Genomic DNA, 69,808 nt, shown 5'->3' on the forward strand with positions numbered 1-69,808 from the left:
CTCAATTCACTAGTGTAGATAGTTCAATCCTTTTCGCCTACTTGAAAGTCTAACCAGTCCTGTCCAGGAGCAAGCCGAGTATAGAGAATCAAGAGGCACAAGGAATCTCAGCAACAAGCGCGGATCAGAGAGTGAAGTCGAGTTTGGGGGCAGAAGAGAAAGAACCAAGCTGAGGTGGAAGTTCGCGATCATGACAAACAAGCAACTGTAACCCAGACTTGTTGGTAAAGCATGACTAGTTCAACCTGCATCAATCAAAGAACTTGGAAAGCATTTTCCTTATGATGCGATGTAAAAACAATAAACCAACGTCAAAAAGAAAACGAATCAGCTCCATAAGGGAGTACTTAAAATTGAAATTAGATGCGATTTCGAATAGCAAACATAGTTCAGGATAAACCAACAACATTGTACCGAATTCGATAAGCTTAGGAAACTAAATTAAGTAAACGAAACACTTGCATGAAAGCCTATATAATATAAGGCCGACTAGGGACGAGATAACTTAATCGACCTCCTCGATCTTTGGACCAGCACCGCTGCCACCAGCAGGAGGAGCATCATCATCCATACCACCAGCCATGTCAGCACCTGCTCCCTGGTACATCTTGGCGATGATGGGATTGCATATGCTCTCCAGCTCCTTCATCTTGTCATCGAACTCGTCGGCTTCTGCCAACTGGTTGCCATCGAGCCATTGGATGGCCTGCTCGATCGCATCCTCGATCTTCTTCTTGTCAGCAGCAGCAAGCTTGGAGGCAATCTTGTCGTCGTTAATGGTGTTCCTCATGTTGTAAGCATAGTTTTCCAGAGCATTCTTCGATTCCACCTTCTTTTTATGCTCCTCGTCTTCTGACTTGTACTTCTCCGCTTCCTGCACCATTTTCTCAATCTCCTCCTTGCTGAGCCTACCCTTGTCGTTGGTGATGGTGATCTTGTTCTTCTGTCCAGTGGTCTTGTCCTCAGCAGAGACATTCAAGATACCATTGGCGTCAATGTCGAAGCAAACCGTGATCTGAGGAACCCCCCTAGGCGCAGGTGGAATCCCAGAGAGCTCAAATTTTCCAAGCAGATTGTTGTCTCTGGTCCGGGTCCTCTCTCCCTCATAAACCTGGATCAAGACACCCGGTTGGTTGTCTGAATACGTAGAGAACACCTGTTCCTTCTTCGTGGGAATGGTAGTGTTCCTGGGAATTAAGACGGTCATAACTCCTCCAGCAGTCTCCAGACCAAGAGAAAGAGGAGTGACATCCAACAGAAGCAGGTCTTGCACCTTCTCGTTACCCTCACCGCTAAGAATAGCAGCCTGAACAGCAGCACCGTAGGCAACTGCCTCATCAGGATTGATGCTTTTGCAAAGCTCCTTCCCGTTGAAGAAGTCCTGCAACAACTGCTGAACCTTTGGGATTCTGGTAGATCCACCAACAAGAACCACATCATGGACAGTGCTCTTGTCCATCTTGGCATCCCTCAGACACTTCTCCACAGGCTCCATACACTTCCTAAACAGGTCCATGTTTAGCTCCTCAAACCTGGCTCTGGTAATGGTGGAGTAGAAATCAATTCCCTCGTACAAGGAATCAATCTCGATCGTCGTTTGTGCCGTGGAGGAGAGAGTCCTCTTTGCCCTCTCACATGCTGTCCTCAACCTCCTAAGAGCCCTAGGGTTCCCACTGATATCCTTCTTGTTCTTTCTCTTGAACTCTTGGACAAAATGGTTGACCATGCGGTTGTCAAAGTCCTCACCACCAAGATGGGTATCACCAGCAGTGGCCTTGACCTCAAAGATACCCTCCTCGATGGTAAGAAGGGAGACATCAAAAGTGCCACCACCGAGATCGAAGATGAGGACATTCTTCTCACCAACACTAGTAGCCTTCTTGTCAAGGCCATAAGCAATAGCAGCTGCTGTGGGCTCATTGATGATTCTCATTACATTGAGACCAGCAATGACACCAGCATCCTTTGTGGCCTGGCGCTGCGAGTCATTGAAGTAAGCGGGAACAGTGACGACGGCATTCTTGACAACAGACCCCAGGTAGGCTTCAGCAATTTCTTTCATCTTTATCAAAACCATCGAAGAAATCTCTTCAGCTGCAAACTGTTTATCCTCCCCTTTGTATTGGACAACAATCATGGGCTTGTCACCTGGACCAGGAATGACCTTGAAAGGCCAGAGCTTGATGTCACTCTGGACAGATGAATCACTGAATCGCCTACCAATTAAACGCTTTGCATCTGAAAGAGGGAAAAAGACATGAGACAAAAAGATCAAAACCTTGGAATTCAAACAAAATGCAAACAAAACAAAAAAAAACTAACAGATGAGCATTTAGAGAAACAAAATGGAAAACCATTTACTGGGATTAATCGAGTAATGAAACATTCGACAATTAGTAACTTATAGCAAGAACCAGTGCTTTCACCCTCGTAGACACACGAAGAAACCAATCAATCTCAATATAATTATAATTTGGAAAAGCTTGACTATAAGAGGAAGAAAACGAAAGGCCTAAGTGATTAAAGTTTTTGTTTTTTATTAAACCAGTATTGGCAAAATAATGAAAGTACACCAGACAAGAGTGACATGTATTGCAACCTCACATGCAGCAACTCACATTAGAATACCTTCATCCTTCTATTCTACTAAAGTGGGACTGTTACCAAATTTTTAACATGCAAAAAAATAAAAAGTCAGATCTAGGACACCCACAATACAATTTTTGTCCTGCCAGATATGCTTGAAACACAAAAATATATTTCAAAAGCTAAAAACGAGATGAGGCAAGCTTTAATGACAAATTTAGATACCCATGAGAAGTTACTCGCAAGAGGAACTGGTGCCTAAATTCGAGACCTCACCACTAAAGCATAACAAAGAACTAAATAAATGCACATTCAAGTCATAAAAACTCAAAATTTACAAATAAGAGGATTGTCAAGATAATACAGTCAGAAAGCATGTGCCAACCAGATGGAAAAAAACTCTTCATCGATACAATTATCATTATCACATAAAGATTCAATTGTCCCAAACTGTTAGCTAGCCAGAACATCAAAGTTTGCTTCAAGCTTCAGAATCCATTCAAGTATCATGTTAAGCAAGCTGTATACCTTATATATTAAAATATTACAAGTACTGCTTCTGATTAGTAGCAAAAACAATGTTAATCGTTTTGGCAGTGGTAATATGTAAAACATCAGCACAACTTAATATATTTAATAATATAAAAGTGAAATTAATAAAATAACCTAGTTTTTTCTACCATAAGATCTAACCGAATCCATATGAAACTAACAAGTCTTAATCATCAAACTTATAAGGAATTATGATTCTGGACTATCATTATCAGACTTAAGTCAAATAGGGTTCAGTAAAGCAATTGGAACCACTAATATAAAGGATGTGCAGAAAATATTGATGCAACGAAGAACATATCCGTACCCGCGATTCATAGGGTGACGTGATTCTAACCAAATGATAAAAGCGTGAAGTCATCAGAGAATATCGACTCAAAGCCACAAAAAGGATACTTTTTTACTAGCGGATTATTTGGTTACGAAAGTCAACTAACCACAAGATGCACAAAAAAAGGCAAATGAATGACAACACTCAGAAATACATGTTACCCGGACATGAAAGATCAAGTAGAATATATGTATAAATGGCCACGATTTATCAGATATAGCCAGATCTAACCAGATCTAATGCAACTATAAATAGTAGAGGTTCCAGAACCACACAGATCTTTCAAATACAGAACTATAATCATAGTGAGAATATAACACTGACCAAGATCTAGGAAGTAAGCGTAGATCCAAAGAGATATACTATAACTAAAACGTCAAGACATCAAACTTTTCAAAAGCATGCCAGATCTAAAGGGGAATACTCACCAAAGACGGTGTTGATGGGGTTCATGGCGACCTGGTTCTTGGCAGCGTCGCCGATAAGGCGCTCGGAGTCGGTGAAGGCGACATAGGAGGGGGTGGTACGATTCCCCTGATCGTTGGCGATGATCTCCACCCGGTCGTGCTGCCACACCCCGACGCACGAGTACGTGGTGCCGAGATCGATCCCGATCGCCGGCCCCTCGCCCTTTCCTGCCATATCTCAAGTAATCGAGGACGAGAGCCGCGATGCAGTAGAGAGAGAGCGAGATTGCCTTCTCCGCCGCTAGGGTTTGTGAGAGGGAAGATTGAGGGATGGAGGAGACGTTATATAACGATTCTAGAGTTCTAGAATGTTCCGGCCGCTTCGTGGGCACCGTCCGATGGAACTGGCACGGTAGAGATTGACTCGTTCTTTAGGCGGGAAAGAGGCGCTCCTGTTAGGTGTGAAGGCACCACCGTATGCAAAGCGGCGCATAAAATGGTTGTGAAGGATCCTCATTTAGTTTGATTCTAATTAATTCTTTGCAATTCTCTTCTCTGGGCGACAACTAATATGAAACCCAGATATCAACGATAAGATCCTAACATAAAAGCTCCAATAATTGGAGACTATCCAAGCACCCAGGGTTGAGCTCCGCGTCAACAGCCTATTCCACGTTCAAAATCCCAAGCGTTAATATGTTCCACCTCGTCGACCTACCCGCCACAGATACCCTTGCGTCGACTGGCAGATGGCAACGTGGCCCGGTTGTTGTCCACTGTTTAGATCCAGATGGGCGTAGACGCAATACCGCGACACGAAGAATCGGGTCGTCGGATCGAACCAGGCATTGCGGGGAAAGCATAGCAATCTGCTGTCGAGCCCAAACGACGAAACATCAATGTACCATATCCGCGTCGTCATCATCCATTAAATTTAAGAAATTATTATGTTGAATTATTGTTGCATTGCTCAAATTAATACACCCAATAAATTATGACATTGACTTTTTCATCAAAATTATGATTAAAAACCCACTTTGATCATATCATAAAATTTCAATTATCATAAAAATATAATTCAGCAAATCGATCTTTTATTTATTAAGTAATATCCAAACTCCAATGACGGACGTTAATTACTCTTTACATAATAACATAAGTTGGGAATGACGGTCTCGATCGGTTGCAGAAGACATATACGATATTAGTGTTGCGTAATTCCTAAGAAGCGCAACTACTGTTATCTCAAACATCAAGATTAGTATTACGTAACGTGATTCCTCGTGTAATTATTGTCAACTCTAACATCGATTTAGTTTTATGTCAGAAATAAGATGAAAAAGTAGACGTGTTTACTACATTAATTTGCATTTAATCATTTTAGGTAGTATGGGCATCAATTAATACTCTTATTAGCACATTCATCAACATAATTTTAAAATATATATAGAAATACACTTTATTTTATCCAACCAATTTTGTTCCCTAAGGCCTAATTTACTATTTTTCTCTAGGAAATAGTAAAATTACACACATAAACGTACATATAAAGTTAATGATTTGAAAACTATCTTCAATTTAAATTTGAACATACATATAAATTTATTTATAGGTGTAAATAAGTTATTTTAAATATTGGATCTAGTTGAATCTCATATTTTGATGATGAAATCAATTGATAAGTGTTTATGCTTTAATATGTGTTTTGAGTGACGTATGATGCTTCGATCAGGATGAGACAATTAAAACAGGAAGAATCACGTTATGCCGGGGGAAAACATGTTAGAAGATTGGACGTCGAGGCGATGGATTGGTTGGCGTGTCGACAAAAGGCTTCGGGCCATGGATTCGGGCATCAAGCCAAGAAGAGCGGATATTACGCCAAGGATATCGGAGTTACGGAGTCAACTGACCGATTGGGCAATAGGCCGCAAGAGAGGACGATGCGCCGAAGAATCAGATGATGCGTCGAGGGACCAATGACATGCCGGACAACATGATTAATGCTTAGTATTAATTGTCTAGATCAAAATATATTTTATATGTGCATGATTAACTGATAGCAAGGCATGAGGTAAAATGAAGTCCCGGAGTCAAGGATGTAATTTCATTCGAAGTTTGAGAGTTCATCGGAAGTCCGGACGTTCTGTCACGACCTTAGCTGGTTTTGCCTAAGGCGTGCGGCACCCTCGCGCGTCCGTCCGCAAAGGTCAACCTCCCCGAAGCCTCCCATTGTCCCTTAGGACCAACAAAAGAGAGAACGAGTTAAAGAGAACGCCTCAATCGGGATCAACAAGCAAACATGTCCGAAAAACACTTCATAGACAATGCAAATTACAAACAGACTTTACAAGCTCTAAATAGTGGCACAACAAAGGGTAAAATGATCCATTACAGACCGAAAAGCTCTCGCACGTGTCCACATGACACAACCTTTATTTACAAGCCTAAAGAGGCCACCAACCCAACTAAAATGGGACTTATAAGCCTTTGGCTGTCCCTCTACACGATGTACAAGGCATGAACATGCCAACAGACACGGACATATATAAGCATTACATCAAACATCATGTTTCAAAGTTTGTCCGTGACATTCTCCCCCACTTATCCCTTCGACGTCCTCGTCGAAGCCTTTGTGAACACTGCAACTCTTCGCCTTTGCTGAGTCTTCAATCTTCTGCTCTAGTTGCAATGCGCCTCCTGGCTCCCAACTGCTCTCCGCTGCTGTTTCTGAGTAGTCGAACCTTTGATCCGCCATGCTGCTTCAACTCGCCAATGACTCTGACTCTGGTGTGGGGTTGGCTGAGTTGTATTGATCCTCGTTGATTCCTGCGGATCCACCAAATGAAGGAAAAGACCATCCTTACTGCGCCAGTCTCTCAAAATTTCCACATGCTGCTTGAACTGGGTGGATGCTTGTTGGAGCTTTAACGAGCATCGCCTCGCAAACTTCTGAAGTTTTGGGTCCTTCCTCCACAAAATCTGCTCATTGACTCTTCTTTCAGTTAGTTGTCACATCCAAGTAGGTTCACATCACTTCCGCTTTCGATTGGCATTTCGTTGGGAAATGAGGCGGACAATCTACTCTCAGTAGCACTGATCACCGTTGGTGAGGATTTGACAACTATTGTCTTCTATTATCTTCGAAGGGTCTTTGAACTTGTGCAGCGCTCCTCTGCTGGATAGATAAGAGAATTGGGGTACTCGGTTTCGCCCATTCTCTTAAGAGTTGAGAAGGCAAAAGTTACTTGACTTCGCCCGCCTCCTCGAGGTTGTACTTCATGCATCGAGCTGGTTACTGGTCTTCGCCTGCTCTTTGCTCACACTTCTGATGCACATGAAGTGTTTGCACTCCTTGCGTTGAGTTAGCTACTGTGATTCACCTTCTCAATGCCATTGAACTTCTAGAATGCAGGAAGTTTTCACCCCAACTTGGAGTAATTCTCTGATAGATGAGGTCGCCTCTGGGATTGTACCGTCTTCTCCATCAACCCTGCCGCCTACTCCACTGAGTAGCAAAGGTACAGCACCGCGTACTGCCTGCTTCGTTCCTTGGTCGTGCACTCTTGCATGACCCGAAGTCCTTCACTTACGGCTATCTTGATGAGAAACTTGTTGACACCGGTCTTACGAAGTTTCTTGGCCTCTGCCCTTCAGCCTTGTCTCGGTACTTGGAGATTGCCTCTGCATGCTCCACCTCCTCGACCCCTTTCACGACCAAGCACTCTCCCTCAATGAGAGCAATGGATCAATGACTTGCACGGAAGTCCCACCTCTGCGGTACCATGGCGCTGCCATGCCCATGGCCCTACTATCCGTCGTCTCGCCTCTATATCCCTTTTCTGCATGATCAGTAGAAATGTCTCTGTGGCACTCCTCTGAGTCCACCTCCATTCTGACTGATGCTTGATTTTGGGTAGCTAAGTCCCTCTGGACTCGTCGTCGCTTCCTCGCCCCTTTCGACCCCCTGCTTCAACATCACTGTGTTCTCCAAGCAGTCCGTTTGGTCGATGGAAAGACAGACTGCAACTCTCATGCATGGCCTATGCCATCACGTTGTAGAGTTTGCACCGATTTTGTTCTCCTTAGCTTCCTTGGTAGCAACGTTCGCTTACTCGACCTTGTCCTCTGACTTGTCGGGCTCCCTTAAGCGAATATGAGCTTTGGAGCAGTCCAACTCTCCAGTTGCTTCGATCATACCTCTGCATGATCAAGTCCCTCCCATGGAACTCACTGGTACTTGCATTCAAACTTTTCCCTTGGTGGAACCCAGCCCTCATATGCTGATGACCAAGGTTTTCATCCGATGCAAAATTCGGTGCACGCCCGGAAGACCCGCCTTTACGGTACCATGGCCTTCACTCCTTGAATCCATAGCTCTTCCTGCCGTCGTGTTGTTCACCAAAGCGGAGCTCCCAATAGCTCCCGATCATACCTCCATATGATCTCATCCCTCACGGGACAGATTGTGTGTATCGCATTGCCACGAACTGTTCCACCACGATCCGCTGCACCATGTCGCCTCCTGGTGACATCTCCATTGCATTCTGATCCTTGTGGAATAAACTCGAATTGTGAACCCTCCATGTGTGGCCTCTGCCAATACATCGCAGGGTCCCTTCCACCTTCGATTTTGTTCTCTCCTCTGGCAATCGACCTTCATCCACCCACTCCCGGGTCACACTTAGATGAAGCACCGGTCTAGGACAGTTCGTTGCCTAGTAGCTCTCGAAGTCCACCGACTTCACTGTAATATGTGCACCATTTTCTGGATCCTGGGCCTCTGCCCCTACCAGCACAATCTCCGATGCACACTGCTTCCTTCATGGCAACTTGAATGGCAACACTGTGGCATATTCTTCAAGAGTACCTACCTCTGCGTCCTCTTGCCCCGTGCTAAGGCCTTCTGAACCCAACTTCGCCTCCGCAAGTTGAGTCGCCTTAGTTCCTCCATCAAATGCTCCTCCGAGATAAGGTGCATGTGCCCAGAAGCTCCATTCGTCTTTGGCACCATGCAAGATGAGTCTGCTCCGTTAGAATGAAGGACCTATGGAACAACATGATCATACCCTTGCCTCTGCAAGAGTTCATGTCTTTGACCTCTGTCTAAGGAAAGCACCGTACTTCTGCTCCATGTTCCAACTTCTCTGCTGGCTCCCTTCGGGCGGCTTGGGTACTTCGCCAAGTTACACCCAAGTTGCTCCGCTCCTTGTTTTTGCATTGAGTCGATGGTGGCCCTCGCGCCCACCATTCCACGGGTCAGCCCTCCCTTGAGTCCGATCTCCATATCGACTCTAAGTGTGCCTTCATTTAAGTTGCTTCAGGTCGCTCCCCCACTTGATCTCGCAATACATCCACCAATGCGTTCTCTCGAGCGAGATCATGCGGCAACTCCTCGCTGCTTGCTCGGTCCATTGAGCTTCGTGGAGTTGTTGTTTGTGAGGTACTCCTCCTCAACATGTGAAGTCTGTCTTACATGATTCTCCCTCTGGAGAGCCAAGACTTATCCCTCCTGGATAACTGTTTCGTTGGAGCAACATCTCTCTTCGTTTCGGAGACCACCATCCCCTTGGACTACTCCGATCTGCTGAACAAACTGTGCATTGTTCTGCCTCTTGCAAACGCACTTGCTAGATTGCGCCTCCACGTCAATACAGCCACTGCTGCACCCCTCAAGGCCTAGCACCATGCTGAACTCGTTGCACACTTCAGCCTCTTCCGGACGTATCCTTCGCATGCCGAAGAGAAAGTTTCAATGCTCCATGGCGTCGAGTCTCGGTCGCCTTGGGATGGCCACGAACATTCCATCGTCCGCATACAAGCCCATGCATGAGTACCAAATTCTTCGAGTTAGCAATTCCCCTCACCTCTGTGAGCTTTGCACAACTCTTTCGGTCGCTGAGCAACTCATTCCACTTTGCATGGTCTCGTCCTTCGCTAAGCGCCTCGCTTGCCTTGAGCACCATCAAGTAAAGTTGTCAACGTTGAGTCGTAGCTCAAACTCAGCCATCCCAACCTTTGTGCGCTCCAAATTCTTCAAAGCTTGCCTGTTCTCGTGGTGCCTCTTGCGCGAAGGGTTGGCCATTCCTCTGAATGCCAATCTCAGATGCTCGCTCCTCTGAGCGACTCTTTTCCCTACATCTCCATGCCCATTTTTCCTCAAACGGTCGCGCGTGTGCTGACTGCCCTCAACGCAGCCCCGCTAGGTCCCCCACGTTTGCATGTCAAGTGTTTCTATGAGTGCTTGTCCCGCTCTGATACCATAATGTCACGACCTTAGCTGGTTTTGCCTAAGGCGTGCGGCACCCTCGCGCGTCCGTCCGCAAAGGTCAACCTCCCCGAAGCCTCCCATTGTCCCTTAGGACCAACAAAAGAGAGAATGAGTTAAAGAGAACGCCTCAATCGGGATCAACAAGCAAACATGTCCGAAAAATACTTCATAGACAATGCAAATTACAAACAGACTTTACAAGCTCTAAATAGTGGCACAACAAAGGGTAAAATGGTCCATTACAGACCGAAAAGCTCTCGCACGTGTCCACATGACACAACCTTTATTTACAAGCCTAAAGAGGCCACCAACCCAACTAAAATGGGACTTATAAGCCTTCGACTGCCCCTCTACACGTTGTACAAGGCATGAACATGCCAACAGACACAGACATATATAAGCATTACATCAAACATCTTGTTTCAAAGTTTGTCCATGACAGTTCGTCAGAAGTTCTGTCGGAACCAACCGAGAAGTCTCGGAGCTTGCCAGAGAAGCTCATCGGAACTCGCCAAGAAGATCGTTGTGAAGTCCAGGAGCTTGTCGGGAGTCCGTCGGAACATCGCTGGAAGATCGCTAGAAGAAACCAAGACATAGGGACTTGTTTAGGTTAGCAAATGTCTTAGGATTCGTAGTTAGCACTTAATTGGGTTTGGATTTGGGCCAATCTAATTAGAGGCCAACTAAGCCCATGTAAAGACTCTATTGGGCCCAATGAGAGGCCCAAATAATGCCCCAAGAAGTGGCATCGTCGTGGCACAATCTTTGAGACTATGTCAGGCGGTGGTACCGCCAGTCTGAGCGGTTGTACCGCCCCTAGCAGGGTGCCAAGCGGTGGTACCACCCAACACAGCACCCTAGGCGATGGTATTGCCAAACTAGGTGGTGGTACCGTCCAGTGCAGTGTCAGTGTCAGACTGACACTAACGGTGGTACCGCCCGTGCCCGGGAAACCCAGGATGAGATGTTTTTAGGCTCAATGTTTGAATCAACTTGAAGCCTATAAATACCCCTCTCATCCCTGGTTAAAAGACACAAGCATAAAGAGATTAAAAGTGAGAAAATACTATTGCAATCATAAAAGAAATCCTCCTCTAAATTCTAAGTTTAGAATTATGTTTATAGAGGAGTGAGTGCTTGTAAGGGTTGTCTCCTAAACCCGGTAAAAAGAGAAGAAGGGTGTAAGAAGAAGGTTGATCTTTGTCTATCAAAGGAAGATCAATAGTGGATGTCAATGGCCTCGACGGAGGAGGAATCGACAGAGTGGATGTAGGTCACAATGACCGAACTACTATAAAATTGACGTGTTCTTTGATTTGCATTTACTTTCTGTCATTTACATATGACAAACTGAATCTTTACTTTCCTACTGCATTCACTTCATAAACTTACGCTTTTAAAGTTAAGTTTTCGAAATTGATTTTCATCGAAATTGGTTTTAATCGAAACGAAAAATTTTGAAGACGTGATTTTACCGCTGCACTAATTCACCCCCTTTCTTAGTGTCTTAATTAGTTATCCAACTTTCAATAATTTTCATAAAGTATTTTTTAAAAATAATGATATTATCCCTTATCGATCATTGATTTTACTTAACATTAACACTAACCTACCCTTGTGCACCTCACCCTCAACACAAGCAAGCATTGGCCCGACTACTCTAACTCCACTCCCTTTTTGTCTTGTGCAAGCTCCCCCTTGCCTCCGTAATCGCAACCATAGCCATATTCTTCCTTGCTTGTAATCCTCTCCATCATGATTTTGTCGTTTATCGCTTGTGTTATAAACAAGGATAACGAGTGTAGGATGCACAGGGGTAGGTCCAACGGGATAGAGATGAGATAGTGAGGACAATGAGGGCTAGTAGTTGCTTATGCCATAGGTAAGAACAATAAGAGCGAGACTCAAATGGGTGGGTTCAAGGTTTGTGGAGGCAAGGGCGATGTAGGGCAGAGGTGACAACGATGGATCTAATAAAAATAAAAATAAAATGATATTTTTATGTAAGAAGGGGCTCAATAAGAATTTCTAGAAGTTCGGGCGCTTTACACAAATTTCTCTAAAATATAAAATTTTTAATAAAATTATCTTTATATATAAAAATATAAGGTGAATACTAAAAAAATCCTCTAACTTTGAAAACTTTTTATATAGCACTGAAACTTTAAAAAAATTCTCGTAGAAAATCTCTTATTTCTTAAATGATCTTTTTGCCCTTAGTTTTCGTCGGACTTATCATTACCTTCACCTTGTATCGCCTCTACGTCGTTCTTATCATGCTTAGCCAGGACCTTTATATAAGGGCAATCGTCATCTTTATGGGCATTGCTAATCTCACTAGATTGTATAAACCAAGCGACGACGGATAAGCACTCGTCTTCATCACTCAGGCTAAAGGCATACAAGGGTGGAGTTGATAGGGTCAATACAGATGATAATAAGTTTAACTGTCAAATTTTTTTAAAGTTAAGATACTCGGAGACCAGAGTTTGAATTTAATTTTAGAATTAACCCAAAAAATATTTTAAAGAAAATTATATATTGAGCTTAGGAAGGAGGCGAAAACGGCATTTAAAGCACAACAACCTCCTCGGCAGTTCATCCGCCTCACCTAAACCGCATCAATGCAAGCGAACCGGCCACCCATCGCCCCCTCCTAAGCTTCCCTTATTTAAGCCCTCCGATCTCACATCTCCGCTTCAATTCCTCCTCGCGACTCCACCTCTGGGAACCATGGCGGGCTTCCTCTCTACTCTCCGACGGATCTACCTCTCCCTCTACAACTGGACCGTCTTCGTCGGATGGTAAATCAAACTTCATTTTCTCGTTCCTTTGGTTGTTTTGGGGGGTGTGTTTGTGATTTATACTGGATGGGTTTGGATTGTTCTAGGTTTCAGGTCCTCTATTTCGCCGTGAAGGCTCTGAGAGAAGGCGGGCCTACGACGGTGTACGATTCGGTAGAGCGGCCGCTTCAGCTCGCGCAGACCGCTGCCGTCATGGAGGTTTTGCCATTTATCTTCGTAAAAATTTAATTTTTTTAGTGATTTTCTGTTCCTTCGTGTTGATCTAACTCATCTTTTTCTACCCCTACAGATTCTTCATGGCCTCGTAGGTGAGAACTAATTCATTTCCTTTGCTTACATCTCATTTTGATTGTTCTTTAAGAAAACAAGAGTTAAAATCTCTTTCCTCTTCCTTTGCTGTAGGATTGGTTAGATCTCCGGTCTCAGCAACTTTGCCACAAATTGGATCAAGATTATTTCTTACCTGGGGCGTCTTGTGGAGTTTTCCTGAGGTAATTATGTAGCTCATCTCAAAATTTATTTTCAATGAGACAGTGGTAAGACAGCTTAGTTTTATGGTTTTGCTTTAAACTGAAATTTGTAATTGGATTGCAGACAAGGACACATGTTCTCGTTAGCTCCCTGGTTATCAGCTGGTCTATTACTGAGGTAGTGATTTCTTTTAGTGTTAGCAGGTTTAATTTGTTGCATGGTTATATGGAAACTAATGATGCTCTTACTTCGTTTTCACCATTCATGGAAGCATTACAACATGCGTGTTGATTGAAACCAGTAGTTAGAAGCTATGAAGTTTTGAAGGGATCATGTGACGGTTAAAACCCATGAGCAAAATTTTCTTCGACAATTGGCATAGAATTTAATGTAGAAAACATAGTTGCAATGTTGTACTATTAAGTTATGCAATGCACCAAAGAAATATTTTTGGCTATCTTTTATAGTGCATGTGACATGGTGGTACAAGATTTTTGAATGATTGTAAACAAAATAAGGAAATTGACCTTATGGCATCCTTTTTCATTACTTAGGAGAACAAGGAACTAGGGGTAAAATGTGTTTTGGTTGCTTTTAGCAAGGTTGATATGTTGAATGTAAAATGCATTTTAGATTTGAGGTAAATGAGAATAATAATTGATTCAAGTGATTATTCCTTGTCACATAGGGATTGATAATTCCTTCTGGACAGGGATTGGCCTTATTTTCTATGTTATGACCTGCCAAGCCAAACCAAAGGTGTGCATTTCAATGCCAGTGTTGTTTTGCATGTTTGCACAAGCAGAGTGGATAGTGTAGTTTCGTTCGTTGTGACATTGTTCACAGAAGCTTGATTTATTCCATTGCTTTTTTGTTTACCTGCTTACCAGCTGAAGTTATCTATGTTTTATGCTTTTTAGAATAATCAGCTAGAAAATCTGATGGGTTTTGCACCTTGTATGTTATCCTGGTAATAAGAGTTGGTCCTTTAATATGGAGTGTCTGTCTGTTAGGGAACTTTGGAAGTTCATTTTGTAACAATCCTTCGGGATGGTAGAAGGGAGGCAGGATAAACCTAGGTTACCAGGCTAACTATAGTTTTAGTTATATATAATTTGCTTCTTTGGGTAAACAAGAGATCATTTGAAGGACAAGGTTAGCTTCTTGTATTTTCATCCTGATAACAGGTTTTGATCCTTCGAAATATGGAATATCCATGTCTTTTAGGGAACTTTGGAAAGTTCTTTAACAAATTTTCAGGGTGGCAGAAGGGAGGTAGGATAATACTAGGCCACCAGGCTAACTTTAGTTTGGCTTATATATAATTTTCTTCTTCGGGTAAACAAGAGAGCGTTTTGTCACGGACTTAGCTGGAATTGCCTAAGTTGTGAGGTACCCTTGCGGCAAAGTCACGTACTTAGCTGAAGTTGCTTAAGTCGTGAAGCACTCTTGCGTTAACTCCTCAGACTTAGCTACCTAAGTCATGAGGTGCCCTTGCGACATATGCGTCTGCAAAGGTTAAGCCTAGTTGTAATCTCGTACAGGTCTTGAAGGACTTGTAAAACAGAAAGTTGATTAGATTGAAAACGAGCGACGGACAAGTCCCGACGTCTCGCGAAGAGGGAAGCTTTACAAACAATTCAGCGAGCACCTTGATTGCAAGAGAGAAAAGAGAGGAAGGAGAAAACAAGGACTTTAGAAGGTAGAACGAACAATTCTAAGTCTACAAACGACTGTTCACCATGTGTCAGGCGCGAAAGCAAGTTCTCGTCAAGTTAACGTGTGAACTTGTGAAGATTGTTTAACGCCCGATAATATACCGAAGCCCCATCCAGCGTTGTGCCACCTAGGGTTTCCAGAGTGCTGAGATGGCTGACATTTTGGGTGCAGTTGCGGTTTGCAGAAAATAAGTCGTGGCACGCGAAAACGGAGCCATTTTAGGCAGTTCGGTTCGGTGCGACGAGCGGTCGCATTGCAGCGTTGCAAACTGTCGTTGCTTACATTTTCCAAGCAAAAACATATAAAACCAAGGCAAAACATGCTGCCATGTCTCTGTACAAGCATGCAAAAACGATGAACGGTTCGTTGAACGAAGTTGTTGCGGGTGCGCAATGACCGTTCGTGATATTCTCCCGCACTTAAACTGTCAACGCCCTCGTCGATGCTTGTTGGTAGTTGTTGATGACTGCTTCTTCATGTCGTAGGGCGCCTTCGGGCTCCTAACTGACTTCGGTTCGGGGAAGCTTTCTCCACTTCACGAAGTACTTGATCTACTATGCTCCATTAGGTAGATTTATCTTGCGATCTGCTAAAATGGTTTTAACTCGCTTCTCGTAGGATGCTCTGGTGGGGGGTAGCCGAGTTGGAACACTTCGGGAGGCATCTTGCGGATCTGAATGGTAGGCTTTCAAGTTGTTGGCGTGAAAAACATTATGAATTTTGAGCCATGTCGGCAGTTACAACTTGTAGGAGACGTTGCACACCTTATTAATAATTGAGAAGGACTCTTCATACTTGTGCACCAATCCTTTGTGTACTTTGTTCATAAAGAATTGGAGTGATGCTGGTTGGAGCTTTACCAATACCAAATCGCCGACTTTGAACTCTTGCGGTCGCCTTCCCAAGTCTACCCACTTCTTCATCTTTTTGGTTGCCTTCTTCAAGTAAGCCCGTGCAATATCTGCATTTCGATGACAGACTACTCCCAGTATACCCAATAGCCAATGTGTGAGGAGTTGACGGTTGTTGTCCTGTAATGATCTCGAAGGGGCTCTTGTTGGATGTAGAACTCTGCTGCAAGTTGTAGGAGAATTGGGCTATGTCCAACAGCTTCACATAATCTCGTTGATTGGTACTCACGTAGTGCTGAAGATATTGCTCAAGGAGCGAGTTTATCCTTTTGGTTTGACCATCCGTTTGAGGGTGGAGGCTTGTGGAGAAGTATAACTTAGACTCTAACAATTTGAATAACTCAGTCCAGAATCGTCTCAAGAACTGACCGTCTCGATCACTGATGATATTGTACGGGATTCCTCAATACTTTACCACATTCTTCATCATCAGCTTGGTCGTCTCCTCCACTGAACAGTGTAGGGGTGCAACAATGAAAGTTGTATACTTTTAAAATCGATCGACCACCACGAGTATCGATCCGAGTCCCCCTACTGCCGGCAAGCTTGATATGAAGTCCAAGGAAATGCTCTCCTACGACCTTTCTGTTATGGGCAACGACTCCAAAAGTCCTACTGGCTTTCGCTGGTCCACCTTATCTAGTTGACAAATAAGGCACGTTTGAACATATTCCTCCACATCAGTCCACATCTTCGACTAGTAGAAGGCCCTCTCCACGGGAGCTAAGGTTTTGTGAATACCCAGATGTTTAGCCCAAAGGGAATCGTGACACTCTCGTAAGAGTTCACGCCTCAAAATGTCTACTCGAGGAACATATACTCTATTCCCTTTTGTGTAAACGAGTCTTTTCTGGACCTTAAAATCGTCGTGCCTTGTCTTCTTTGATGAGCTGCATCAGAGTTACTGCTTGGGGATCATTGTACAGTCCATCCCTGATCCTGGAAAGGAAGTTGGAGTGCAACTGACTTTCTTGGCCTCTGCTCTCCAACTGTATGACATTCACTCGCTCCACTTTCCGGCTCAATGCATCGACCACGACATTTGTTTTTCCGGGCTTGTACTTCATTGTCATATCAAACTCAGTCAGGAAGTCCTGCCATCGTGCTTGCTTTGGGGAGAGTTTCTTTTGAGTTTGAAAATAGCTCAAAGCAATGTTGTCTGTCCTCAGCACAAATCGCGATCCAAGAAGGTAGTGCCGCCAAACTCGTAGATAGTGGACCACCGTTGTCATCTCCTTCTCGTGCATCGGATACCGTCGCTCGGTCTCGTTGAGCTTGCGGCTCTTGTAGGCCACCGGGTGACCCTCCTGCATGAGTACTCCCCCAATAGCAAAATCTGAAGCATCTGTGTGGACTTTGAAGGGCTCCCCATAGTTCGACAATTTGAGCACTGATTCTTCTAACACAGCAGCCTTTAGATCTTTGAATACAACTTCACATTTGTCGCACCATCTCCAAGGTTGCTCCTTCTTTAGCAACTTCGTCAGTGGAGTTGCGCGCTTCGAATATCGAGCTATGAAGCGTCGATAGTAGTTGATGAAACCAAAGAAGGATTTCAACTCCGACACCTTCTTTGGAGTTTGTCATTCCGCAACTGCTTGCACTTTTGATTTGTCTATCCGAATGGAACCATCACTGATTCAATATCCCAAGAATAAGATCTTCGTTTGAGCAAAGTAGCACTTCTCTCTTTTTACGAACAAAGTGTTCTCCTTAAGAATCTTGAAAATTGTTCGAAGATGCTCGACATGCTCCTCGAGCGTTTGGTTGTAGATGACGATATCGTCCAAGTAGACGACCACAAACTTATCTAAATACTCATTGAATAGTTGGTTTATAAGAGTGCAGAACGTGGCCATAGTGTTGGTTAAGCCGAAAGGCATCACCAAGAACTCAAACGCTCCATACTTGGTCATGTAGGCAGTCTTCGCTTCGTTGCCTTCAACAATGCGCACCTGCCAGTACCCCGACCGGAGGTCGAGTTTGGAGAAATACTTTGCTTTGCCCAATTGGTCAAACAAGTCCGCAATGAGTGGGATTATATACTTGTTCTTCACCGTCACTTTGTTGAGGGCTCGATAATCGATGCATAGTCGGAGGCTCCTATCTTGTTTTTTTTGGAAGAGAATTGGAGCTCCGAATGGTGCTTTGGAACTACGGATGAGACCACCGCTTAGCAGTTCATCTAACTGCTTTTTGAGCTCTGCCAGCTCTAGAGGGGACATGCGATAGGGTGGTCTCGTTGGAGGCTTCACTCTTGGCTCCAACTCGATATGATGATCCACGCCTCTGCGTGGCGGCAGAGTCTTCGGCAACTCAGGTGGCATAATGTCTGTGAACTCCTTCAGAACGTTTGCCACCACAACAGGTTCATGAATGGCCTCATCGTCGAGTGGCTCTAGCTTCACAGCAGCCATGAATGTTAATTCGCCTTTTCGTACCCCTTTCTTCAGTTGTAATGCCGATATCTATTGGTGGTCCCTGGTTTTTCTCCGAGAGACGAGAACCACACAGGGGTCGCCACCTCCCATCATATATAGGGAGTTTAGGAACGACATTGGCACCAACTTCGCTGCGTGCATAAACTCCATTCTAAGAATCACTTGGAAGTCATCCAATGGCCCCGCCATCATGTTCGTGCTCCCGCTCTATGTTCTGATCTTGATGGGGACTCCCTTTGTCAGCCCGAAGATCCGCTTGGCCTCCAAGTTCACCGCCTTCATCCGACTTGGGTTCTTCTCCAAGATCAGCCCAAGTCGCTTTGCTTCTCGATCGACAATAAAGTTGTCGGTACCGCCCGTGTCCACCATTGCACGGGTTGTTTGGTCATTGAGTTTAATGTCCACGTACATCAGCTCACTACTCCCTGCTTTGAATGGCTTTGCCTTCATATTCTCCCTCACTTGACCCCGCAATGGATTCAACAAATGCATTGCTCCCATTCGGGGACCTTGCGACTCCTCATCGTCGCTATTGAATTCTGAACTGCTTGAACTGAGGGCGACAACCTTACCCTTGTCTGATTTGGGGGGGTGGATTGAAGCTGAAAAAGCATTGAGTGCTTATTTCTGTGGGCACTCCCTCACCATGTGCGACCCTTCGCACAAGAAGCATATGTCAGGTTTTGGGGTCTTGCCTTTTGAGCTTGGCCCTTTATGGGAACTTTTCTTCCTTTGTTCGCCCCCGGGTTCCTTCCCTTAAGAATATTTTGGGGGGCGGTTTCCTAAAGATTGTTTCCTTTTTCCCGAGTCCTCTGAGGAAACAAAGTCGGTGAGCCTTTCTACGATCGCAATTGCCCCGATCACATCGGTGACATTCCTTTGATCCAGTTCATGTTGAGCCCACAGTTTTAGGCTATCGAGGAAGCTGAACAACTTATCCTTCTCGGACATGTCCTGTATATCCAGCATCAGTACAGAAAATTGCTTCACGTAGTCTCGAATGGAAGTACTTTGGCGGAGTTATCTCAACTTCCTCCTTGTGACGAACTCTGTGTTCTCGGGTAGGAACTGAGTTCTCAACTCCCGCTTCAAGTCCTCCTATGTGTCCACTCGATACCGACCTTGTTGGATCTCCTCCTAACGGGTTTGCCATCAAAGTTTTGCATCCTCATTCAGATATATGGTTACTATTGAAACTTTAGTATCTTCAGAATTAGGCCTTGTAGCTCCAAAGTTCTGTTCCATGTCAAATAAGAAATTCTCGAGCTCTTTTGCGTCCCTAGCACCACCATAGCAATGAGGCTCAGGTGTCCTCAGGTTTTGTGGCGACGCAACACAGGTGGTGTTCCCTTCCGCATTTAGTGCCCTTGTGAGAGTTGTCACTCTAGAAGTGAGTTCCTCCACGACTTCGTGCAAATGTTTCACGGAGTCTTTAGTATCGTCTGTCAATCGATCGACTAGGGCCTCAACCTTGTCGATTCGGGATTCAACTTCTTCTTGCGAGCTCTTTACCTCAAGAAGCCTTCGTTGGCCTTGGTAGAGTTCCTTCAAGCTCGCTTCAAGAACATCCAAGCGGGTTTCGGTCGCTGTGAGTCTTTCCTTATGACTCTTCTTCTCGGTTGGCACTCCAGATTGCGTCTCCTCTGCTCACGGAGAGTAGCCAATTTCTTGCTCATCATGTTCGCTGCCACGATCCTTCAAAACGGCTCCAACAACATGAGAGCGAGTTTGCACTTATAGCCCCCCACGGCTGCTTGGGGCAATGTTCCGGCTTGCCCCGTCTTGCTCGATTCGCCGCGATGCTTGGCCATGGCGAGATTGCGAAGTTTCTTCGCTGCTTGCTTGAATTGCTTGCCTGCTCTGATATCACAATGTCACGGACTTAGCTGGAATTGCGTAAGTCGTGAGGCACCCTTGCGACAAAGTCACGTACTTAGTTGAAGTTGCCTAAGTCGTGAAGCACCCTTGTGCCAACTCCTTGAACTTTGCTGGGATTGCCTAAGTCATGAGGCGCCCTTGCGACATATGCGTCTGTAAAGGTTCAGCCTAGTTGTAACCTCATATAGGTCCCGAAGGACCTGTAAAACAGAAAGTTGATTAGATTGAAAACGAACGACGGACAAGTCCCGACGTCTCGCGAAGAGGGAAGCTTTACAAACAATTCAGCGAGCACCTTGACTGTAGGAGAGGAAGGAGAAAACAATGACTTTAGAAGGTAGAACGAACAATTGCAAGTCCACAAACAACTACTCATCGGGTGCCGGGCGCGAAGGCAAGTTATCGTCAAGTTAATGTGCGAACTTGTGAAGATTGTTTAATGCCCGACAATATACCGAAGCCCCATCCAGCCCTGTGCCTCCTGGGGGGTTCCAGGGTGTTGAGATGGCTGACGTTTTGGGTGCAACTGCGGTTTGCAGAAAACAAGCTGTGGCACGTGAAAACAGAGCCATTTTGGAGCAGTTCGGCCCGGCATGGCGAGCGGTCGCACTGCAGCACTGCGAACTGTCGTTGCTTACATTTTCCAAGAAAAAACACACAAAACCAAGGCAAAACATGCTGCCATGTCTCTGTACAAGCATGTAAAAGCGACGAACGGTTCATTGAACAAAGTTGTTGTGGGTGCGCAATGACCGTTCGTGACAGTTTGGAGGAAATGATGTGCTTCTTGTATTTTCATCCGGTAATGTGAGTTGGTTCTTCAATATGGAATATCTGTGTCTGTTAGGGAACTTTGGAAAGTCATTCTTTAACAATCCTTCAGGATGCCATAAGGAAGGAAGGATAATACTAAGCTACCAGACTAACTTTGGTTTTGCTTGTACATAATTTGCTTCTTTGGGTAAAGTGTAAACATGAGAACATTTGGAGGAAAAGGTCAACCAGTGGCAAATGTGACAAGAGGGATGAAAACTTCAGCAAGCTTTCTAATCTAAAATAACTTTGGTTTTGCTTGTATATAATTTGCTTCTTTGAGTAAACATGAGAGCATTTGGAGGAAAAGGCCAACCAGTTGTGAACGTGATGAGGGATGAAAACTTCAACAAGCTTTCTAATCTAAAAGTTTGAGATTCTAATAATCGAAAAGAATGGTGCACCAGAATGCATTTCTGCTTTCTTGGAGTTTCACATCTTGGTAGTTTGGATGGCTGCTTCTTCTGTCAGTTAGCAGTCATCACTAACATAGTCATTGCCTTTAATCCTCTTCTTTGGTATTTGGTTCATCTTCTATAACAAGAGTTTTTTGTAGTGTGTGAGCATGTTGCATTGTTATTCCTAAACCAACTATGGCTTCACAACCAATCCTTCTCGTTTGGCATTACATGAACGTCATCATTATTCAGGCTGTTGAAAATATTCCTCTTACGAACCATAGGAATACAACTATTAAGTCAGTCTCTGAAGCCTAGATATTTGATGCACTATTTTGTCTATGTTCTGTAATTTTGCAGATTATTAGGTACTCCTTTTTTGGTATGAAAGAAGCACTTGGCTTTGCACCTTCCTGGCTGCTATGGCTTAGGTAAAGGTCACTCCAGACAATAGAACAATTGTCTTTTCTCCTCATGAAATTAAAATAAAGGTATTTTCTGCCTTCACTGTTTTATTTGGTTGTCATTTATTTTTGGCAGATACAGCACCTTCTTGATATTGTATCCAACTGGAATCACCAGTGAGGTTGGCCTCATATACATTGCTTTGCCCTATATTAAGGTAATTCAAATCAAGCATGTGTCATATAATGTTGTCGGTAGATTTGAGCTCTTTGTGATTTTTATTATTTTCTTTTAAATGTGTCATCTTGTTGAACTCTGTGTGCAATTGTGCAGGCATCTGAGAAGTACTGCATTAGGATGCCCAACAAATGGAACTTCTCTTTTGATTATTTCTATGCATCGATTCTTGCCCTTGCAATCTATGTCCCAGGCATGTTCCTCTGCATTTCTGTGTATCCTAGTCAAACTACTCACAGGCACAAACTTTGCTTTTCTGACTGGATAAAAGTATCTACAGGAAGTCCACACATGTACCAATATATGCTTGGGCAGCGGAAGAAGGCTCTCTCCAAGTCAAAGACAGCATAAGCCTGATCAAGCAGGGATGTAATAGTGTCCTTTCACCGACTTTCGGTTCATTGTAGCTGCAGTCTTTCTTCATGACACAAATTGATCTCTGGAGAATTGCTACGGGAAGTGCTGTCGATCCTTTAAATAAATACATTACCTTTCTTCTCGGTAGTGAATTTTTTTTTTATGTGTCTAGGTTAATTGTAAGAACCATATCCTTCATAAACTCCTGTCTGTTATTGTTGTAATTGCGACATCAGTATAGTTGGCAATCTCAAAGAACTCGTACTCATATGGAAACCACTAAAACACTTTACTTAATTGTCCGGTGGTTTGATGGTTTGCAGATATTACTTGTTCCTGCAGAAGTGTACTTAAGAGTCTGTTTGTTTATCAGCAGAATTGTTTGGTGAACTTTAGACAATTAAAGGCCTACAAGATTGCATATAAAAAGCAAGAAATCGACTCATGTGTCTCCATGATGGCACTTGCTTGTCATGTTTGATGTGGTGGAATGAGATGTTCATGTGAAATCTGAACTAGTGTTATCCAAGCACGACTCACCATTTGAACAAGGATGACAACATGAGCTTCAGTAGCCTGCAGAGGAAGTGGCACAGTGGTATGTACTCTCTGTTGCTTGAATCAACACAAGCAAGTGAGGTGATGGAAGATGCCATAGATGATGCATGGACGTGGAGCAAGTAACCAGAAGAGCTGGTGAGCCAGGCTCTCTTGATGAAGCTGGTGGAGTTGCCATGAAGGAGTCCAAGACTCAAATATGACAGCGGACACATGATCAGCCAGAGAGATGCCAGTGTTGCTTGCAGAGGAGTCCTACGGCATTTGTTTAACAGCATTGAACTGGGAAACCTTGATACTAACATTTCCTCAAATAAAATGTACCATGTGCTTGCTATCTATCTCCTGGAGTTGGCCATTGGGGTTCCCATAGGTCATTGCCTCTGTCTTGGGAATAATATCTTTATGGTGTACTGCATGCATGCTACTGTGTGATGGAAGCTATTAACACTACCCCTTCCCTTTCTGTCTAATGGTCCCTTTGGCGCTTGAGAGGCTGGTCATTGGTCCTTTGATTGTACACAGCTTCCATTTTTTTCTAGCATGGTGTTGTGTTTGTAAACACTGCTAAAATAATGTTGGTAACATATAATATATTTAAATAACTTGTTCAAGTCATTGTGCACTGCTCATACAATATAGTTTGAGAAAAGCAGGACTTCTATTCTGTGGCATCTGCTGCTTGTGTCAGATTTTTACTGCAGACCAAAACATGTGCTGCCATTACAACATGTTGGAGGTTTTGTTTCTGCTACATTAGTTCCTGGGAAAGTTACTAACATGGACGGACCAGTTGCTGTCTCAGGGACTTGGATCAATCAGAAGAAAGGAGCAGTCGAATTGCCTTTTCGGTGGTTGCAGCATTAACATTCCAAAGCTGATTACCAGGACAAAAGAGGCATTACCACCCCAGTGTGGGGGGGGGTGTTCTTGGAGTCTCAGGACTCATGGAGGATGGTGGTGAGGCCAAGCACCATGTTTATGGCCACTCTGTTCTGGTCCCTCCCAACAATGATCTAGTAAAGGAGACTTTGAGGTCATAACCTTTTTTGATTGAGACCTCAACTCAACAAAGTTTCAGATGGTTTATTTGTGAGTGCTCCACTGCAGGCACAGGTAAAGAAGCTAATCATGCAATTTGCCTGTTTACCTGCTCTACCCATTTGATCTCTACATGTGGAAGCTGTAGTTTCTGATTCTTGGTCCTTTTGTTCAGAAGAGATGCTGTTGGTGATTAGTCTGAAAAGAGTGCTAAAGATATATCTTTGAGAAGGAGAGAAGGAGGGTAACTATGTCACTGTCACCCCTCACCATCAACACACAAACGATTCATGTAATAGTGAAGGATCGAAGACTCTCAAGCATGACATCTGTCACCCAAATTGATGGTTTATTGTCTTATGCAGCTTCAGATTCAGACGAACGAGAACACAGAGAGAGAGAGAGAGAGAGAGAGCGAACTCCAACCTGTATGATAATGAGAGAGCAAGTGGTCCATTTGCTGCATTTTGATGCCAACTTGTCCTCTTTCTAAAGATCAACACCCACCTTTACCTAAGACTGAATCTGGAGATGAACACAGTGAGTGTTTAACCTCACCATATGCAATGATGAGAGAGGTGGCATTCTTTACCCTGTGTTCTTGACTTGTTGCTTGTGAGCTTCCTGTGCATGAAGCTATGGAGGAGGTTGTTCACAGTGAGGAAATCCACCATCAGTTGTCAGAGAAGCATGAGACTCTCACAAATGTAAGGCTTAAAACACTGATGCTGCCCATCCTCTTTTATCTTATTCAACTTGTCTGTCTCTTATAGGAATGGTATCTTTGATTATACCTCAAGCAGGAATCTCCTCCTAAACAATTCAACCAATGGGCTTTTTTGCTTTCTCCTGTTAGGGATGTTTTAAGGTCAATGATTCAGTGCCATGGAGCTGTCGCTCCTTGTTAGATTGCACCTGCAATGAAATTTTCATTAACAGCTTTTTTTTTTTTTTACTATTTATAATTTTATTTTAATTTTTTAATATTCATAAAACATGTCTATACAAATAAACATAAATATTTTCATCATCTTTTTATGCCTTTTTTATTTTTTCTATTCTCTCGATCAAGCTCTCATCTTTTTTTTTTTTTTTTTTACATAAATATATATATATTTTTTAATCTCAAAAGGTGAGTTAAAAGATGATGAACTATAAACAAAACGAACGACGATGAAATAGAGAGAAGCGACATCGATACAATTAGGGTTTCGACGGATATAATAAGAGGATGTGAGAATAAGGATACGACGGATAATTAAAAGATTATAAATAGTAAAATCATATTTTATTATTTTTATAAAAAATATTAATAGTAAAAAATTGACAATAACAAATTAGGGTTGCCAATAGCAAACTTCTTCCTCATCTCACTTGTTTAAAGGAAGTAATTTAGCCTAGATTGCAGATAAAAAAACATTTTTATTATGGAAACTATGTTTTAGATGAAAGATTCACTTATCATTATGGAAACTATGCTTATGATACATGATTAGCTTTCATATATAGATTCCTAAGCAATATTAGATACAGGTAAGTGATTTATTAGGATTAATCATGACATAAATGGCTATGTTTCAACTGATGTAAATACCAGTATAAGTGGCATGGGAAATTGCGCTCTCTTATCGGATGTGGCTCAGCGGGATCCGATCCATTTAAGGGGGTCATCTCTGGACTGATGAAAGAGAGGGGCCTCTGACAACACAAAACAAAAACAAAAACAAAAACAAAAACAAAACACAAAAGCTTGATGTTACCGTCAACTAACGGCCAAATCGGGGCTCATCCGGTGGAGGCCGCGTCCGTCGCGACGGCTTCTTAAACGGCGCCCCGTCACCGTTTGGCCTTCTACCTCGCTGCTCCCTCGTCCACCTCTCTTTCTCGTCCTCTCGTTTGTCATCCCTCGCGGATTACACCGCCCGCATGAAGACGGCGATCGTCGTAGAAGCTCCAAGGCTGTGCTATTCTTCCATCGTTTTAACCCTCTTCGTCTCTTTCGAGCTCCGAAAGGTAATCCTCTGAAGGAGATCCCACCCCAATCCGTTCTTTTCGTGGGTTAGAACAACGTTCGTTTGATCCATCTCTTTCTTGTTTTTGTGGGAGGAATTGGTTAATGGGATCTTTCTGGGGAGGAAGGGAAGGGAAGGGGAAGGAAGGAATTTGATTTGTTTGGTTGGGGGTTTGGCGGTGGGATTTATGGAATAGAATCGTGAGGGTGTTTTATGGGATGCTTCTGTTGGGTCTTGTGGATCTCCAACCACACCGGATAGATAGGAACGGAAGAGGCGAGGAGGTGATCAAGCGGAGGAAGAGACGGAGAGGGGCGAGGAAGACCACGCCATGGGCGAACCCATACTCACCACCCTGTCCATGGAAGATAATCACCACCGCCGCCACCACCCTCCCTCCACCCTCCTCTCCATGGACCCCGCTGGCTCGCTGGGGATCGCCGTCTCCGCCCGCGACGACTGCGACCATGAGCTCTCCATCATCCAGCAGCGCCAGCAGAGCGTCCTCTCCGGCCCGCCTGACATCAATCTCCCGCTCTCGGTCGACAGGTCCCCTCCGCAGCAGCCCTGGAACCCTGACGCTTTGGACATGTTGGACGTCGGTCTCGGGCCTCAGATCTATGACCCCGAACCGGTCCTCAACCTCCCCAAGGCCGGTGCCGTTGGTGGCGCCGCTGTGTCTCGCAAGTGCGCCAAACGAGGGGACAGCATATGGGGCGCGTGGTTCTTCTTCAACTTCTACTTCAAGCCCGTGCTTGCCGAGAAATCAAAGGGCAAGGTCGTCCGTGACGCAAATGGAGTCTCAGGATTCGACAAGTCCGACCTGCGGCTTGATGTGTTCCTTGTCCAGCATGACATGGAGAACATGTACATGTGGGCCTTCAAGGAGCGCCCGGAGAACGTGCTGGGGAAGATGCAGCTGCGGAGCTACATGAATGGGCACTCACGCCTAGGGGAGCCCCAGTTCCCTTTCAGTGTTGATAAGGGTTTTGTGCGTTCTCATCGGATGCAGAGGAAGCAATACAGGGGTCTGTCAAATCCACAGTGCGTCCATGGGATCGAAATTGTGAGGTTGCCGAACCTCTCTATGGTCTCAGAGGCCGATCGCAAGAAGTGGATGGAGCTCACTGGCAGAGACCAGAATTTCTTGATCCCACCTGAAGCCAGTGATTTTGAATCATGGAGGAATCTTCCAAGCACAGATTTTGAGCTGGAGAGACCTCCACCTCCTTCGAAGAGCGCATCACATCCCAGTTCAAGGAAATTGCCAAATGGGTCAGGTCTCAATCTGTCAACACAACCATCAAACCATGCAGGTGGAGATTGCATGGACCTTTCGCCCGTGTGCAGCAAACGCAGAAAGGATTTCTTTGCCCATGCGGTGAATGAGGATGGTTGTATGTCTGGCACTCCATATTTGGACAGACCTCAAGATATTGAAGTTCATCCAGCTGAACCATCATGGGTAAATGAGTTTACTGGTGTAATGAGGCATGCTTGTGGGCCAGTGACTGCTGCAAAGACAATATATGAGGATAAAGACGGATACTTGATCATGGTTAGCTTGCCTTTTTCTGATCAACAGCGGGTGAAGGTATCCTGGAAAAACAATCTCACACATGGGATAGTGAAGATATCATGTGTCAGTACTGCACGGATGCCTTACATAAAGCGACATGATAGAACATTCAAGCTGACTGATCGTTCTCCGGAGCATTGTCCTCCAGGGGAATTTGTGAGAGAAATACCACTAGCTACACGGATTCCCGAAGATGCTAAGCTGGAAGCTTACTATGACGAATCTGGAACTGTTTTGGAGATAATGGTCCCTAAACATAGCGTTGGACCCGAAGAACACGAGGTTCGTGTTTGTATGCGCCCTCCTCATCTCGGTGCTAATGAACTTTTGTTGACTTGATAGGCTGTGATTTTGTATGTATTGGTTGGTTGCCATGGTCAATTTTCCATTGATTACTAACTCTGAATCATAAAAAGGAAAATATGAAATGAAAGTTCATCCTTTCCATGTGTGCTTCTCATGGAACAATGAACTTTGTTTCATTGACTGACTGGTATTTTGTGATGTTCAGTCATGATATAAAGTGGGTTCAGTGGACGTTTGTTCACTTATGAAACACGGTAATGATTTTTTGGTACTTGTTTGATTTCTCCAGTTTATTTCGGTACAAGGATCAAAATTTTTTTCATATTGCCTGTGATGATTTTGTAGGCACAACTGCTGATTTGTAAAATTCATCAGTGTGTTGGCATATCAGCCCCATCAATTGTAGCTCTTTCGACAAAACAAACAAAAGCATTTTTGTAGTACAAATTGTTAAGATCAGTTTATGTTGGATATTTTCTTCTTATGTTATGTTTGTATAATTTTATGCAGTCTTAAAATGATGACCTATTAAAATTTCTGCTACTTTATGTTTCATTAAATTGACTCTTCTATATGTATTTCACTGGGGTGATTCCACATTTAATTGGCTTATTTCCTGATACAATGCTGCATTTGGGGGCAAGGATTGATGATGTAGCACATCTTTGTGGCTCTTCTGTCTGGTAGTCTTCAAGATATTGACAGCATTCTAGTCTCCCATTGTGGGCTTCTCAATTGTGTTCATGTGGTAAAGCATTTAGTGACACAGTAAATCCCACAGAATTGGCTTGATCCAATTTTGTTATGATCTTAAACTTAGAATTGAGACATGGGGAACTCCTTGAATCATTTTGCACATTTCTGTGCCTCAACTGCCCCTGTGCTGTCTTCTTGTTCTACTTGCAAGGGGAAGAACTAGATTTTCTAAACCCTATTTAGCTGTTGTGTTTTGGAGATGGATTTGTTCCTTTGAACATGAAAGTTCTTGTATTATCAATAGGATCTAATCTGATAAGATAACTCTCCGATAATTTAATTATCATTGAGCCCGAGTCATTGATCTACAATACACTCATCTGATAATCTAAATCTTTATCAACCTATTCTTTGCTCCCTCTACCATGTTCTGTCTCCTCCTTGCCATTGGCGATGGTAGGGGAAGCTATATGATGCTTGCTAATTACAGGCTCATTTTAATCTTCCACTCCACTTAAAAACATATCTTGTTATGTTTGCGCTTAATCGATGACAAATTTGGTGAAACAATTTAGTTGGTAGTCCTAATTCAGTCTGTTCGGCCGGTGTTTAGGGTTCTAATCTGTCGAACGTTAAAAGGGATTTAATCTTTTCAGTCAAAAAAAAAAAAAAATCCAAATAACCCATTAAAGTAAACGAGTCAAAAGAAATTCTCATATTTTCTTTACAATAACATCGTTTATTAAACAAAATAAGGGATTAAGAACAATTATAAAATCAGATAATTGACCGTTTTAGTTTATTAATTAGATAGTTTGACTCTTAAAAAGACTTAATACCATCATTTCTACTCTTTATCGATTAAAAGATGCTTAAGTTTTGTTAAAAGACAATTTAGATTTTTATTTAAAAATAAGAAAAAAATTATATATTTATTGATCTTTCATCCTCTCAACCTGTCTACCTCACTCCTAACGTTTCTTTTATTATTACTAAATATATGGTCCAATTAATTGATCCACCTGTTTCACCATTGACCTAGTCAAAATCAGATGATTATAATTATCAAATGGATTTTCTAAGATACATATTGCTAGTTGTTATGTACCTTTATGTCGTTTCTCGAGGGTTAGTACAGGCGTTCATGTGGGTCCCTAGGGTGAGGATGCCAGGGAGGCAAGGTCGAGTCGAGGACAGGCTCTTGTCATGTTCTTATGAACGACCCAAAGTAAGACTTGAGTTATCTTGCCTACATTGCGTTCCTACATGATAGGTCGAGGTTGGGAGGGATAATTTTTTACTCGACCTCTCATATAAATGATCTTTTGTGGTGTAAAAGGTTCAATTCTCTTTCCTAGGTTAGAGAGTCAACATTTATACCTATGAAGATGACCCAAAGGTACGCAGGTCATTAATGTCCGTTGTTATCTTGTTCGACATGATCATGTGAGGGGTCGACCTATACGTTCTTGATAGCATGAGTCAACTCATCCAGACCTCTGTGATGCAACGTCCACTCGCACGATTCCAAATGACATGGAGTTAGTCGTGTGCCAGGTTGACTTCTCTCCCCCACTCAAACACATGTTGGATCATTCCACGTCGACTTCTTGTGGCCGCCAATTATTGCTATGCGGTTGGTATGAAAATATTTCGTATTAGATAGAATTAGATTATTCATTAATCTAAGTGGTTCAAGTCATATTTGTTGTCTTTTGAAAGTGTAAATTACCTTAGTTGGTAAATACCTTCATAGTTGATCGTAATATTTTGGTTCAAATTTCATCTACATTATTTATCTTTTATAATAAATAAATAAATAAGTAAATGGACGATACTAACCTATCACGATTTTGGTACTATTGGCATCACGAAGAAAGTTAAGAGCAACAAATGGAAAGCTGTGACAACGCTTGATCAGAATACAGTAAGCAATGAACCACGTTCGATCAAGATCTGACGGCCATCCCATCTCGTGCCTCTGCACGACGCTATATGCTCTTCCTTTTTTGGTCACACCTTCCCTCAATTACCAACACTCGCTATTCCCGTAAACCGTGACTACAACTTAATAATCCTGCACCTCGGCATGGATAACTACGATGACACTGGATCCGTCAATATGGACCGTATAATGAATGAAAACGCACCAGTCTAATGTTAGCCCGCGCAATACTGGACCGCGGCTCGGAAGCATAATAGAATAGGCGTAGAGAGCGCTCACTATCATCGGAGACGAAGAGCCGGAGGGAGCCCTCGTTCGGTGATCCGAGCTACGATGGATGCGGTGGATTCTGGAGAGGCCTTCGATCTCGAGGCCAAGCGCAGGGACGACGACTCTTGGCATCCCTGTCGCATCACCTTGAGGTCTCTCCAAGCCTTTCTCCGTATTTCGAGAATCGCTGTTCCTCCCATGGTTCTTCTAACAATGTGTTTTGTTCATGCCGCCGATTTGGTTACCCGAACGCACTGTGAAGAGTGTTTGGTGCTATGCGCTTGTTTGCCCTAAGTTAGAATGTGTATTGCTAGTTCCGTAGTTACTCGTAGAAACGTACTCTTCAAATGCATGTGCTATTTTCACGATCTACGATGCCATAGTTATGGTTGTGGATCGGTGACAAGCATAAGAAGGTTGTCGAGGCGCTACAGGGCATATAATGAAATTGCTTAGAAGAAGAGAAAGTAATGCAGTAGATAGATGAAAATTTCATTGACTTGTATGTGTATGTATACGTGCACAATTTAGATACTAATATTGTAGTTCAAACATGGCTTGCTGGTGCAGTTCAAATAGTGCTGTCTTTCGTATTAGTTTGAACTTTGAAAGTTGTGATGAGGAAGATATCATCTCAAGCAGAGAAGACTTGATGGGGCGTCTGCGATTTCGCTCCAACCCTGTACAGGATAACTGCTCTCATCTTAGGGGAGGAGAAAAAGTCCTTGTCATGAACATTGTGCAGTCTAAGTGCTTCTACTTTGATGCCGTTATAGAAAAGGTATTTGCTTCTTGTGAAAGAATTGCTTTTTATGAAGCTCATGTTTTGATGGCATCCATCTTTAGTTGATAAGTCAGATGATAAGAAAAATACAGGATTAGCTTTACTTATTGCAGGGTTGCCTTATTCTCTTGAACTGAGATAGAATTATTCTCTGTGGCATGTCTTAATATTTGGTTCTCTTATGCAAGTTTTCTTACTCATGTAAATGTCTTTTAAGTACTTCATCTCCAACTTCATCCAAGTGCATGCAAGATGCTATATCACCAAATAAGAGAGCTACTGTTTCAGGCATTTCTTTCACTTTGGTCAAATATATTTTTTATTGGAACCTAGTAATTGATAAGTGTGTATACCTTGCTTAAACCTGGTCTTAGATAAATATTATGTTGACTAATAGAAATTTGTGATTAGTAAAATTAGGACTTTCGATCTTGATTGAAACATGACTATCATGCACTAGTTAAACTGAAGTATTTTCTCTTTTTTCATTTTATGGGCATCATGGATATAGAATATTATATACATGCCATGCTCTCATGTCAGTTGGAATTAGAAAGGCTGCTATGCTGGTACATGTTTGCCAGATGCATATAAGAAATATAAACTTAGATGGAGAAACTGAACAGGAAACTTCCATACCTGATCCTGACATTGAAGTCTCCAACCTCTCTTTAAACAATGGATCAGAATGTTGACATAGATGTTCAAATGCATTCTTGGCTTTCTGATAAGAAGTCTCTGATAAGACCTTAGGGTTTTATCATAGAAGAAAGAAAGAAAAGAGATGATCACTTCGAGGGGATTGACCTCCTTGATCATTTCGAGGGGATTGGCCTCCTAGGGTTTGTCAAAAGCTGGAATAATATTTCATAGATGATGAAATGAAATAGATATATCCATATTTATAGAGTTCCACCCTTGAGTCCATCAGGACTTGGATTCCTAATAAATAAATAAATCTCAAATAAGCTCATAACCGGCTCTTATTGGACTAGTCAAACTCAATAAAACATTATTCAAAGCTCAGAAAATAAAAGGGATCCTAACAATTCCTCTCCTTTCAAATTAGCCTTGTCCGCAAGGTTGAGCGACATCAAATTCTGGGAGCTTCTCTTTCAGCACTTCAGTCATAGGATATCTGCAGCGCATCACAACCTATTGATCAAGTAAGTAGGGTCTCCACTTTTTGATAGTGTAAGCAATGGGCCAGCCTCCGGTGTAGTAGTCATTGCAGTCTTCTGAAGAGCCATCTCCATCTGATGGCTAGTGGCAATTGTGACCTTACTTCAACGTCTTTCCTTTAGGATCACCTGCTTTCCATTAATAAAAAAACTTCACGATTAGTTTAGAAAATTTTCAAAAAACATTACCCAGGGTTGATAGCCATTCAATTCTAAGCACCACTTCGAAGTCTTCCAAGAGTAGTAAAAAGAAATCCACAAGCAACTTTTGTCCTTGTATAATCAATTTTATCTTCGAACACTTGTTATCACAAATTAAAATCCGTCCATTGATAGTGATCCTTTACACCGTTGTAGGGCGAGCAGGCACGGTTTGGTTCGGTCTCGGGTGCGCAAGATCGTCCACCTCTGGCGGGTCGGGTTTGAGCTCTGGCTTCTGAGTCGGAGGCTCCCTGGGGCTGACCGCTGGTTCCTCGGGCTCCGGTCCCTGCACACAGGTCGAGGTCGGGAAGGGGCTCCCGACTTCGACCCCTCCGAAGATCTTGTTAGTGTTGAATGGTCAGAAAGGAACCCCTCCGAAGAGGCGCCTTTTAGAGCTCACATGCTCCGAAAGGGCAAAACCGTGCGGGTACGTCCATCGCCCAAAGCGGACAATTCCTCGTGAGCCTACGAGCTGCACCAATGGCCGACCGACAATTTCACCTCGGTCTCCCTTACCCTCATTGGCTGACCGACCTGGTGCCACTGATAAGGCCATTTAGTCCCACATTGGTTGAGGAGTATGAGAATCAAATGCTCATAAGTCTGCTAGGTCTCCCTTACCCTCAGAGGCGCCTTTTAGAGCTCATATGTTCCGAAAGGACAAAACCGTGCGGGTACGCCCATCGCCCAAAGCGGACAATTCCTCGCGAGCCTATGGGCTGCACCAATGGTCGGCCGACCAAATGGTCCCTTATCAGATTGGCGCTAGAAGGAGGGCCCAAGGCCTGCACCTTGGCCGAGCACACTCGCTCCCGAGCCGTGCACCTTGGCTATGAGCCCTTGGCTCTCCTACGGGAGGGAGCATTGATAAGGCCATTTAGTCACATTGGTTGAGGAGTATGGGAACCAAGGGCTCATAAGCCCGCCAGGTCTCCCTTACCCTCAGAGGCGCCTTTTAGAACTCACATGCTTCGAAAGGGCAAAACCATGCGGGTGCGCCCATCGCCCAAAGCGGACAATTCCTCGTGAGCCTATGGGTCGCACCAATGGTCGGCCGATCAAATGCTCCCTTATCATCCATCAACGACCTTTACTTCGAATTTGTTATAGCCTTTAATGTGATAGGCCAATTGGTCATCAATCTTACTATCAATAAAATTGTTACTGCTACCAATATCAATCAAAACTGTAACAGGCTGATGTTTCAAAGTTCCTCCAACTTTCATAGTTTGCAGGTTAGAGTAGTTGGCTAATGGTTCAATATCTTCATCATAATCCATACCTTATTGATCAGAGTCCATATTATTAGCTTTCAGTTCCTTCCCAATTGGTTCAATCATCAAAAATTGCCCTTGTCGTTGATCTTTCCTTGAGTTCTTCTCGGGTTAGTCTTCAGGTGTTAAGGTTTTGGCTCGGAATAGATAGGGCAGGTGCCCTGCAGATCATTTGTTTGTTGTCACCTCTGTTTCAACGATTCTCCCTACTAATTTTTTTCCTCATGCAAACATGCAAATGAGATTGCGATTGTTATAGTGTGGGGTTGGCGAGCTTTGACTTCACACAAGATATCTGGATTAAGTCCTTCGATAAATGTTCCCACCAGTTGTTGTTCGGACCAGTCTCTGGCTTGATTTGACAATCGTTCAAATCTGTTATGATATTCTAGTACTTTAGAAGTCTAATAAATTTTGGCCAGCTGCCCATCAACATTATCGTATTCAGATGGTTTAAAGTGAACAAGAAGTCCTTTCTTGAATTGCTCCCATGAGAGGACCACGTTATAGGTTTCGTACCAATTATATTAATGGCATCTCCATCTAGTTAGATGAAAGTTATTTCCACCTTGGATTCTTTTGGAGTTCTGTGAAAACAAAATTTTTTTTTTTGCCCTAGAGATCCAACTGGTTAGATCTCTATCTTCTCATCTTGGAAATTCTACTTTCATGCGGGGGTAGCTTATGTCCTGTTCTTGGTTCCTTTTTCCGGTGTCTCCAGGTCGGTTCAACATTAGTCTTGAATTTTCATCTTGTTGAAATTTTGCTGAAGCTCTCCAATAGGCTCTTTTTGAAATTATTAAGAGTTTCCTGTAGTCGATTCTCAATTCTGGCTTCTAAAGCTTCTAGTTGGACTTTCATCGAGTTATCGGTAGTCATTGTATAAGACTGCAGATTAGTAATTCTCAATTCCTGTTTCTGGTGTCTGGTCAAGGGCATCAACTCTACCTATTTGTGCGGCTGTGGTGATGTTGGCCTATGGTAGCGGTGAAGGCATGGAGTGCCGCTGCGAAATTATCTCCGAGGAAAACACCAAAACGGAGGATGATATTGCAGGGAAACGATTGGGAAGCAACGATGCCGAGGTAGCGGTTGTCTGCCTCTTTGTCTCCTTCCTTTCTCGGCAACTGGGAGGTAGCGGCAGCGGTGCAGTTAGGAAGCGGCGGTGGCAATAGTGAGACTCCCTGTCTCTGCTCCTCTAGGTCACTGGTCTTGTTTGCGGCCGTGGAACAGGTGAAGAAGCTACGGAGGTTGGGGAGGAGAGGTTTTGGGACTCCTCGGTGGGGTCGTACCTACCTAATACGAGGGTCAGGTTGAGGTTCTTTGCGTGCGGCGCGATTGGGGTTGGCCGAAGTTGGTGGTCCGCAGGCTGGCGGAGAAGAAGAAGGTTGCGGGAGTGCCGAGGGTCCTTGTGAGAACCCTAGCCCTCTATGCAGTGGTGTTGGGAAGCCGCACCAATCGCTCGGCAGTAGCTGAGGAGAGAGAAGGTAGTTGCGGCAGTTGGGGTGTAAGATGGCGACGGAGGGGGTTGCAGATGCCGATCGTGCGCGGTTGCTACGTGCGCGACTGGAGGCAATAGCGTCGCTGTGAGCGATTGTGATTGCGGTTGCGGCTACTGCGACTTAAGGGGAGGCAGCGAGCGTCATGGGCGACGCAGGGCACTATTGGCGATGGCATCTTTGGCGGGAGAAATAGTCTCCTCCTTCGCACTGATCGCTCGATAGTAGCTGAGGAGATAGGTGGTGGTCGCGGCTGCTGTAGAGATGCGGAGAAGGACCGCGGCTGGGAAACAGAGGCGGTGACCCTTTCTCGCTCGAGCGGGATGGGACGCGACTCCCGGCTATTATTTTCTTTTTAAGATGATGATGGCTACGACGACGAAATGATGTGAGAAATTACAGCGGAACGTCGAGGATCGTTGCTTTGATACTAGATGATAAGACCCTAGAGTTTTATCATAGAAGAAGAGAAAGAAAAGGGATGATCACTTCAAGGGGATCGACCTCCTAGGGTTTGCTAAAAGCTAGAATAATATTTCATAAATGATGAAAAGAAACAGATACATCTATATTTACATAGTTCCACCCCTGAGTCCATCAGGACTTGGACTCCTAATAAATAAATAAATCTTAAATAAGTCTCTATTTGATTCTTACTGGACTAGACAAACTCAGTAAAACATTATTCAAAGTTCAGAAAATAAAAGGGATCTTAACAGTCTAACATCTCCTTAAAAGTTTCATAATCTTCTTATCTTTTCATGAACAAATGCATTCAGCAAACTGAACTTCAAAATTTTGTATGTAGAAGTATGCTCTCTTGGTTGCATTGGAGTGCAGTGAAAGCTTCTTACTGTAGTTTCTTTTTTTCTTCTTGTCAATTTTCCCTTTATAAATGGTTCTTCAGTTAATCTGTTCTGACATTCTCAACCGTTAAATTTGAAGGCATACAGGGTGAGACACTCACGCAGGTTGCACTGCAGATGCACTTTTGTGGTCAAATGGCTTGTACCTAAGCTGAAGGGGATAACAATAAATGTTCCATCTAAGTCAATTATGAAGCTTTCAGATAAAAAAATTGATAGCCACCCAGTAGTAGCTGCATTCTTGGCTGCTTTGAAACCTATACCTGATGTGAAAGTTCTTCCATTCCTTAATTCTTTAGAGGAAGCTACCTGTGAGGCTAACCTCCCTCAAGATCTGGAAAAGCAAGTAGAGATGATTAGCAAATTGGCTGATGGATCTGAGCCCTCAAAAGATGTACTGTCGAAATGTAAACAAGGTATTGCTCTCTTTGTCCCATTATTTTGCTACTCAAACATATTGTTATTACCTGATGGTTTTGTTGACAGGCAAAGAAATTTATATTAGTCATTGAGCAAGCACTCAAGAAGCAGGTGTTAAAATAAAGCAAATAGGGTTTCATAGTTGGAACCATTGATCTAAAATATTGCTGACTCAATAATTCCTAATGATTAACTTGTATGGTGTGTTACGGATCTTGTGCTAATTTAGTATTAGTGACATGGAGTTCTTATAAATGCACTAAGTTGTGATGCATCTCATGTTAACATAATGCAATGCACATGTACTTTTCAATTACAGAAGAAAATATCTTCATTTTTTACATAGAATTCATATGGACAAGATTTTCAGAGGTGTTCTCACCAGTTACTTCTAGATCAATGTTATACTGCTGAAAACAATTTTCTGTTTGCAGCTAATTCTGTGAGACGAAGAAGGAGCACTATTACGTCAGATACAGTTTCACTCATAAATCAAGGTAACTCTAGAAGAATCACCAGGAGCCAGACCAAAGTCAATGCAGAACTTGTGAAGCATTGCGATAATGCTCCTCTACTCAATCCTCTTGCTGCTCAAGCAGCACTTGCTTCCTTAGTGCATGGACAGCTAGCAGATAAGCAAGAATCTTCCATCTTTAGGTTACAAGATTGCCTATCAGACCTACCCTTAAATGTTGAAAAGAAGCAAGACGATCATCTGTATCTGGAGGTAGAAGCTACTGCTATCCAATCCATTGCCTGCACCATGGATGATGTTATTGAACTTCCAAATATTGTCCAAGAAGTGACCAAACAAAGACTAATCAAAGACTTGAAGTTGAATAGCTCAATCGCTATCAGTAGAGGGGATGTTGTTAAGTTTTTTCCTGATGAATCTCCATACTCAGTCACTTTGAACAAAAAATCAGGCAGAGAATCTAATGAATCAGAAATTGGGTGCCTAGTTTCCTCTGCTACCAAGGACCATCCAACAAAGTTAGCAATAAAAGGGAAGTTGAATGGTGGCGGAGTTTCGACACGATTAACTCGTTCAGGTGTAAAGAGACGAATATTTGAATCAACTGAGAAAGAGTCTTCAAATGAGAAGTTCCCCAGTCTAGTAAGCACAAAATTATCATGTTCTGGCCCACAAATATTGACAAAAATCATAAACCAATACCAGGATTCTGGAGAGAGAAACGAGATAATAGAGATAGTAGATCTTGATGCATCCGAGGATGATGAAAGCAGCAAGAGGGAATTGGTCTTCACATCTATGGAAACAATTATTGATAGGACACAAGAAAGGAAGAAAAGACCCAGAAGATCAAGTGTCGAATTTATTGAAGTAGATCAAGGTAAATAAATGTGTAAGCTGTGGACAATTTTACAGTCACATTTCACAATTTAAGGTATTAAATTTTTTACAGCTGTGGTTTTTATAGGTGGAGAAATATCTCAACCTAAGAAAAAGAGAGAATCTTCAAAGAAGCCTATCCTGAGATTTTCACGACGGCTTAGACTCCTTCCTGGATCTCGCTCGCAGAGTTAAGCAGCCTGCTGAAGAACTCATTGGTGAGTTTGAACAAATAATTCTATTATTGGGGTTTCGTTTAATTATTTATGTTTTATGTAGAAATGATACCTGATATAGTCAACCATAGACGTTCATAATCTATAAGAGTTTTTCCGATGATCAGATATATTTGGCTTGAGAAAGTTAAGAGAAAAAATTATTTGGGTATTAAACTAGTGATTTCTTGAAGTAGTTGTTTTTGCTAATATGTGCTTTTTGTTGCTATTTTGCAGATGGTCGATATGTAAGACTCAAACAAAAGTTTGAAACCCCACAACTGCAGCTCTAACATGTGGATGAAGGAATTACTTGTATCTTTGATACCTTCACCGGAAATTAACTAATATTATGTTTAATGCGGTCCATGTTTTAGATCCCTTCTCAACTGGTTATACATGTTCTTGATATCAAAGTTTGATTCTTCCATATTTTGCATTGTGCATTTAGATCCAATCGGAAGACGGAAGACACAGCCTTCATGAGACTTGCCACTAGACAGACAACACGTAAGAACTCTCCTTTTATTTGCACACACCATAACTGTAAGAAGTTATGGTAGTAAAATTTCTGCACTCCATGTCTAATATAAATTGTTGCGATTTAATTTGGTGAGATAACTGATCCATTAATTTAAACTTTCCTTTATGATCCAAATTATTGATTGATATGTTGGATAGTTTATCTGCATCGTGTTCAATACTAGATCAAAGTGGTAATATGCTTAATCTTCATGTTAATAATTGTATATTATACTGTTCAGATTATTATAAATCTATTTGATCATTGTGACTCAACTTTAGTGGTACACAAAATAAGTATATGCTAATTACAACTTCATTCACTTTATGTATGTAGTATACATCTGAAAAATATCTGTGATGGATTTATAGCTGATTTACTGGCTCAATACACAGCTGTGACCATGGTCAAATCCGCACAATAAAAAGGGCTAAGAGACGCTGACGATCGCAGTGGGATTCGAACCCACGACCTTTAGATCCGGAGTCTAACGCGATATCCACTCCGCTATGCGACCCGTATCTTGAAGGTTCGATCTGAAATCTCTCTTCAACAGTGTCTATTCTCGACATCTCACACCACACTGGCTGTCATGCATCAGATGGGAAGCTTTCAGCAAGTAGAAACAGAACGCTTTCGAATCATTGTGAGTACAGAACAAGTAAATTCGACTTCTTCCAACCAGTAGCATTGCATCGGATTAAGGTCGATCGTTTCGCCTTTGATCAACCAACCAGATAGATAGCCCGATCAAAATCTCGATCGATCTTAAATTGGCCTCTAATGAAGGGAGAGTGATGGAGAGAAGACAAGAACGGCATCAACCCTCCGGTTTCGCACCGCTGAAGCGAAGCGCGGCCGATTAGGGTCGGCGACGGGCATTAGGAGGGTTCGCAATGCCGGTTACACGCGGCATGGCGGGGAAGAGATCCTGGGCCCACATGTGGGTCCCGTTACTGCAAGCTGTATCATTAGGGGCACTCGGTTGATTCCCATCTAAACAAGCTTTATCATTATGTGGCACCCGCATATCTCGGCCAATGAGGAGACGTCCTTCCACGGTGGGTCGCTCGACCGTGACAGGCGAGACGAGCAGCTTCGCAGGTCGGTGCCTCGTTGGCCAAACGATCCCATCTGGCACCAGCTCAGCCGCGGTAAGCCTACCGAATCCCTCGGGAACAAAAGCTCGAATCTTCTAGTGGCTGAAACGGTGATTTCAGATCCCGATCTGGTGGGGCTTCCGTCCGCCCTTTTTGCTTTTAAATCGCTAGTGTCGTTTCTTTTCCTCCGAATTCCGTGCATTGATTGCATCACCCGTGGTTTGGTGATCTTCGATTCCGCTTCATCTTTTTATATAGGCCTCTCTGATCCGACTGTTTCTCTCACCGCTTAGTTTCTAGGCGCTTCTTTGCTGCAATTTTCAGTTGTTTTTGTTTATTCGTTTGGTTCGGCATTCGTCATCTTTTCGCCTCTTTTGTTGATGCTTTTGGTGAGATCTGATGTGGTTGGCGCTCTTAAACCGTTGTTGCAGATCAGTTGTTTGAGGCGAGGTCCGAGCAATGGCAAAGGAGCTCGCTAATGGCGATCAGCACACCATCACGAGGCCACCTCCCATTCCTTCACCGCTCCGGTTTTCCAAATTTTTTCAGGTAATTTTTCTCTTTTTTTTAAAATATTTTACGGGGATCAATAATCTATTCTTTCATGTTTATGATCATTTATTTTTGTTCGTTATTATGTGTAAAGGATATATTGGACATCACTCGGAACTAATAATAACATCAGTCGACGTTTGGTAGGAGAGTTGGCATTTCTTTTAGTTCATTTTATAGACAGGAATTTTTCCCGCATTGCTTAGATCTAGTGATTTCAATTGAGATTTGGTCGAAGAGTGGCCATTTCCTCCAATTCATTATTGCGCATTACTTGGATCTAGTAATGAGCTTTGGAGTCGCTTCTCATTTGGTCTCTATTTTAGAAACTTAACTGATAGATATTGTTTTGTTACGATGCTCCTGCTGCAGTCCAATTTGAGAATTTTGGTTACTGGAGGGGCTGGTTTCATTGGATCTCATCTTGTTGACAAGTTGATGGAAAACGAGAAGAATGAGGTATGGATCAGTTATGTTAAGAATTCATGCTAATAGCATGTGATCATTTACTATAATATAGGTTCCTATGTTCATATTTTGGATGTAGCTACCTTTTTAACTTGTTGTTGCCTTCATGAATCTGAAATTGGATGATTCTTATTGACTAAGATCGGGATTTAGCGTGACACTTGGCCTTCTCTGAAAGCATATGCTATTTGGCATGATCTACGTTAAATTTTTGAATGTAATCTACTTGAATCTGTCGTCAATTTCTGCTATTATATGTGGTCCGGGATACATTGCTATCTGAATGATAATACATAACTGCAGAGTTCTTAACAATGTTATCAACTTCTTTGATTTCTTTACAATGCTTTTGGCACTAGGCATCTGCAATGCCTGATTATCGGCCTTCACAAGTTGTGGAAGATTACTTTTTCTGTAACTTCGTTTTAGCAACAAAAAGTTGGTCAAATTGACTTTCTTGAATAAAGAAAAAGGGAATGTATGCGAGGATTATTCATGTATAAGGCTGCTACTTATATTATGTCTCTTCAGCTAATTAACCGATGCTGATCATATGAATAATTATTTGTGGGCGCCCTCATGATTTGCATTATGTGTTACGTTATATTTGGTATCTTCAGGTTATTGTTGTGGATAACTATTTCACTGGATCGAAAGACAACCTTAAGAAGTGGTTTGGGCATCCAAGATTTGAGCTTATTAGACATGGTATCTTTTTTGTGCTTATTCAGTAAATGTCAATGTTTAGACTTTGGTCATTGGTAAAGTACTTTCTTTTTCTATATTGAATTGAAATCTTAAACTGCTCATGAATATCTCAAGTATGCTTCATGCTATAAGATACAGAGCACTTAAGGATGATACATCTTTGATATTCAGAATACTAAATCGCAGTAGGATTATGATGTGTGATAAAAATTGATATATCTGCATAAAATGATTCCGAGCTAGTCATCTTACGAGGCATTTGTGAGCCATCATGCTATTTCTTTTCTTTATACTCTGAACAACAAATTATATGATAACAAATAGCAAGATAGAGGTGAATATATGACTTTATAGAATGAAAGGAAAGCTTTAGTAACTTTTCTCATATCTTTTTATTTTTTGGCCTAATAGTTACATATCGCTTGGATATGTTAGTGAATACATTATCTTGTTTGTGTTCCTAGAACATTGTATTTAAGGTTCTCAATTTGTTATGGACTTGAAATATATCAATAAGGCTACTCATATATTAAGAATGGTGTATGCAAGAGATGGGGCTCCCGCCAATGTGGGACAGGATCATTGTACGTGGCTTTAACATGTTGTTCCATGAGTTCCATGACTCGAAACGTAGTCTGTCGCAAAGGAGCAACATTACTATTGTACCAAGCCCCGTTCTTATACCACCCACAAATTCTGATAGAAAATTGCTTATTATCTCTAATGATACAAGAAATTTGGTAGACCTAATAATGGAAGCATCTCTTGGTAGGGATAAGCCTAACCCCAGTTTGAGTTGGACTTGAACCGAATCGGTCCAAAATCAAATCGGGTTGATAGTTCGATGGTTTTGAACCAAACAAGAACTGAGGCCATATAATTCAGTTCTAGGTTCTAGAAATTGGAACTGGAACCATATTCGGAATCGGAATCGGTGGTTTTGGTTTGATTTTGAACTGACTATAAATGAAAGAAGTAAGAATAAAACGTAAATAGGTTCCATGGTGTAGTGGTTAGCATTTTAAGCTTAAGGATTTGGATTCGAATCTTGGTGGGGTAATCCAATTTTTTTTATTGGTCAAAATCGACGGTTCTAATCAGAACACTGGAGCCGTGGTCAAGGCTAGCTGGGGAGATTATTTTTAAATCTAACATCTTACTGATGTTGAAAAGTATCATAGGTTTGTCTCATATCAGATTCATATGTCCTAATATTCACAAAAAGTAGAAGATGGATTAATAAATGAAATTTCTTGCAGTATTGGAAGCTTATCACCCATCTGTTTCTCATGTTCCCTTTATATCTTTCTAGTTCAGTGCATGGTTGTCATCAACAGTAATAAGATCTTATAATGTGTTTGATATATATCTTTGTGTGTCATCCATGATGTTCATTGGTTGCTTCTAAGTGTTCTCACTACTTTAGATGTTACCGAGACATTGTTGGTGGAAGTCGATCAGATTTACCATCTTGCTTGCCCTGCTTCTCCAATTTTCTACAAGTACAATCCTGTTAAGGTGTGTCTTTGTTATTTAAAATTTGGAATATCATTTTCGGGGGACAACAAAATAGCCTTTTCAGAGGATGCTTGATAGCTTGTTTGTTCATACATTGTGCATAGCTATCTTCAACGTGATAACATCATAATTTGATGTTTACCAGACAATAAAAACAAATGTCATTGGCACCTTAAACATGTTGGGGCTTGCAAAGAGGGTCGGGGCAAGGTAAGCTATGCTCCGGTGGCCCCTTTTTTTTTTTTTTTTTTTTCACATTTCATGCTTTTTATCTGCAATAACAAATCTACTATTCCATGTATGTTTTTTCCTACAGGATCTTACTGACTTCAACTTCAGAGGTTTATGGTGATCCTCTTGAGCATCCTCAGAAGGAAGAGTACTGGGGCAATGTTAACCCAATAGGTGTGACATATTCATATATGTATTCAAATCAGAATTTTCTTCTTTTTTTGTGGAAAAAAAGGATACCCTCTTTTTGATGTTTCTGGTAATAATTCTTCATTATAACTTGTCTCCTACAGTTATCCAATGTATCATATTTTCTTAGATGGAATATCTTCAAGTTCCTCAAATTAGCATATGATTCATAATTACTCTTGTAACTTAATTTGCTCTCATTTGGTAAATCTGGATTTTAATTAACTTTAAGGTGTACAAGTGCAAGAATGAGTACAATTAGCAGGGATGAACTTGGACTTCCTTTCTCTAATTTAGGTCCATCATAGGTGGCAAAGGAAGATATTTTCTTCAGCTAATCTATCTTGCCATTGGTGTTGTGTTCCTTTGTTGATATCTTATTTGCCATGACAACAGATACGGAATCAAAGGCATGAGTAAATATTTATGTAGTGTTGATTATTTCAACAGATTAACCTGTAGTATTTGCCTCTTTCTAATAGGATTTAACTTCTTTTTTCCTCATAAGATACTCACGCACTGGCTGTAAAATACATGAATGCAAATATAGATTTGAAGACTGGAGAACCCAGCTTTGAAATTATGCTTCTAATCAATTTATGACTGTTAGCTTTAATTTTTAGGAGTAAGGAGTTGTTACGATGAAGGAAAGCGTGTCGCAGAGACGTTGATGTTTGATTATCACAGGCAGCACGGCCTAGGTGTGTCGGTTGTTAACTTTTCTTCCTGTGGTTTATTAAGTTGGCTAAGTAGAATTGTATTTATGTTAATGTTTTTGATGTATTCTCTTATCAGAAATACGAATTGCAAGAATTTTCAATACATACGGACCACGCATGAATATTGATGATGGCCGTGTAGTCAGTAACTTCATCGCTCAGGCAATTCGGTAATACTGTAGCAATTTTGCTACTTATATATGTCACCACGGATCCTTTTCTATTAATTTGTCATCATCACATTTTTAGTTGTTGTCCTTGATCTTTGATCACTTAAGTCTCTTTTCTATGCTTTCTTCGCTCTACAGAGGTGAGCCACTAACAGTTCAAGCACCGGGAACACAAACTCGAAGCTTCTGTTATGTTTCTGACATGGTGGATATATGCTCTACTTAGAATTATGCTTGTAATGTTATAGAATTGCGACTGGTTGTTTGATCATATAGCTTCTTTAAACATTGAAGGTTGATGGTCTTATTCGACTAATGGAAGGAGACAACACCGGGCCTATCAACATTGGGAATCCAGGTAATCCTTAGATTTGCTATTTGAGCCTTTATGTTGCTCATTGTAGTATTGTGTTCTGAGTTGAAGGTGTTCTGGCATGGCTATGTGATGTTTGGTAGATGAGGACGTCGGAATGTTATGCTTCTACTTTCTCTAATGCCAAAGTTGCATGCTGTAGGTGAATTTACGATGATGGAACTTGCTGAAACCGTAAAAGAGGTAAAGTTTCACTCCTTGAGAAGTCATCTCCAACGATTTCGTCTTGCCGAATGCCATAGACAATGCTCATTTTGAAATATCTTCGAAAGTCTAATAGTAATGTGTCAAATTCACTTACCAAAGGTTTATCATTAAATTCTTTACATGATTGATTTAGTTTGAATACTCATTGGATAAATTTTTACATCTTCGCATAGAGTTTAAAATCTCATTTGATAAATTAGTGCAATGATGATGATATAACACTGATATCCGTTTGATGTTTCAGTTGATCAACCCAGCAGTGCCTCTAAAGAATGTGGAGAATACACCCGATGATCCGCGCCAGAGGAAGCCAGACATCACAAAGGCAAAGGAACTACTTGGATGGGAGCCAAAGATTACTCTACGTGAAGGCTTACCTTTCATGGAGGAAGACTTCCGGCAGCGGTTGGGTGTGCAGAAGCAGCACATCGATTAGTTATTTGCATATTTATCCGAATAAGACAGTTTGTAATGCCTATGAATAAATAATGCAACAACTTATATATGTCCTATAAATATTTTGGACTCAGGTGCAGGTCTACTTCATTGCCTGTGTCTTTGTTCTGGTTTGTCTTCTGGTTGACTGTGTCATTGCTATAAAGGAAGAAAACATGCAGGCATTACTAACTCTATGTAGCACTTGCCATGCATTTGAGTCATGGGTATGAGCTAAAACAGAGTTTTCAGCATTAGGTAAACCCAATGTGATATGATTTCAGGACTCTTTTTCTCGGCAACATTAAATGCAAATATAATCCAGATCTTATATCCATGGTAAATTGATGGTTGTAGCATGTCATGCGCACAAACTTATAATAATAGGTTCGGTCGATCTGATATCAATTGCATCAAGTTCTCCATAAATGAATGATGATTCAAACTTCAAGTTCTGCATAAATGAATGATGATTCAAACTTCAAGTTCTGCATAAATGGATGATTCAAACTTTCACAAAATTGTCGATGAACACTTTGCATGGAAGGATTAGTAAAGCAAGCGTCAAAAGATGATGCAAGTAAATAAGGGTATGGAACCAATCTTGATGTTAGAAATACTTTTGTAGATCGAGAAGTAAATGTTGAAGCGAAGATGGGATTCAATCCTAAGACCTTAAGTTTAGAAATAATTAATAGATCGAGCAAAAGGAAAAACGATAAAGATGAGATTCGATCCCAGTCAAAGATCAAACGAAAAATTTGTTAGATGAGATCTTGAGACAGTCTTAATTCTTAGTAGGTGGAGAATAAATGTCAATGCTGGCTGATGCAAAAGACTACTGCACATCCATAAGTGCTACTATGACACAGCTGAAGACAACACAAACTCATTTATACAAAGCATTAGCAGAAATATAAGTTTCAGAGTACCAAGTATGCATGGCGACAAAACAGATAATGTTTAAGGATCCAATTATAGAACCAAAGCTAAGTTATTACCTAACCGATCTCCCACCAATTTTCTAAAACAAAAAAAAACAAATATTTAATAAGGAATTTGGGATGATGGCATGAAGATCTACCAGTGCAAGACATCATCAGTGGAGCTGCATGATATATTTAGTGAAAGAAACAGAACCATCCTTGAGAAAATTTCAAATGGTATACGATCCACAAATATGATTATCTGCTATTCTTGCAAATATAGAAGACATCACACAGAAGAAGAGCACTGTTTATTGCAACTAAAATGGGGCAGACCCCAAGCTATCAACAATATAAATTAGTACTGACACAAGCATCTTACCATGCTATAGGAAAATGATATAAAAAATAGACCAGCATCAGAGGAAGCCACCATCTGTCCATGTGGAACCAGATTTCCTGTTCTGATTAGTAGTGTTGCCAGATGAGGAGCTATGATTGTGGGTGCTGTAGCCATCATCATCTTTCACATCATCCCAACCAGCCCAGCTTTCGCTACCACTCTGTGTCCCCTTTCCGGGTTCTTTCTTCCTTTCGTTCTCATTCCAATCATCCCAGGAGCTCACAGAATTATGATGTCTGTCCGAGTTCGATTCAAAAGAATTCCAGCCCTTGTTGTTCTGCCCAAACTCTTGATCAGTACCATTTGTCCCCTTTACAGGCTCTTTCTTCCTTGCTTTCTCATCCCAATCATCCCAGGAGCTCACAGAATTCTGATGTCTCTCTGAGCTCTCTTCGAAAGAATTCCAGTCCTTGTTGTTTTGCCCAAACTTTTGATAAGGACCATTTTTCTCACTCTCCTTCCATGACCAATCATCCTCGTTCCAGTTGATCCCTTCTTTGGCATATTCTTCAACCTTTTGAGATGCCATTGCCATAACACCTCTCATGATCCCCCATGTCTTCTGCCCAATCTCAGTGGTTTTGGTGGCAACGACATTCACAGTTTCATTGACTTTCTGATCATAACCTCCCTCTATCATCTGGATTAATAAAGTGCAAATGAAGGGCTTTAACGATACAAGCTAATCATGAAAGGACATTTAATTAGCTGGGCAACCATAAAAACTCCAGCACAAAAGGTCCTTCTTGGTACATAAAAGTAAAATAAGATGCAGGAAATAGAAGTTCTATGTGCGTCAGAGCAAGTACTCAGGTCTTGTCTGTTTGACTCGAGGATAGTGTTGTCCTGGCACCACCTAGTCCACTTTGGTGATCTGCCTGGGTCATTTTGCAACCAAAATTACCCAAGAATCTGACACTTCTCGAGTTTCAGGCAAAGCAACAATCCAAACTTCTAGATGGGATCTGGGGAGCTACCTAGGTTCCTAAAGGCTTCTTCTTCTCTCAAGTTATCCCTTGTTACAAAAACATTATTTCTAAACTGAGAACTGCAATTAAATGCCAATAGTTAACATAACAGGTGCATTCAGTAGTATCATTCATCAAAACACTTGCAAAGAGACATCAAAGTGAAAATTAAAAACTCTTAGAATTATAATCAGAATTTCCAATACAAATAGTAAATATTAAGAATTCCATCGTATGTGAATTACATTGAAATATTAATGCAAGATAAATTCATATAAATCATATGTTTTATGGGAACCTAAAAATTGCTAAAACAGTATGAACTTAACTTCTGTATACATATATTAATCTGCATTATTAAATAATAATTCCCTACATGACACCTGTGCATTCAGGTCATTTGCCTAGGCCTCTCAAAAGGTTACCTAGGCAAGTTTGCTTAGAATGGACGGATGAACCTCTCACCTATCAGATATCCATTCCCAAAACCTTGGAGCTGGATTACTTTGGATTCCTTTAGAACAGAAATGGCTGCATGTCCAATCTGAGTGCTTCAAAGTAGATACAGAATTTTTGTTGATTGATCTACGAATGGAAGATTCAGGGTGACTGAGTTAAAAGTTATCAGGGTCCTTTGACTAGCAGCCTTGAGTCATCCAACATAGGTTTATCTGATTCTAAGTGGTCCTGAATCTGTTCTTCTATCAGGCGTGGATTGAATCAAATATCTCTTACAAAGACACCATTGCCAACTCTCTTATGCTTCTTAAAATCTAAAGTAAAGAAGAAAATTACCAATTTAAACGTAATTTAGGAGATAATTTTAGGTTCAGAGTAATTCCAGCCACAGAGGTACATTAATGAATGCACTTGACTAGTACATTATATGGGCTATTTATATCTTTGACATGCTAGGGTGCTAAGCCATACATGGTAGGGTCATAAGCAGGAGACTTTAGGTCAGTATCTAAAATCTACTTGACAGAAGTAGTGTCTTTCCGTTTCCCATCTGTCTAATAAAACAATTGAAAGACCTATGCACATCAATTATATAGTGTAAAACAACTAGTAGACCATCTTCTTCAACATTGCAACTGGATTTGAGATATATGAATCACATAAATACACGTTATTGAAATAATTTTGAACCAAGATTGAGGATCCTGATTATATATCCTTTTGCATTAGTACAAGGTTCCACAATTCACTTAGAAACAAGTTCTGCTTAAAAGAAAATCAAAAGGCTTTAAACAAAAAAGCAATGTGTCAATAATAAAACAAATGGGAAATTTGTGGGATGCCAAATTAAAAGTTTACTCTTTCTGTAGAGCACAAACTTAAACATGATTTCTTTTGCCATCACTATATAAATCATCACAGAAGGGAAATTAAAACAGTCAAGAATGGACAGAGTAAGTGAATGCCAGCTTATGCCAGCAAATTTTGCAGAAAAAAATGAAGAGCACCTTTGATGTCAGCTCCTTTGTGCCAGCTTGAACAACATTAGCAGCTGACTGTGCAGCAGAGGTAGCCATAAAAGAAAGCCGGCCCAGACCCTAAAAGATCAGCAAAAACATGGTGTACTTTAACAAGCCGATTAGTTAAATGTGTAAATGTAAAACTTTACTCTCAAGAAAAGAAGCTTGATGATCTCCAAAAAGGCACATATAATTCTTCCAGTGGGGAAACCAAAAGCATAAATTGATGATTTATATTCATATACACATATGACCCATATGGACATGAACAGACATAGAATAGGTGTTGCAATTTGAGGCTTGAACACTAATGTTAGTAGTTGAAAATAAAATTAATTTGTCTCATAAATCAGGAATGTTGGTCAATGATACAACAATAACAACAAAGTTGTAAGTCCCAACTATTTAGGATCGGTTATATGGATCTTTTGTCATCATTGAGATATGTAAGAAATCATATGTTTAATTGATTTCATAGTACTTAAATCTTTATTTATAGTTTATATTAAAATATTTTTAGGTCTTTCTCTGTCTCTTCTTGTACCACTAAAATTAATTATTTCACCTCATATGACTACTATATCCAGTAGGTCTTCTCAGCACATGCTCATACCATCTTAAATGATTTTATATCATCGTATCCTTCATTGAAACGATACCTAATTGTTCATGAATAAAAATATTTTCTTTTCTATCTTTCCTAGTAACTCCACACATCAATCTCAATATTTTCATCTCGATGACACAAACTTTTTGTATATATTTTTTCTTAACTATTCAACACTCAGATCCATAAAGCATTGTTGGTCTCATAACTATCTTATAAAATTTTTCTTTGAATCTCAAAGAAAATATCTATTTTTCCTTAACCATTCTATTTTTGCTCTATAAATAATATCTTCATCAACCTATCCATTTTGTTGAATAATTGATCCAAGATACATAGAGCTTTTATTGAAGAGGATTTCTTGTCCATCCAATTTAACTATGTTCTCTTATCTATTTTTAGAATCACTAAAATAGCATTTTATATATTCAACTTTAGTCTTACTTAATCTAAAACATTTAGTATCGAATGCTTGCTTCCATAGCTCAAGTTTATAATTAATTCCACTTAAGTTTTCATCAACTAAGACAATATCATAAGCAAATAATATATACCTGGGAGATCTATCATGTAAGTGACTAGTAAGTTTATCCATTATCAATGTGAAAAGATAGGGACTTAATGCGGATCCTTGGTGTATCATATGCTAATAAAAAACTTACTAGACATATTCCGTCTAGTTTTAACACTAATAGATACATTATCATACATATCTTTAATAACATCAATATAATTAGTGGATACACCTTCTTTTTCTAAAACTCACCATAATAAATCACTAGAAACCTTATCATAGGCTTTTTCTAAATCAATAAATATCATATGCAAATCTTTCTTTTTCCTCTATACTTTTTTATTAATTATCTTAATAAATAAATAGTCTTTATGATTGATCTTCAAGGCATAAAAACAATTTGATTTTCAGAGATATTTGTTTGACTTATTCTACTTTCGATCTCTCTTTCCTAACGTTTCATAGCATGATTCATGATTTTAATTCCTCTATAATTTAAACAATTTTATATGTCACCCTTATTTTTGTAAAGTAGCACTAAAAAACTCTTTCTCTATTCATCAGACATTTTTCCGAATCTCATGATTTTGTTAAATAAGCTAGTTAACCAAGCTACTCCCTTTTCCCTTAAACTTTCTCATACCTCCATAGGAATTCCATCAAGCCTCACACTCTTTGCTATTTTCATATTCTTTAATGCATATTTTACTTTATTAGCTCTAATCTTATAAATAAATATATGATCATTAAATTTAAGTCCTGTGTCGAATATTTACTAGATAATTTATAAAACAAATTTGTATTTTTCTTTAATCTCGTTATCATTAACGAGTATTCTTTAATCTTCATCTTTAATATATCAAATATTGCTTAAATCCTTACAATTTCTTTCTCTGGCTTTAACAATTCAATATATGTCTTTTTCACTATCTTAGGTACCTAATTCATTATAAAAGTTATCATAAGCTTTATATCTTGCCATACTAATTATATCTTGCCATACTAACTGTTTTTTTAGCCTCTTTTTTAAATTCTTTATATCTTTTAATTTTTTTTCTTATTTTTATAATTTTGCCAATCTTTAAAATATGATGTTTTAGTGAAAATAATTTTTTGAACTTCCTCGCACCATCAATTCTCTCTTAAGGTTGCACTTCTATTTTTAATTTCACTAGGAATATTCTTTGTTAGACTTCTAATATTATTAACCATCGTAGTCCAAATAATATTAATGTTATCCTCATCTAAGTTCCAAGTTGTCTTTTTTTCCATCTTATTCTTAAAAATGTTTATATTATCATCTTTAAAATTCCACCATCTAGTTCTAGCAATTTTTTCTACTATCTTTTTCTTCTTTCATTGTCTACAATTAATATTTCATATCATCAACCTATGTTGATTCATCAAACTTTTGTCAAGTATAATTTTACAATTCTTACATATTACTTTATCTCCCTTTCTAGGGAGAAAAAAGTATATTTATCTACAGTTATAACTACTCTTATAAGTAATTAATGTTCACCTCTCTTCTTAAAGTGAGTATTTACAATTATAAGATCATACGAGGTTGTAAAATCCAAAATCACGCTACCAGCTTCATTTCTCTCCCCATAACCAAAGCCTCCATACACCCCTTTATATTCACCATATGTTTTCCCTACATGACCATTTAAATCTCCTCCAATTATAACTTTTTCAATTATAAACATTCCTTGAATGATATCATCCAAAATTCTATTTTGGTTTGATCATCCAATCCGACTAAGGAGCATAAGCGCTAATGACATTCAAACCATCTTATCCTTTCATAAATTTTAGAACTATAATTCTATCTCCAAATCTTTTTACATCTACAACATGTTCTTAAGATCCTTATCAACAATAATTCCTACACCATTTTTGTGTTTAACTTTTCAAGTATACCAAATTTTAAATCTAGTACTATCAATTTCTAAAGATTTTTTCCCTACCCACTTAGTCTCTTGTAAGCAAATAATATTTATTCTTCTTCTGATCAAACCATCTATCTATCAATTCTGATCCCTTCCCTAACAGTGTTCCCATATTCCAAGTAGCTAACATAATCCTTTGTTCTTGAACTAACTTCTTTATTTCCATTAGTCCAAAACAATATGATGGGCCACTTCCGGGCGATCTTCTAACTTACCGTTTGCAATTTGGGACACCTAGGTAGTGAAGGTGTCTTATGTCACTTCCGGGTGACGATCTAGATCTATACTGAAATCGATTAAGATCCATGCTCATGAGATCTAACATTGTTTTACATTTATTGTCAGTGACCTAATGCAACCCTTCACCTTTTCATGGGATTCAATATTGGTCAATGATCCACAAGGTTTTTTATAGAGTATAAAAACAATAAACTTATTGAGATGCCTTAGTAGTCTAGGCTATTACCTAAACTTCTTTGTGCAAATCTCAATTAATTAGGTGTGCTAATTTCCAAAGTGACCATTACTTCAGTGTGAAAGAGACATCTAAGAAACTGTTTGATTGAAGTACGAATGCAAAGCCTGCTGACTACTGGACCAAAAACATCTTTAATACTACTAAGATTTTGTTTACCACCATAGACAAAGAATATGCTGCTTAACAAGTTACCCAGTTACTAAAATAGTTTAAATTACCATGATTATAGTATTTCCAAGGACACTTAAAAATGATGGAACATTCAAAGTATTTCAGTATGTAGCCTAAACACTTACATGCTTTCGGTAAGTTCTGATGCTCAAAAGTTGCGAAAATTAAGGTTTCAAGAAAGAAAACTTGCAGAAAACAAATGGTCCTTTCCATTTTGCAAATTAAATCATTGAATAAATAATATTAAGTTTTCTTGAGTTAACTAAACGAATAGCAGAAATCTAGTAGGCTTGTACTTTGACTGAACAACTTTAAGCTTACAAAACATAAATGCATAACAAACGATCAGTTATCTATGTATGACAAATGTACTAATCTCTTCACCTGAGAAACAATGGAAAACGTATCCTGGAGAACATCAGTCTGAGGGTTGTTCCTCTGAGCAGAGGGTGGTGGAGTCGATCCGAAACCAACATACTTTCCGCCCTGAGATGGTGGAATTCCCTCAGGCCGAGAAGCATTTTCTGCCATCTTCGTCGAGAAAAAGCCCTCCTTGTTGGCGGCGGATGCCTCCAACTGAGCCCTAGTGTATATATCAACCGTCGATCTGGATCTGGAGGGCGGATTCACCCCTCTTCCTCCTCCGCTCCCCGCCCTAAAATCGCCCACCGACTGATTCCTCCTGATATCGGAAGACGATGTGACGTCGTCGCCGTCCCAACTATCCCAACTACCATTACCCGCCAAGTTACCACCTTTCCCGGCGCTCCGCCCCGACGGCGGCTTCCTTGCCCCGGAACCGAGCGTTTCCTTGACGACGGGCGGGTCGCGCCAGGGTCGGCCATCGGCGACGGCCGCGATCTGGTCGCGGTAGACGGCAGCGGCCTGGGTGTTGTACTTGACGACGATGTCGGTCTCCTTGGGTACGCCGCACTGGGCAAGGAACCCATTGAGGCGATCGTTGCCACCGGCCTCCATCTTCTTAAGCTGGGCCTCGGACCACGCGTCCATGGTGACGGACCGGACAAAGCTGATGTGAACCCCGAGGCCCCGGTGCTTCCCGGAGCACTCGAGGCACATGAAGACGCCGTAGGAGACGGAGGCCCACTGCGGGTTCTTCTGGGCGCAGTCGACGCATGTCCTGTTCCCCGTCCGCGACTGGATCTCGCGCAGGCGGCGCGTCGCGGAGCCGTCCGCCATCGACCCCCGATCCCCGGTTCCAAGAAAGGAAGATGGGATTCAGATCGAAAAGCTAGGGATCAGGAGATCGCGACAATCGATCGAGGAGGAGGAGGGAGGGATGAAGCCGCCTCGGCCTCTTCCTCTCTCTTTCCTTCCTCCCTCTTCGCTCCGCGTGGGATCCGTTTACTTTTTGTTTTGGGATCGTTTATACCGTGGAAAACAGGGGGTAATTTTCCATATAAATCCCTTGAAAGTTAATTAATTACTTCCTCTCGACTTGAAGTTTAGCATCTAAATCCTACAACATGCATAAATCTACATTTAACTGACATTAAATTGTTACTTGAACTATAATAAATACTAATCATTTAAAACAATATCATATTTAGTATATTAGGATTATTTGAGTACTTTTTATTTTATATATTTAAATTATCAGTCACAATATTTGAAGGACATATATGTTATAAAAAAATCTACGAGGGCAAATAATATAGTTATGTAAAAACTGGTTGGGCCTCACGAAGCGGAAGGAAACTTTTTGACAAGTATATATATATATATATATATATATATATATATATATATATATATATATATATATATATATATATATATATATATATATTCACCGAGTTTTATATAAGATGATATCTTTGATTAAATCAAAAGTATGTAATCTTTATACTATTTTTATTGATAGTATATGCACGTTGCTCATAAATAATCAACAAAATTATTTGTTTATTAAGAAAATCAAATGTTGTTAGGGAAAATTACTGTTGATCCTTCCAAGTGGAAACTCAAAGCTTTCGAGGTACCATCTATATGAATACTGAGGTCAGGAGAGATTTTCGGACCCGATCTCTTCGACACATAAGTTAGTAATATGAGATTCTTAAATGCGGATTCGATTAGTTCAAAAAGAGTCTCTTGTATTGGGTTTAAAATGTCTTTTTATACTTTATAGGATGAGAATGAAGTTTATGATTGTTTTTGTCGTCATAATAGATAAGAAGAAAGCTTGTGATTATCTTCCATGATATAATGGATGTGAAGGAAACTTATGTTTATTTGCTTTGAATCTTTATCCACGTAGTTAGATGGGTGGGGAGTGACTCGAATCCCACATGACGATCATGTATTAGTCGACATTATATTTCTTATCATTTGTCCCCCATAGAAGGCGTGTTTCGAGGTCCTTATGAGGGGGGCTCGAAGTATGTCGTTTAGTTCATTAGTTAAGGGAGCGTTCAGGATTTCCTCTTATGGATCGGGCTTTTTAGACTCACATATCTTAGGTACATTTCACCTTACGCTTTCGCTGTAGCAAATTTCTACTAACGTAGTGTGACGAACGGTCATCACACACTCACAAAAACTTCATTCAACGAACTGTTCGTCACTTTTGCATGCTTATACAGATACATAACAGCATGTTTTGCATGGGTTTTATGTGTTTTTGCTTGAAATATATAAAAATGATAGTTTGCAGCACTATAGTGCGATCGCTTGTCGGATCAGACCAAACTGCCCCAAAATGGCTTCGTTTTTATGTGTTACGACATATTTTTTTATACCATAGTCTCATGCAAAATGTCAACCATTTCAACACCTTGGAACCCCCTGATGGGGTTTTGTAGTGTTGGGTGTTGAATAATCTTTACAAGTTCACACATTAACTCGATAGGAACTTGCCTTCACGCCCAACACTCGGTGAGCAATTGTTTACGGACTTGTAACTGTTCGTTCAACATTCTAAAGTCTTTATTTTCTCATTCCTCTCTTTTTCGTCTTGCACTCAGGGTGCTCATTGAATTGTTTGTAAAGCTTCCCTCTTCGTGAGACGTCGGGACTTATTCGTCGCTCGTTTTTAAACTAATGAACTCTCTATTTTAGAGGTCCTTCGAGACTTGTACAAGGTTACAACTAGGTCGACCCTTTGTGGACGCATATGTCACAAGGGCGTATCATGATTTATGTAATATCAATTGAGTCCGAGGAGTTGGCGCAAGGGTACTTCATGACGTAGGCAACTTCAGCTAAGTCCGTGACTTTGCTGCAAGGGTGCCTCATGACTTAGGCAATTCCAGCTAAGTCTGTGACATTGTGGTATCAAAGCGGGCAAGCAATTTGAGGAAGCAACAAAGAAACATCGTAATCTCGCTATGGCAAAGCATCATGGCGAATCGAGTAAGATGGGGCAAGCTAGACCATTGCCCCAAGCAGCCATAGGTGGTCTGCAAGTGTAAACTCGCTCTCATACTGTTGGAGCCACTCTGGAGGAGCGTGGCAGCAAACATGACGAGTGAAAAGTTGGCTACTCTCCACGAGCGAAAGAGGCACAATCTGGAGTACCAACTAGGAAAAAGAGCCAAAGTCACAATAGCAGAAACCCGCTTGGATGTTCTTGAAGCAAGCTTGGAGGAACTCTACCAAGGCCAAAGAAGGCTTCTTGGGGTAGAGAGCTTGCAAGAAGCAGAATTTCGAATCGACAAGGTCAAGTCCCTAGTCGATCGGCTGATGGAAGACATCAAAGACTTTATGCAATATCTGCACGAAGTCGTGGTGGAAGCTCACTTCCAGAGTGACAATGCTCACAAGGGTACTAAATGCGGGAGGAAGCAACACCCATATTGCGCTACCACAAAACTTGAGGGCACCTGAGCCTCATTACTATGGAGGTGGCTAGGGACGCAAAGGAGCTCAAGAACTTCTTATTTAATATGAAATAGTACTTTCGAGCTATAAGGCCCGATTACAAAGATATCAAAGTTTCAATAGCAATCATATATCTAAATGGGGATGGTGGCGAACTTGTTAGAGGAAATCTAATAAGGTCAATGTTGAGTGGACACATGGGAGGACTTGAAATAGGAGTTGAGAACTCAATTCCTACCCAAGAACATAGAGTTCATCGCAAGCAGGAAGCTAGATAATTCCGCCAAAGTAATTCAATTTGAGACTATGTGAAGCAATTTTTTATACTGATGTTGGACATATAAAACATGTCTGAGAAGGATAAGTTGTTTAGTTTCCTTAATGGCATTAAGCTATAGGCTCAATAAGAACTATATCGAAAGAATGTCACCAATGTGATTGAGGCAATTGTGGTTATAGAAAGGTTCACTAACTTTGTTTCCTCGAAGGTCTCAGGGAAAAAGAAACAATCTTCAAGAAATCGCCCTCCAAAATATTCTTGAGGAAAGGAGCCCAAGGGCGAGCAAAGGAAAAAGAGTTCCCACAAATGGCCAAGCTCAAAAGGCAAGGCCCTAACACATGGTGGATGCTTTTTGTACGGAGGGCCACACATTGTGAGGGAGTGCCGATAGAAACATGCACTCAATGCCTTAACAGCTTCAATCCATCCCCCCAAATCAAACAAGGGCAAGGCCATCGCCCTCAGTTCAAGTAGATCGGAATCCAATAGTAACGATGAGGAGCCGTAAAGTCCTCGGATGGGAGTAATGCTTTGTTGAATACATTACGGGGTCAAGTGGAGGAGAACATGAAGGCAAAGCCATATAAAGTAGAGAGTAGCGAGCTGATGTACATGGACATTAAGCTCAATGGCCAAACAACTCATGTGATAGTGGATACGGGCGCTACCCACAACTTTATTACCGATCGAGAAGCAAAGCGACTTAGGCTGATCTTGGAGAAAAGCCCAAGTCGGATGAAGACAGTGAACTCGGAGGCCAAGTGGATCTTCGGGCAAGCAAAGAGAGTCCCTATCAAGATCAGAACATGGAGCGGGAGCACAAACATGATGGCGATACTATTGGATGACTTCCAAGTGATTATCGGAATGGAGTCCATGCACGCGGCGAAGTAGGTACTAATGTCGTTTATAAACTCCCTATGTATGATGGGAGGTGACGATCCTTGTGTGGTTCACATCTCTTGGAGAAAAACTAAGGACCCTCAACAAATATCAGCATTACAATTAAAGAAAGGGATACAAAAAGGAGAATTAACCTTCGTGACTACTATGAAGTTAGAGCCACTTGACGGGGAGGCCATCCATGAACTTGCTGTGGTGGCAAACATTCTAAAGGAGTTCATAGATGTTATGCCACCCGAGTTGCTAAAAACTCTACCACCACATAGAGGCGTGGATCATCATATTGAGTTGGAGTTGAGAATAAAGCCACTAGCGAGACCACCATATTACATGTCCCCTCCAGAGTTGGCAGAGCTCATAAAGCAATTAGATGAACTGCTAAGCGGTGGTCTCATATGTAGTTCCAAAGCACTATTCAGAGCTCTAATGCTCTTCCAAAAGAAACAAGATGGGAGCCTCCGACTATATGTCAATTATCGAGCCCTCAGCAAGGTGACGGTGAAGAACAAATATCTCATTCTGCTCATCGTGGACTTATTCGACCAACTAGGCAAAGCAAAGTATTTCTCCAAACTTGACCTCTGGTCGGGGTATTGGTAGGTGTGCATTAATGAAGGCGATAAAGCGAAGACTATCTACGTGATCATGTATGGAGTGTTTGAGTTCTTGGTGATGCCTTTCAGCTTAATCAATACTCCAGTAACATTTTGCACTCTTAGAAACCAACTATTTAAGAAGTATTTAGATAAGTTTGTGGTCGTCTACTTAGATGATATCATCGTCTATAGCCAAACACTCGAGGAGCATGCCAAGCACCTTCGGACAATTTTGAAGGTTCTTAGGGAGAATACTTTGTTCGTAAAAATGGAGAAGTGCTACTTTGCTAAGATGAATATCTTATTCTTGGGGCATTAAATCGGTGATGGTTCCATTTAAATGGACAAATCAAAGGTACAAGTTGTTACAGAATGATGAACTCCAAAGAAGGTACTAGAGCTGAGATCCTTTCTTGATTTTGTCAACTACTATCGATGCTTCATAGTTGGGTACTCGAAGCATGTAGCTCCACTAATGGAGTTGCTGAAGAAGGAGCAGCCTTGGATATGGTCTGACAAATGTGAAGTTGCATTCCAAAATCTAAATGTTATTGTGTTGGAAGAATTGATGCTCAAATTGCTAGACTATGGGGAGCCCTTCGAAGTCCATATAGATGCTTTAGACTTTACTATTGGGGGACTACTCATGCAGGAGGGTCACCCGGTGGCCTATGAAAGTCGTAAACTCAATGAGACCGAGTGACGGTATCTGATGCACGAGAAGGAGATGACAACAGTGGTCCATTATCTATGAGTTTAGCAGCACTACCTTCGGATCGTGATTTGTGCTGAGGATGGACAACATTGCTTTAAGTTACTTTTAAACTTAAAAGAAACTCTCCCTAAAGTAAGCATGATAGTAGAACTTCCTAGCCGACTTTGATATAGCAATAGAGTACACTCCCAGAAGAGTAAAAGTCATGGTCGATGCGTTGAGCCAGAAAGTAGAGTGGGTGAATGCCATACAATAGGAGGGCGGAGGCCAAGCAAGTCAGTTGCACTCCAACTTCCTTTCCAGGATCAGGGATGAATTGTACATTGATCCCTATACAGTAACCATGATGCAACTAATAAAAAAAGGCAAGACACGATGATTTTAGGTTCATGAGGGATTTGTCTACACAAAAGGGAATATAGTTTATATTCTTCGAATGGATAATTTGAGGCATGAATTCTTAAGAGAGTGTCATGATTCTCTTTGAGCAAGACATTTGGGTATTCATTGAACATTAGCTCTCGTGGGGAGGGCCTTCTATTGGCCGATAATAGGGACTGATATGGAGGAATATATTCGAACGTGCCTTACTTACCAACAAGATAAGGTGGAGCAGCGGAAGTCAGTTGGACTTTTGGAGTTAGTTGGACTTTCATTGCTGCACCCCTACACTGTTTAGTAGAAGAGGCAACTAAGCTGATGATAAAGAATGTGGTGAAGTATTGGGGAGTCCCGCATAATATAATCAATGATCGAGATGCTCGGTTCCTGGGATGATTTTGGATCGAGCTATTTAAATTGTTGGGATCTAAGTTATACTTCTCCACAAGCCTCCACCCTAAGACGGATGATCAAACTAAAAAGATAAACTCACTCCTCGAGCAATATCTTTGGCACTATATGAGTGACAACTAATGAGGTTGAGTGAAGCTGTTGGACATAGCCCAATTCTCCTACAATTTGTAGCAGAGTTCTGCGTCCAACAAAAGGCCCTTCGAGATCATTACAAGACAACAACCGTTGACTCATCACACCTTGGCTATAGGTTATACAGGGAGTAGTCCATCAGCATATCACTTTGCAAAAGAATGACACTAAAATACAAACATTACGGGGCTTATTTGGAGAAGGCAGTTAAAAATATGAAAAAGTGGGCAGATTTGGGAGGGTGACCACAAGAGTTCAAAGTAAGTGATTTGGTGTTGGTGAAACTCCAACCAACATCACTCTAGTTCTTTAGGCACAAAGTGCATAAAAGGTTGGTGTGTAAGTATGAATGACCCTTATTAATTATCAATAAGGTGGGCAATACCTCCTACAAGTTGCAACTACCGATGTGGCTCAAAATTCATAATGTTTTTTATGCCAGCAACTTGAAAACCTACCATTTAGATCCGCAAGATACTTCTTGAAGTGTTCCAACTTAGCTATCTCCCACCAGAGTCTCCTATAAGAAGTGAGTTGAAACCATTTTAGCAGATCGCAAGACGAAGTTACCCAACGGAGCTGAGCAGATCGAGTACTTAGTGAAGTGGAAAACATCCATAGACCAAAGCCAATTGGGAGCTTAAAGATGCCCTATGACATGAAGAAGCAGCCATTAAAGCCTTCCAATATGCGTTGACGAGGGCATCAATAGTTTAAGTGGGGGAGAATGTCACGAACGGTCATCATGCACCTGCAACAACTTTGTTCAATAAATCATTCATCACTTTTGCATACTTGTACAAATATATGGAAGTACGTTTTGCCTTAGTTTTATGTGTTTTTGCTTGAAAAATATAAGCAACGATAGTATGCAACGCTGTAGTGCGATCGCTCATTGCGTCGAGCTAAACTGTCCCAAAATGGCTATGTTTTCACGTGTCATAGTCTGCTTTTTATAAACCGCAACCTCATGCAAAATATCAGCCATCTCAACACCTTGGTACCCCTTGGGTGGCACTAGGAGGGAACTTACCTTCGAACTCGACACCCGGTGAGTAGTTGTTTGTAAACTTATAAGTGTTCATTCAATCTTCTAAAGTCTTTATTTTCTCTTTTCTCTCTTTTATCTCTTGTACTCAAGATGCTCACCGAGTTACTTATCAAACTTTCCTCTTCACAAGATGTCAGAACTTGTTTATTGCTTGTTTTCAAACTAATCAACTTTCTGTTTTACAGGTCCTTCGAGACCCGTACGAGGTTGCAACTAGGCTAACTCTTTGCGGATACATATGTCACAAGGGCGCCTCATGACTTAGGCAATCCCAACTAAGTTCGAAGAGTTGGCATAAGGGTGCTTCACGACTTAGGCAACTTCTGCTAAGTCCGTGACTTTGCCATAAGGGTGCCTCATGATTTAAATAATTCCAACTAAGTCTATGACAATATGTCGATATTAAGTATATAATCTCTATACATACTTTGATTAAATCAAAAGTATGTAATATTTATACTATTTTTATTAATAGTATATGCATATTTGCTCATGAATAATGAACAAAAGTATTTGTTTATTAAGAAAATCAAATATTATTAGGGAAAAATATTATTGACGTCTTGGTCAGCTCAACATGGTTTGAACCTGTATATATAGAGTTATCTGAGGTGCCTCCTAGGTGGAAATGCTAAGCTCCCGAGGTACCATCTACATGAAGACTAAGGTCAGGAGAGGTTTCCTGATCCAATCCTCCGACTCTCAAGTTAGTAATCTAAGATCCCTAAATGCAGGTTTGAGTAGTTCAAAAGGAGTATCTTGTATTGGGTTTAAGATGTCATTTTTATACTTTGTAGGATGAGAAGAGAGTTTGTAATTGGCTTCCTCGTCATAATAGATGAGAAAAAAACTTGTTATTGACTTCCTTATCATAAAGGATGAGAAGGAAGCTTGTGATTACCTTCCTTGTCATAATGAATAAGAAGGAAACTTATGTTTGCTTGCTTTGAAACTTCGTTCACATAAGTAGATGGGTGGAGAGTGACTCAGATACCACGTGGCGACCATGTGTTAGTTGACATTATATTTCTTATCATTTGTCCCCACCAGATGGCATGTTTCGAGGTCCTTGTGAGAGGGGCTCGAAGTGCGTCATTTAGTTCATTAGTCAAGGGAGTGTTTGGGATCTCCTCTTGCGAGTCAGGCTTTTTCAACCTACACATTTTAGCCAAATTTTGCCCTACCCTTTTGGATTTCTATTGGTGTAGGTCGAGTTTTCCCAACTCACATGCTTTGTGCATATTTTATCTTGTATCTCCACCATAGCGAATTTCTTCACATGGGTTGGGTTTTCTCGACTTATGTATCTTGAGCATGTTGGCCTTGTTCCTTCCCTATAGTGAATTTCTTCAGGCATGCCGGGTTTTCTTAACTCATGTGTCTTGGGCACATTTCGCCCTATGTTTCTATAGTAGATTTCTATTGGCATAAGTCGGGTTTTTCCAACTCATATGTCTCGAGTACATTTTACCTTGTACTTTTATCATTGTAAATTTTTTCACGCTGGTTGAATTTTTTTGACTCACACGTCTTAGGCACATTTCGCCCTACGCTTCTATTGTAGCGAATTTTTATTAGCATAGATCGGGTTTTTCCTACTCACTCGTACCTCTATCATAGTGAATTTCTTTATGTAGGTCGGGTTTTCCCAACTCATGTGTCTCGGGCACGTGGCCTTGTGCCTCTGTCATGACAGATTTCTTCATATGAGTCAAATTTTTCTGACTTATACGTTTCAAACACATCGGCTTTGTGCCTCCGACATGATAATTTTTTTCTCACACGGGTCAGGTTTTTTTGACTCATGTGTCTTAAGCACATTAGAGTTGTGCCTTCATTGTGGTAGATTTTATGTAGGTTGGGATTTCTCAACTCATGCGTCTCGAACATGTTAGGCTTGTGCCTCCATTGTGGCGGATTTCTCCTTCTCCTATTGTGGCGGGCTTCAAGTCCTCCCTCTCCCGTAGCATATTTCGGGTCCTCCCGCTAAAACAAGCTTCAAGTCCTCCCTCTATCGTGATGGATTTTGTGTTTTTCCTTTGTCGTGGTAGATTTCTCTTCACACGGGTTGGATTTTCCCAACCACGATAGCTAAAACTCCGCAGAAAACATCAATGTCTCTTCTATAGTGAGCATGGGGTGCAGGAGGCAGTCCTACATGATGCAAGCAAAAATCACCTCAAGGAGCCACGCCTCATGCTTCTCGCTATTGAGGGTGATGGAACCTTGTAGGCTCTCCCACACGATGCAGTTCACGAAGGTGTCGATTATGGTGGACTTGCTAGAGCCATTCACCCTAGCATTACGAAGATCTCTCCTTCCATCACCTTACCAAAGATGGAATTCAATAGTGTCTTGATCCTAGAGATCACCTCCAACAGCCCGAGGTCGATAGTAGGGTCGATGAAGAGGTCGTTCTTGTATAAGAGTGATAGCTTTCGATACTTCTTCACACTAAATGAGAGATTTGGAAAGATGAGGATGAAAGGGACGCAGTCGGAAGGTCAAGTGATCGTCGACACCACCTTTGGGGTCAAAGTCATCAAGCTCAAAGACATGGTGCTCCAAGGAGGCATAGCTATCGCTCTCAGAAATATTCCTGCTATGAGTGTCACCGACGAGCTTAAAGAGCTAGCCAAGGGTGATGGACTTTTCATCATCGCTGCCTTTGGAGTCATAGTTGGCGTTAGCTCTGAGGCTGTGGTGGCCAAGTAGGCCAAGTGGTGGTGATAGTTTTCGATGCTTCTTCACACTATATAAGAGACCGGTGAAGATGAGAACGAAAGGGATAGAGGTGGAAGGCCAAGTGGTCATTGGCACCACATTCGAGGGCAAAGTCATTAATCTCAAGGATATTGTGCTCTAGAGAGGCATAGCCATCGCTCTTGGTGACGTCGTCACTATAAATGTCATCGATGCACTAAAGAGCTAGCAGAGAGAGATAGACTTTCTGCCACCACCATCTCTTAAGTCCTTATTAACATTAGCTCAATGATTATGGTGGTCAAGCAGGCCATCACAGTCGATGTCCTCAGCCTTTGCCATCAGGAAGGAATGTTGATTAAATAAGAATATATTATTCATGAATTAAGGCATAGTATCGCTTCACTATCCCCTTTTATCTTGTTGGGTCTCCTATTGGATGTCGGTGCCGATGATGGTTGAGCTACTGACCGAAGTTGAGATGGTGGTATCGCTTTTTGGACTAATTGGGGCATGAGCAAAATAATAATTTGCATCATACCCATTAACGTCTATACCTACTGGGTAAGATTCTGGAACACCTCAATAAGGATGAGCAAACGGCTTAGGGTTGCCTTCGAGGGTGAGAGACCTGGGTCATTAAATAAATTGCCCATACCGTGTCAACGTTTGAACCAAGGTGGATGTATCCATATATGAAAAAGGGTGGTTGTTGTCTCCCGTTGAGTAAAAGTACTGTGGGTCGGGAATAGACCTCCTCGCTTGAGCATTTGTTGAGAGGGTTAGTAAGACTTTCTTATGACATCGGGTCCTTCTTTTAGCACCAAAATATTAGAAAAAAATATCATTGATGTCTTGATCAGCCTGACATGGTTCAAATCCATATGCACAAGTGTTATCCAAGGTGCCTCCGAGGTGGAAACGCAAAGCTATCGAGGTGCCACCTATATGAAAACTAAGGTCGAGAGAGGTTTTTTGACCTGATCCTTCCAATACTTAAGTTAGTAGTCTAATGTCCTAAAATATGGGTTTGAGTAATTCAAAAGGAGTGCTCTTGCTTTAGGCTTAAGATGTCTTTTTATACTTTAGAGGATAAGAAAAGAGTTTGTGATTATCTTCCTCGTCATAATGGATGAGAAGAAAGTTTGTGATTACCTTTTTTGTTATAATAGATAAGAAGGAAGCTTGTGTTTGCCTATTTTGAATCATTGTCTACATAAGTAGATGGGTGAAGGGTGACTTGGATCCCACGTGATGATCACGATATTGTATTCCCTATCAAATATCATCACCAAAGTGAAGACAAGTGTGTGTGAGTTTGTTCAACGTAAACAGAGCCAATGTGTTGGCTTATATTCAATTATTATTATTATTATTATTATTATTTGATATGAGTTAGTTTGGGTTTGATATGAGTTCTATTAAACGTGAGACATATGAAAAGGTAGTGCAACACGAAAAGAATATCTCATGCTTATGTCTCAATCTAGGATTCAAAGGATTTTTCTTTTTCTGGCTACCTTTAAATTAGGTATTGGATGGTGATAGGAAATTTAGCAACAGTTGATATGCAGTCGTCACGTATCATCCAAGTTGTTGCGGGAAACAACTTTATGCCGTGGCCTCGGGGCCGACACGGCTTGGTTCGGGTCTGAATGCACGGGGATTTTGTGCGGTGTTCCTCGGGTCAGCTGGGGTGGCCGGTCGGTCGGGTCGTTACGCCGGGAGTGAAGCTTTTCCACGGCGCCGGGAAGATGCGATCCCGCCCTCGTTCCTGCACACAGGTCGGGTCGGAAGCTCGGCCCGACCCCTCCGACGATCAAGTCAGATGATGCAGAAGGGAGTTTTTTTCTGGTCAAGAAGTCCCCCCCTCTTTCGTTTAGAACTCTTGGGTATTTATAGGGTAGTTTAGTGTTACCTGATGTGCCTGCCTGCGGGAGGCAGGATCGTACCTTTGATGGCGTCTGACATTGCCATCGACGTTGCGTGGAGAACCGAATTACCGCAGGGTATGGGCGAGCTTTGGTCGTCGTCCTCCTTTGTCTTGGTCAAGCGCGCCGGGTCAGACAATGATGAAGTCATTGTCTGAGGGCGGATGACGCCAGCGCGTGCCGAGTCAGCATTATTGCCCTCCTCCTCGGACAGAGTAGCGCCCAGGTGAGGCTGACGTCGTGACACATCATGTCGCCATTATTACCCCTATCATATTCCCCCCCCGGAAGAAGCTATGCATCGGTTTTTGCCATTGGGGGAGTCCGAGGCATGGCTTTGTCCCTTGGTGTTTGCGATAGTCTCAGGCGACATGAGGTCGAGCTCGTCTCGAGCGGGCAAGTGGGAGTATAGAGCCGAGGAGGACGATGCAGGCGGGCTGGCCGCGCAGGCGTGTCTCGGGAAGCATTGGGCCGAGGAGCACGGCGCAGGCAGGCTGGCCGCGCAAGTGTGTCTCGGGAACATAGGGCCAAGGAGCAGGACGCAGGCGGGCTGGCCGCGCAGGGGCATTCTCGGGCATTATGCGGCCGAGGAGCACGTCGCGGGCGGGCAGACCGCGCAGGTGTGGTCGCGAGGGCCATGCGACCGAGTAGCACGACACAAGCGGGCAGACCACGCAGGCGTGGTCGCGAGGGCCATGCGGCCGAGTAGCACGGCACAGGCGGACAGACCGCGTAGGTGTGGCCCCGGGCATTATGCGGCCGAGGATGTGGCCTCGGGCATTATGTGGCCGAGGAGGTGGCCTCGGGCGTTATGCGGCTGAGGATGTGGCCTCGGGCATTACGCGACCGAGGAGGTGGCCTCGGGCGCTATGCGGCCGAGGATGTGGCCTCGGACGTTATGCGGCCGAGGATGTGGCCTCGGGTATTGCACGGCCGAGGAGGTGGCCTCGGGCGTTGCACGGCCGAGGATGTGGCCTCGGGCGTTATGCGGCCGAGGATGTGGCCTCGGGCATTACGCGGCCGAGGATGTGGCCTCGGGCGTTATGCGGCCGAGGATGTGGCCTCAGGCATTACGCGGCCGAGGATGTGGTCTCGGGCGTTATGCGGCCGAGGATGTGGCCTCGGGCATTACGCGGCCGAGGATGTGGCCTTGGGCGTTACACGGCCGAGGAGGTGGCCTCGGGCGTCGTGTAGCCGAGGAGCTGCTTTGTTTTTGGGTCTACGATTGATCGTTCAACCGTGCGCGGGTGCAGGTAGCCAGGTTGCTCTTTTCCTGGGGAAGGTCAAAGGGCCGCCCCTTTTGGGAGTCGTCGGCTTTCGAGGCTAATGTGATTAGCGCCTCCGTACTTTGCACCGCGCTGCCGTTAGCTGCCACGTCAGGCTATATTTATGGCGAGGTGACGTTTGCGTCTTCGTAGCGCACTTCCGGAGAGGAAGGGTCGCTGTTTTGGCGGGATGTAGGCTATAAATAGCGCACCGTCGGCTTCTTGCACGCCCTGGCACCTGCATTTGCTCGACCCTCTCTTTGGGCGACCTTGTCTTGTACCCATCGGCTGCCCTACCTTCCTTTCCAAGACTTGGTAAGGATGGCTTCTCTTTCTCTGCCCTCCTACTTCCGTTACCGTCGGAGAGGGGGCATTGTTGGCGAGTCCTCGCTCGTCGTCCGAGGAAAGGGCTGTCAAAGCCCTTGAATTGCTAATGTGGCCACACGACCTCGACTCAACTGTGAGCGAGTCGTCACTCGGCTCCCTTCGGGATCGTTATGGTATCCCGACGGAATTCACGCTCATTGCCCCCGAGCCGGGGTAGCGGGCGTATGATCCTATACCTAGGGGCTGCGCCCTAACCTTGGACACCTTCGAGGCCGGGTTGCGCCTCCCGCTCCATCCAGTCATAATCTCCTGTGTCTCGTGGTGGCGTATCTCCCCTTCTCAGATGGCGCCAAATTCCTGGCGCTATCTGGTGGCATTCCTAGGGGAATGCTACTATGCTAAAATTCCCTCGAGCCGGTCTCTTTTCCTCTCCTGCTTTCGTCTATCCAGGGGGTCGGGGGGTTATTACCTGTCCGCCCGATCAGGCTTCCCGGTCAGCTGGACTCCTTCCAGCAACAAGGGCTGGAAGGAGCGTTTTTTCTACATATGCCATCCGGAGGGTTGGAATTTTGGGCTCTGGTGGGCGGTGCGCGCCGTCGATAATACCGCCTCGGTTCTAGATGAGGAGGAGCTCCAGGCCCTTCGAAGATTGAAGGAGATCCTCCCGTCCTCCTGAGTCATCCAGAAGATGACCGAGGCGTGGTTGGTCGAGGCGGGTTTGAGCCCGGTACCTCGAGGTATGCCTTAAAGAAGGTAGCGGCAAGCCTTCCTGTTTTTTTTCTTTTTTGGTGTTCTAACCGAGGTCGGTGTTTTCGTGCAGAAATGGTGAACCTCACTACTGTGCGCGGAGGGCATACTTCGTTGGCCACATCACCGCGGCGTCCAACCGGCCCGGGCATTGGCACGAGGGAGGCGCCGGTGGAGCTCGAGGCCGGCTGTCCTCGAAAGAAGGCCAAGGTTGCTGCCTCGAAGAAACCGACTCCCCCGAGGGCTCGGGCGTGTGAAGGGGCGACGGAGCCGGGCTTGCGCGATCGGCGAAGGGGGCATGGCCGGGGCGAGGCCGGTCCGAGCAACGAGGGGGCGGGAAAAGCGCCCAGGGAGCCTTCGATTCGGGACTTGTGTCGTCTGCCCGCGGGGGCGCCGAACGACTCCTACCAGGCGCGCCTGATGGGCGAGCTTTCGGAGGGCCAACCCTCCGACCGGTTGGTGGCCCGCTAGGGGGGGCTGACCCGCGGGACCCGGGTATGGGCTGACAGGGAAACTGCAGTCGCATTCATCCGAGGAGGGCTTCACCAAGATATGGCTTGCGAGCTGTATACCATGCCCTCGGATGTCTTGCTTGGTAAATCCATGAAATCATTGCTGTGGGTAAGCATCTCGCTATTGAGTCCTGACCTCCGGTTTGTCCGAGGGTGGTCCTGACCTTCCTTCTGCAGGGCCAGCACTATGCGATGGCGTTGGCGGACCGCGTGCATGACACAGGTCGGGCCCTAGGCATCCTGTGCGACCGAAATGCCGAGCTGCGCAAGCAGCTCGAGGAGGTCCGCGCGGGGGCAGCTCCGGAGGCGGTTGCGGTGGCCGAGCAGCGCTCTTCGGAGCTCGAGGCGGAGGTGATGCGCCTCCAGTCTGAGGCGGGGGCGACCGACCAGCGTATGTCGGCGCTGGAGGCTGAGGTCCTTCGCTTGAAGTCTGAGGCGAAGGCGGCTGAGGAGGAGAAGGAGGGTCTCCAAGGGCTCCTAAGGGTGATGCAGACCGAGGCTCGCTTAGCCCGGGGCGAGGCGGTCACCCTGACCCA

At 42.3% G+C, this 69,808-nt stretch overlaps 6 protein-coding genes and 1 non-coding gene across 12 annotated transcripts; 4 read left to right on the plus strand and 3 right to left on the minus strand.

Moving 5' to 3' along the window:
* Positions 1 to 332: 332 nt before the first annotated feature.
* LOC135678849 (heat shock cognate 70 kDa protein 2) lies at positions 333 to 4,196 on the minus strand. The gene is made up of 2 exons (XM_065192062.1): positions 3,898 to 4,196; positions 333 to 2,238 (listed from the first exon to the last, which is right to left on the minus strand). The coding sequence occupies exons 1-2, from the start codon at positions 4,109 to 4,111 to the stop codon at positions 506 to 508; spliced, it is 1,947 nt and encodes a 648-aa protein (XP_065048134.1). The 5' UTR covers positions 4,112 to 4,196; the 3' UTR covers positions 333 to 505.
* Positions 4,197 to 12,739: 8,543 nt separating this feature from the next.
* Positions 12,740 to 22,849, plus strand: LOC135678850 (very-long-chain (3R)-3-hydroxyacyl-CoA dehydratase PASTICCINO 2A-like). Its single transcript, XM_065192063.1, has 9 exons — positions 12,740 to 12,951; positions 13,038 to 13,149; positions 13,241 to 13,259; positions 13,354 to 13,442; positions 13,546 to 13,599; positions 21,943 to 22,013; positions 22,123 to 22,204; positions 22,321 to 22,421; positions 22,509 to 22,849. Exons 1-9 carry the CDS (start codon positions 12,881 to 12,883, stop codon positions 22,573 to 22,575), a joined length of 666 nt encoding a protein of 221 aa, XP_065048135.1. The 5' UTR covers positions 12,740 to 12,880; the 3' UTR covers positions 22,576 to 22,849.
* Positions 22,850 to 26,026: 3,177 nt separating this feature from the next.
* Positions 26,027 to 28,399, plus strand: LOC135678851 (uncharacterized). Its single transcript, XM_065192064.1, has one exon. The coding sequence runs from the start codon at positions 26,524 to 26,526 to the stop codon at positions 28,108 to 28,110; it is 1,587 nt and encodes a 528-aa protein (XP_065048136.1). The 5' UTR covers positions 26,027 to 26,523; the 3' UTR covers positions 28,111 to 28,399.
* A 2,616-nt stretch (positions 28,400 to 31,015) lies between these two features.
* Positions 31,016 to 39,212, plus strand: LOC135678852 (uncharacterized). Of its 2 annotated transcripts, none has more exons than XM_065192065.1 (6): positions 31,016 to 31,140; positions 31,559 to 31,769; positions 36,873 to 37,209; positions 37,648 to 38,568; positions 38,641 to 38,785; positions 39,020 to 39,212. In XM_065192065.1, the coding sequence occupies exons 1-5, from the start codon at positions 31,052 to 31,054 to the stop codon at positions 38,760 to 38,762; spliced, it is 1,680 nt and encodes a 559-aa protein (XP_065048137.1). In that variant the 5' UTR covers positions 31,016 to 31,051; the 3' UTR covers positions 38,763 to 38,785; positions 39,020 to 39,212. The 2 variants fall into 2 exon arrangements, with proteins under 2 accessions (XP_065048137.1, XP_065048138.1); XM_065192066.1 differs by having other exon boundaries at positions 38,656 to 38,785.
* A 537-nt stretch (positions 39,213 to 39,749) lies between these two features.
* On the minus strand, positions 39,750 to 39,822 carry TRNAR-CCG (transfer RNA arginine (anticodon CCG)). The gene has a single exon. It is a non-coding gene; the product is annotated as a tRNA-Arg (tRNA).
* A 683-nt stretch (positions 39,823 to 40,505) lies between these two features.
* Positions 40,506 to 46,069, plus strand: LOC135678854 (UDP-glucuronic acid decarboxylase 5). 4 transcript variants are annotated; one of them, XM_065192069.1, is made up of 13 exons: positions 40,506 to 40,536; positions 40,837 to 40,954; positions 41,330 to 41,416; positions 42,046 to 42,133; positions 43,560 to 43,651; positions 43,797 to 43,861; positions 43,968 to 44,056; positions 44,695 to 44,772; positions 44,867 to 44,960; positions 45,099 to 45,165; positions 45,255 to 45,318; positions 45,476 to 45,516; positions 45,785 to 46,069. In XM_065192069.1, exons 2-13 carry the CDS (start codon positions 40,865 to 40,867, stop codon positions 45,974 to 45,976), a joined length of 1,047 nt encoding a protein of 348 aa, XP_065048141.1. In that variant the 5' UTR covers positions 40,506 to 40,536; positions 40,837 to 40,864; the 3' UTR covers positions 45,977 to 46,069. The 4 variants fall into 4 exon arrangements, with proteins under 4 accessions (XP_065048141.1, XP_065048139.1, XP_065048142.1 ...); XM_065192067.1 differs by having other exon boundaries at positions 40,532 to 40,629; XM_065192070.1 differs by lacking the exon at positions 40,506 to 40,536 and adding an exon at positions 40,577 to 40,663.
* A 1,037-nt stretch (positions 46,070 to 47,106) lies between these two features.
* LOC103991719 (ADP-ribosylation factor GTPase-activating protein AGD7) lies at positions 47,107 to 54,836 on the minus strand. 2 transcript variants are annotated; one of them, XM_009411252.3, is made up of 3 exons: positions 53,857 to 54,836; positions 49,739 to 49,828; positions 47,107 to 47,944 (listed from the first exon to the last, which is right to left on the minus strand). In XM_009411252.3, exons 1-3 carry the CDS (start codon positions 54,670 to 54,672, stop codon positions 47,321 to 47,323), a joined length of 1,530 nt encoding a protein of 509 aa, XP_009409527.2. In that variant the 5' UTR covers positions 54,673 to 54,836; the 3' UTR covers positions 47,107 to 47,320. The 2 variants fall into 2 exon arrangements, with proteins under 2 accessions (XP_009409527.2, XP_065048144.1); XM_065192072.1 differs by having other exon boundaries at positions 47,107 to 47,986.
* Between the last annotated feature and the right edge of the window lie 14,972 nt (positions 54,837 to 69,808).

The sequence above is a fragment of the Musa acuminata genome, chromosome BXJ1-7, assembly GCF_036884655.1.
Source record: "Musa acuminata AAA Group cultivar baxijiao chromosome BXJ1-7, Cavendish_Baxijiao_AAA, whole genome shotgun sequence".
NCBI lineage: Eukaryota > Viridiplantae > Streptophyta > Magnoliopsida > Zingiberales > Musaceae > Musa > Musa acuminata.

Coding starts and splice junctions, on each gene's coding strand:
- LOC135678849 (XM_065192062.1), bottom strand. CDS start 4,111: ATGGCAGGAAAGGGCGAGGGGCCGGCGATCGGGATCGATCTCGGCACC. Junction 2,239..3,897: donor CCCCATCAACACCGTCTTTG/GTGAGTATTCCC, acceptor TCCCTCTTTCAG/ATGCAAAGCGTTTAATTGGT.
- LOC135678850 (XM_065192063.1), top strand. CDS start 12,881: ATGGCGGGCTTCCTCTCTACTCTCCGACGGATCTACCTCTCCCTCTAC. Junction 13,443..13,545: donor TCTTGTGGAGTTTTCCTGAG/GTAATTATGTAG, acceptor ATTGGATTGCAG/ACAAGGACACATGTTCTCGT. Junction 22,014..22,122: donor TCCTGGCTGCTATGGCTTAG/GTAAAGGTCACT, acceptor TATTTTTGGCAG/ATACAGCACCTTCTTGATAT.
- LOC135678851 (XM_065192064.1), top strand. CDS start 26,524: ATGGGCGAACCCATACTCACCACCCTGTCCATGGAAGATAATCACCAC.
- LOC135678852 (XM_065192065.1), top strand. CDS start 31,052: ATGGATGCGGTGGATTCTGGAGAGGCCTTCGATCTCGAGGCCAAGCGC. Junction 31,770..36,872: donor TTGATGCCGTTATAGAAAAG/GTATTTGCTTCT, acceptor TTAAATTTGAAG/GCATACAGGGTGAGACACTC. Junction 37,210..37,647: donor ACTGTCGAAATGTAAACAAG/GTATTGCTCTCT, acceptor TTCTGTTTGCAG/CTAATTCTGTGAGACGAAGA.
- LOC135678854 (XM_065192069.1), top strand. CDS start 40,865: ATGGCAAAGGAGCTCGCTAATGGCGATCAGCACACCATCACGAGGCCA. Junction 43,652..43,796: donor ACAAGTACAATCCTGTTAAG/GTGTGTCTTTGT, acceptor GATGTTTACCAG/ACAATAAAAACAAATGTCAT. Junction 44,773..44,866: donor TCACAGGCAGCACGGCCTAG/GTGTGTCGGTTG, acceptor TTCTCTTATCAG/AAATACGAATTGCAAGAATT.
- LOC103991719 (XM_065192072.1), bottom strand. CDS start 54,672: ATGGCGGACGGCTCCGCGACGCGCCGCCTGCGCGAGATCCAGTCGCGG. Junction 49,829..53,856: donor CGTTTTCCATTGTTTCTCAG/GTGAAGAGATTA, acceptor CTGATCTTTTAG/GGTCTGGGCCGGCTTTCTTT. Junction 47,987..49,738: donor CAAAGGAGCTGACATCAAAG/GTGCTCTTCATT, acceptor TTTCATGATTAG/CTTGTATCGTTAAAGCCCTT.